The sequence below is a fragment of the Saimiri boliviensis genome, chromosome 12, assembly GCF_048565385.1.
Source record: "Saimiri boliviensis isolate mSaiBol1 chromosome 12, mSaiBol1.pri, whole genome shotgun sequence".
Taxonomy (NCBI): domain Eukaryota; kingdom Metazoa; phylum Chordata; class Mammalia; order Primates; family Cebidae; genus Saimiri; species Saimiri boliviensis.
Genome location: NC_133460.1, coordinates 23444579 through 23505526, shown reverse-complemented (window position 1 = coordinate 23505526; position 60948 = coordinate 23444579). Strand labels below are relative to the sequence as shown.

The 60948-nt window shown below is 41.7% G+C and overlaps 2 protein-coding genes and 1 pseudogene across 2 annotated transcripts; 2 read left to right on the top strand and 1 right to left on the bottom strand.

The window, feature by feature from the left end:
• Nucleotides 1-1857: 1857 nt before the first annotated feature.
• ZNF239 (zinc finger protein 239) lies at nucleotides 1858-27638 on the top strand. Its single transcript, XM_010340629.3, has 3 exons — nucleotides 1858-1934; nucleotides 2811-2863; nucleotides 17931-27638. The coding sequence occupies exon 3, from the start codon at nucleotides 18022-18024 to the stop codon at nucleotides 19396-19398; it is 1377 nt and encodes a 458-aa protein (XP_010338931.2). The 5' UTR covers nucleotides 1858-1934; nucleotides 2811-2863; nucleotides 17931-18021; the 3' UTR covers nucleotides 19399-27638.
• LOC101053008 (cyclin-dependent kinase 16 pseudogene) lies at nucleotides 12651-14704 on the bottom strand (annotated as a pseudogene).
• A 4184-nt stretch (nucleotides 27639-31822) lies between the features above and the next one.
• On the top strand, nucleotides 31823-37072 carry LOC101033690 (tubulin beta chain-like). Its single transcript, XM_074382094.1, has one exon. The coding sequence runs from the start codon at nucleotides 36645-36647 to the stop codon at nucleotides 36897-36899; it is 255 nt and encodes an 84-aa protein (XP_074238195.1). The 5' UTR covers nucleotides 31823-36644; the 3' UTR covers nucleotides 36900-37072.
• The last annotated feature ends 23876 nt before the right edge of the window (nucleotides 37073-60948 follow it).

The window sequence follows — 60948 nt, the reverse complement described above, 5'->3', positions numbered from 1 at the left end:
CAGGAGGCGGAGGTTGCAGTGAGCCAAGATCACACTACTAAACTCCAGCCTGGCTCAAAAAACAAATAAATTATGAAAAGAGAGTAGAAGCTGTGAAATAGTTACTTAGAAGAATGGATGGACTAAGAAATGTAGGATAGCCAGGCAGCATGAAGGGCCCACTTGAACTTAATGGTTATCAACTGAAAATGAGACCAATCATGCCAGCCATGTGGTTTTCTCAAACCATCTCTGCCACACAGGAGCAGGCCGGGAACTGGATTCAAGCAGATTTGGGTTTCTATCAGGAGAATAAAACCAAGAAAGACTAAGGCAAGAGTTAAGGGTAACTGCACATACACAGGACTGGTCATAACTATGGCCCATGGCCTCTTAAGTTGCATGAGGAGGGAAGTGAGCATATGAGGAAGTGAGGGTCAGGGCAAGGGTGGTAGAATCTAAATACAGAAGAGCTCTGTGGTTTTCCATTGAAGAATGAGGAGAGGAGTAAGGTCCAAGGGAGACATTTTGTGTTCCCCAGGCAAAAGGTAAGAGAGCATCTCTTAGGAGGAGACTGAAGGAGACATGGGCCTCTCCAAGCATCACAGGCTGAAATAATGGCCCCCCAAATACGTCCATGTCCTAACCCCCAGAAGCTGTGGATGTTAATTTCTATGGCAAGAAGGATTTTTTGAAATGGGATTATATTAAGGATCTTGACGTTGAGAGATTATCCCAGATTGGCCAGCTGGACCTGATGTAATCACAACAGCTGTTTTTAGAAGGATCCAGGAGGAGTCAGTGCCTGAGCATGTGATGTGATGATGAAGGCAGAGACTACAGTGATGCACTTTGAAGATAAAGGAGCAGGCCACAAGCCAAGGAATGCAAACAGTCACTGGGAGCTGGAAAAGGCAAAGAAATTATTCTCATCTAGAACCTCCAGAAGGAACTAGCCCCGCCAACATTGATTTTAGCACAGTAAAACTGATTTCAGACTTGGCACCTCCAGAAGTGTAAAAGAATAAATGTTTGTTATACTACTAAGTTGTGGTAATTTGTTGTGACAGCAATTGGGAACTAATACACCAAGGAAGGGGGAGGATGTAGAAGAGAGGTCCAAGCAACAGCTCTTTCCCCTCCAAAATAAACCTGAAAGAAAGAAATTAGGGAAGAGACCAAATGGGCAGCTTCGTTTCACTCGGTGAGAAGTGAAAGAAATGTAAAATTCTGGCATAAACAACCCTTGTGTGCGTTTAGGAGAGTTATGACTACTGGGTGCCACTTGTCTAATTCCCTCACCTTCTGTGTTTGTTAAGATCCCTTGTTTAAAATTGCAAAGTGCACCCCAGCCCTACACACTCACTCACGCACCCCGCAACCCCTGACCCAGCTCTGTGCTTTCGTACCACCACATGACACACACACGACACCATTTACTGTATTTATGGATTGCTTGTTTCCACTAGAATAGGGCAGTGACTTTTGTGCAAGCATCTTGAACTGCTCCTGATACACAGTTGGCTCTCAAACAATATCTGTTAAATGTATAAACTTCAGAGGTGAGACTGAAGATGCAGAATGGCAAGTATTCACTTCAGAACGTTTTGAAAGGTAAAGATGAAATTATGGGTATTTACGTCCTTTTCTCCTAAGAGTATTTTAACAAATGAAAAAACACCTTAACAGGTATTCCTAAAATAATTCTTACGCGTTTGTAATACAAATTGAGTAGGAGGACTTGAACACACGCGTCGCTAACTCACTCGCAAAACGCCAAAGATGAGGCCCCCGGCCAGGAATCCCGCTCTGCGCAGCGCAGAGCGCAGGGGCCCGCGCCGGAAGTGGGCGTGGCTCGCCCGCGGCTTGCTGGGACTTGTATTTCGAAGCCCTCGGCGCGCGAGGCGTCCTCATCCGGAATCTGGCCCTTGGCGGTGTGGGGTTCCACGTGGGAGGTGAGACGGGCAGGGCTGCCCTGGGCCCTGGCAGAGGTGTTCAGGGGTCAGGAAATGGGTGTGCCGCGGGAAGGCGCTGGGCCGCCGAGCCGCAGAAGCCCGGAGGGCGGCGATGGTAGGGCATGCGAGCTGCGGAGGCGCGGCCCGCGGCGGCACGTGTGTCACGGCGCCGCATTTCCGAGCTGCTGCGCACCCGAGGCCGGGCTGCGACCACACTGAAACCTGCCGGGTCCTGCCGCTGAGCAGCTGAGGGGCCGCGCCTCCGAGGGCCCCTCCTCTCGCCTGGCCAAGCTCTGGCCTGGGCAGGCTGGGGGCTTCGTGGTCGGCCACGCCGGCCTCTTCCGCGCGTGTGACGAGCGTTATTGCAGCGGGTTTTCGGTAGACGTTAAGCGACGTAGCGGGGGTCCCGTGAGAGACTGAGGTTTCTGTCCGCAGCAGCACTGCCGTGGCTGAAAAGAGCTTGCATCTGAGCCCCCGCACTGCAGGAACCAGCCAGGCTCCTGAGAATGAGATCGGGGAAGGCGTCTTGGGCAACCGAAATCCATCCTGAGAGGCGGTCATATCACCCGAGAGCTCCTGCTCTTAACTAGAACTTTAGGGCAGAGATCAGAAAGTCAGAGGAAATGGGCATGACTTAGAGCTGCCGGCTGCTGCGGGATTTACTTAGCCTCTTGGTTTTAAGGGGAAGACTTGGCTTGTTTAATTGAAAGCACTGTGGAGAGAGATGAAGGTGGTGACAGAAAAGGCGTCACCTCTCACCTCATGGAGGGAGTGCGAGAGGAAGGGTTGACTGAAGAGGCGTCAGAGGCAGGAGCGGAGTAACTTTCCCTGCAGTCTTGCTGGGCTTGATTTTCATGGCTTTTTCTCTTTCCCTAGCTGCCCTTCCAGGAACCTGTCCTCCCTGGGAGTAAGAAATGACCAAGATTTGGGTGAGTTGGCGTTCCATTTCTCCTAAAATGCCATCTCTCTGAAATGTCCCTGTGAGGTGTGTTGTTTTATTTATTGTCAGGCCCCAGTACGGCGTTTTGTGGTTATGAGTGTATGGTCATTAAGATACTAAGGGCATGTAGCTAGCAGATGATGTCACCAGGCTCTGCACAAATCCCCTCACCCTGCCTCCGTGAATTTATTCTGCTCCTCAGAGCACTGGGCTGTGCTCTCATGGGGAGCGTCTCAAAGCCTGCCTTTTCCTGCCAGACATTTCACTCACGTTGAAAGTCATTCCAAACTATTCCATACTCATGCCAGTGCTAAGCGGTCTCAGCAAAACAGAATGATAAACCACCGTGCTTTTTTCTTCAAGGAGCTTACCATCTTGACGAGCATATTATGTTACCTGTACACAAAAAGTATGCATATTAATAGTGATCATTTATTAACTGCGAAAGAGTCAAAAACGAGGAAATGTGTTAAATGGCAGCACAGTGGTTAGAAAATCACTCATAGAAATGCTTTTCAACCAGGCTATGCATCGGAACTCTGTGGCGTTTTTTAAAGAACTAAGATTCATCCTCTCTTCTAGACATAGTGAAAGGAGAGTTTCTGGCCGGGCGCGGTGGCTCAAGCCTGTAATCCCAGCACTTTGGGAGGCCGAGGCGGGTGGATCACAAGGTCAAGAGATCGAGACCATCCTGGTCAACATGGTGAAACCCCGTCTCTACTAAAAATACAAAAAATTAGCTGGGCATGGTGGCGCGTGCCTGTAATCCCAGCTACTCAGGAGGCTGAGGCAGGAGAATTGCCTGAACCCAGGAGGCGGAGGTTGCAATGAGCCGAGATCGTGCCATTGCATTCCAGCCTGGGTAACAAGAATAAAAACTCGGTCTCAAAAAAAAAAAAAGAAAAGAAAAGAAAGGAGAGTTTCACTCTTTTTTTATTTTGTTGATATTTGTACATCCAAAGGTTTATTGTGAAGTTTCTCTCTATATACTTGATATAAGTGTCTCTAAGTTAGGTAAAATGACTTACTCATCTTTTATACTCAGGTTTTGTTCTCTTTCATTAAGATGTCTACATATTTAACTGTTCCAATAAAAATTACTAAGTCATACTTTTTTAAAAGAGAGTTCTCATTTGTCTTGGTAAAACCATCTGTAGGAGGTTACCTCCAAATTAACCCTTAGACTCCCAGGGTGTTTGAGATGGTCAGCCCCCTCTTTGCCCTGTCCTGGCATTTTGTGGTGGAGAGCTCTAACTCTGAGGGAGCTGACGGAAAGTGTCTTGTCCTTTGTTGCAGAGAGCAGCATGCCAGAAGTAAATCCTGTGTTTTCTAACTTCAGGCTGTTCTTTCTCCATTAACTAAACAGTTCATCACACCAGAAGTTGTTTGAATAAAATATCAGACTGGGTTTTAAGGGGAAAAAAAAAAATTGATATTTAACACTACCAGCACAGGCTGTCTTTTTGCTTGGCAAATACAGCCCTCAACACACATGAGCTCTTAGAAGAATCTGTTTTGGAGGATAGTAAGCTGTATCGAGGTACTGAGAGCATGGCTTCTCTGTGACCTAAAAAGTAATTGAGGACTTCGAGAGAGATTAACCTGAGTAGAATCCATATATTTTTTTTCCTTCGCTTGTGCCTGTTCCCTGATGATTAGTTATTCACTGCCGCTGCAATTGGGTATTGCTAGTTTGGTAAATTTTGAGATTCTGGTGCGTGTTTTAATTTAGAGAAAGGACTTCATTCCAGTCACTGCGTGTTTTCTATGTACCAGACAGTGTCCTTAGGTATGCTGACAGGCAGGAGTCTTAGTTCACCTCTCCCTTCCTCCGTGACATTGGATAAGTCACTTCACCCTTAGGAACTTTGGATTTTCATCTGTAAACTGAGGGTCTTGGGTTTTACTATCTTTAGGTTTTCTTTTAGTTGTATTATTATTCATTAAATTGAATATGAATCTATATTTGTCTTTTAGATTCCAAGTCAATTGTGCTCATTGCTGGGGATTTAAAGACAAGTTGAGGCCGGGCATGGTGGCTCACAACTGTAATCCCAGCACTTTGGGAGGCTGAGGCGGGAGGATCACCTGAGGTCAGGAGTTGGAGACCAGCCTGGCCAACATGGTGAAACCCCATCTCTACTAAGAATACAAAAATTAGCTGGGCATGTTGGCAGCTATAATCCCAGCTACTCAGGAAGCTAAGGCAGGAGAATTGCTTAAACCCGGGAGGTGGGGCTTGCAGTGAGCCAAGATCATGCCACTGCACTCCAGCCTGGGCAACAGAGTGAGAATCTGTCTCAAAAAACAAAGATGAGTTGAGCATAGCTCCTATCCCTCAGAATCTTACAGCAAACTTGGGAGACAGATTTGATAGCTATAATAAAGGGATGTGAAAGATGCTATAGGATCTCAGAGGAGGAGAATTCTAACTCATCCTCATGCTTCAGAAAGAGGGTTATTGATTTTCCTGAGACTGAAAGCTCTAAAATGGATGGGAGAACTCTGTAAGTCAGGGCTTACTGTGGAAAGGACTGTGCTAAACTCAAGTGTGATGTGTTAGATGACTCCAGGTAATCTAGTGTGCCTCTTCCTGCTTTTCCATTTCAAAGTAAATTGTTAGATACAGCAGAGGTGGGCTCTGCAAAGAAGTGGAAGGCCCCATGATGACATGTGTACAGTTCTGAGGAGGTTGACATTTGTCTGATAGAAACAGGAAATGATTGATCTTGTGACTTTCCTCTTCAATTGGCCTTCAGAATATTGAGTCTGCTCTCTCCACTGTAAGCAGGAGCGCAGCCTTGGAGTCAATCCTTAGTGCCACTGACACCTGAGAAGACTGTTGATCATTCAGTTTTTCAGTCCCAGCTTTGTCTTGCTTTAACAAGAGCATTATTTCCTTCCTTTTCTCCCTTCCCTTGTCACAGTGATTGCTCTTATTTGGTCTATTCCTGTCATTTTTTTACCGACCACTAAGTTAGTAGTCCATCAGCATATCCTTTCCCTTCTTAGCATGGAATCCCACCTGCCACTTTATCTTTAGGACCTTAAGAAATTAATAACTCCGATTGTCTAACCTAGGGACTAAAAGATGACAGAAATTGTACTATGAAGAACTGGTAAAGAGTTATTCTGACCTAGGTAAGAAAAAAAAATAGTAAGAGTCTTACCAAGACTGGCAGTGGAAATGGAAAAGAAGTAACACACTGGAGGGAAATTTCGGACGTAGAATTGACAGGATCTGAAATGGCTTGAATATTGTTGAGGTAGAGAAGGAAGATTAGACAATCCAGATGACTGGATGGAAGACAGATAAAAAAGAGATGAGATAAAAGATAATCGATGGGCTTGCATCTCTGAAGATAGAAGGGATTTGATCTAGAATGCACAGGAGAGAACAGCCTTAAACAGAAAGAAGTCTTTTTTCTCTGCGGTCTAAAGAGAAGGTCTGGTTGGGAAGAGCCGCGAGCCCACTTGCTTGTAATATGCTGTCATGCCTTGCTAAAGGATGCGGTGATGGAGCTTGAAGGCAGCAACCTTTGCTTCTGCTTGTTTGTCCCACCTTTACTGAGGGGCTTGAGGCTTCTCTTCCAGCCCTCTTCCTCAGAGTGGAGACCAGTGACCGTGAACAGAAAGCTTCGGAGAAAGTACCCATCCTTACCTTTATCTTTACCCTCATTCTTCCCTTCCCCATCTGGTGATGACTTGAGTAAGTCATGTCACTCCTGCAGCTCAGGCCCAAGGAAGGAGGGAGTGGTGCCTCTTTAGACTCAGGCCGAAGCTGGCCTAGCTGATCGAATTTATGAGACAGCCCTTATGACTTTTACGTATTCTATCACTCTGCTTTTGAAAATGTGCCTTAGAGAGTGGTACCAGCCCATGCGCTGTGCATATATGAGTACTAAAATTGAGAACTTGAAAAACAAAACCAAAAAACTGGTTCTTCACCACAGAAAGTTTAAGAAGCATTGTTTCATCAGACAGAGCCCTAGAGGGAACCAGATTTGCTCACATTGACTGAATAAATATTTGGACTCCTCTTAAGTCCCAGGCCCTGCTGGAGGTTTTGAGAATGCAATCATGAACAAATGAGGCAGCCTCTCTGTTCTCGGGGAACTTAGATCTCAGTGGGGAGAAACAGTAAATAAAGCAAGTGAATAAATACGAAAATAAGATGAGGCATAAATCATAAGAAGAAATTAATTAAACCAGGAAAATGATAGATACAAGGTACTCCTGTAGATTAGATGGTCAGGGACGTGCTTTCTGAGGAGGCGACAGTTGGGCTGAGAACTGAATGATAAGGAAGGGAGGGGGCAGCTAGCACAAAAACTACAGTGAATTTGATGTGGTTCAAGGGCCTGCTGGGCACCTGGTGCTGAGTATGGTCATAAGAGAGGCCAGGGTTGGGGAGGTGACAGGAGACCCTCACGGGCCAGGATGCAGAATCTGGATTTTACTCAATAGCCCCCGAAAAGCCTTTGGAGAGTTTCACACTTGGCCTAGTTTTTGTTTCAAAAGATCACCTTGGCTGCCACGTGGAAAACTCATGTTTAGGGTAGCAAGAGTAGAGACAGATCAAGCAGGAGGTTGGTGCAAGTGAGACACGTGCGGCCCAGGCGTGGAGAGGTGACAGTGTTGGGGGGAAGCTGGGTGGATGCTGATACGCCTTAGAGGTAAAGGAGGTGGGTGATGGCTGAGATGTGAAGATGAGAATGAAATGATTTCTGGAATTTTGGTTTGAGCAATTGAGTGGTTCTTGTGGCTATTTACTAAAATGGGGACGACTGGGGAAGGGCAGATGTTGATGGAGATTGCTGGGAACAAGAGTACTGTTGGGGCCTGTTGAGTTTTTTGTTTGTTTGACCTACTGCAACCTCCACCTCCTGGGTTCAAGTGATCCTCCCACCTTAGCCTCCTGAGTAGCTGGGACTACAGACGCATACCACCTCACCTGGCTAATTTTTGTATTTTTAGTAAAGACAAGGTTTCACCATGTTGGCCTGGCTGGTCTTGAACGCCTGACCTTAAGTGATCTGCTCCCCTCAGCCTCCCCAAATGCTGGGACCTGTTAAGTTTTAAGCACCTTTATACATCCCAGTGTAGATGTAAAAGGTAGAAAGTTGGAGTCTGGAGGTGAGGGGAGAGGTTAGGGCTGGAAATAAATATTTAGCAGTGGTTGGTATTTTAAGCCAAGGGATCCCTGAGGAGAGTGTTTTATGGGTGTGTGTGTCTGTACTGTTTTATTTTCCCAGTAATGTTCAACTACTTAGTTTAGAAGAAGAAAGGACATATGATGGATACAACTAGGGAAACCTGGAGGTCAGAAGCATACTATGGTTGAGAGGTAAAAAAGAGGAAGGGTTAAGGGTGATGACCTTGATGAAGCAAATATGAGGGAGGAGGAAAAACAGAAAGCATAGGAAGTGATTTTTAAAGTGTAGAATATTAGGGAGATTACTATTTTAAGAGCAGAGGGGTCCAGGTAGTGGACTCCTGATTATGGTCATCACAGTTTGATGAAGTGTGGTTGAGATCATTAGCACTGTGGAGATGAAGAAATGTGAGGTCAGAGGGTTGGGTAAATTGTTCCTGAGAGTGTTAAGGTTAATGTCAGGATAATGGTGGGAATGGGGTGAAGATGACAACTCAGCAATGACACAAGAAGACAGTGACAAGGAAAGAGTCAGTAGTTGAGAACTTGAGCTTAGACATGTTTTGTAGGCACACAGGAAATGATTTGGATGGAAGTAGCCAAGGAGGTGAAAAGGAAAGATCTTCCAACAAAATTTGACTTAGTGTCTCATTCCTGTAATCCTAACACTTTGGGAGGCAGAGGTAGTAAGATCACTTAAGCCCAGGGGCTGGAGACCAGCCTGGGAAACATGGCAAAACGCCCTCTACAAAGAGTATAAAAAATTACTCGGGCCTAGTGGCACATGCCTGCAGTTCCAGCTACTAAGTGGGAGGCCGAGGTGGGAGGATCACCTGAGCCAGAGAGGTTGATGCTACAGTGAACAAAGATCTCCAGGCTGCAGCCCAGGCGACAGAGTGAGACCCTGTCTCAGAAGAGTTTCTCTCTTCTCATCCTCAGTATCAAAATCTCCCACCAATTCTTTTTTAACTTTAACTTCTTTTAAATTTATTAACACTCCTAGATCCCAAGGATACTGCCCTAAAATTAGTCTATCTAATGCATGAAATAGGGTAAAAATTAGATTGTTGCCATTGTTTTTCAAGCTCAAGTTAGATGTTGCAAGTAAGTCTCCCTTAAACATCATTTATGATGTAATTCTTTGGAGTATTACTATACAGTAAGTCCTATGAAGGATGGAACACTAAGAGATCGAAGGCATGTGTTGGAATGCGGGTGGTGAATGTGTCTTAGGGAGAGCCTCTGAAGTGACATTAAACTGGGAGCTAAGGGATCAATAGTTTAAGCAGGTGGCTAAGGAGGGGAAGAACATTCCAGGCAATGAGAAACACATAAGAGATCCAAAGACCTGTAAGGAGGAATGTGGTAGACCCACAGGGTGCATCTAAGAACAGACTGAGAAGAGGTGGTGGGCAGAGCCTGGCCCAGTTAGGGCATTGAAGGCACTGGGAAAAAGTGGATTTATGACAAGAAGTTAGCCAGGCGTTATAGCACATGCCTGCAATCCCAGCTACTTGGGAGGCTGAGGTGGGAGAATCGCTTGAGCGGGGAGGTATAGGTTGCGGTGAGCTGAGATAGCACCACTGCACTTCAGCCTAAAAGACAGCATGGGACCCCATCTCAAAAAAAAGAAAAGTGAATTTATCTTTAGTGGGCAGCCATCGGATCAGGGAATGATGTGCTCTGATTGACCCAGTATCACTGTGACTGCTTTGTAGAGAATGGTTTATAGGTAGACAAAAATGAAGTAGGAGATGGGCTTCCAGTTTCAAGCTCTGCTGTAAGTTTTCATTTTTATTGACATAAAATGGAACATAGTTGTTCAACATTTTTCATTTATACAGGTAAGACATAAAAGTCTAAAAACACAGTATAATATGAAATAAAATCACTTTGTATGTACTCTATACTTACGTATGTATATTATATGTATTAAAATTTTATGGGATTGCACTGTGTGCATTTTTAATTTGCTGTTTTATGCAGTGTGTGTTAGAGCTTTTTTCTGCCGTGTTAACTCCCTATAAAAGGACCCCTTTTCTTATGTCAGTATTTTCTCCTAATGTTATACACTCATTCTTCATATTTTCTTTTCTTCTTCTTTTAGACGAAGTCTCACTCTGTCACCCAGGCTAGAGTGCAGTGGCACAATCTCGGCTTACTGTAAGCTCCACCTCCTGGGTTCAAGCAATTCTCCTGCCTCAGCCTCCTGAGTAGCTGGGACTACAGGTACCCACCACCATGCCCAGCTGTTTTTTGTGTCTTTATTAGAGACTGGGTTTTGCCATGTTGGCCAGGCTGATCTTGAACTCTGACCTCAAGTGATCCACCCACCTCAGCCTCCCAAAGTGCTGGTATTGCAGGCATGAGCCACTGTGCCTGGCCTCATTCTTCATATTAATTTAAACATTTTTTTAAAAGTTTACATTACGCTTTCATTACTGCTTATGAAAATGTACCTTTCGTAAAATTCCTCCCCCATTGATTTTCATATACCTACAATTTCTATAACCACTAGCTATTTCCAACTACTGTATGTTATGGGTGTTGAAGCAATAGCCTTTAAAATCCATTTAATCATTTCAGCCCATTTTGTGATGTAACTGCCACAAACTGCCCTGTTTTTCTTTTGTCATTTTTCTTTTTCATTTTTGCCATTGCTTTTGAAATTTGTAAACAAAGTAATACATACACCTGGGTAAAACAAGTTGTATGGACAGCTCATAATAAAAACATTCCTGTTACCTGGCTCTGCTGCTCCATCAGCCACAATGTGGCTTCCCAAAGGCACTCAATTTTCATCTTTCTAGCTCCTTATTGGACTTGTCTTTCTACTCCAGACAGTATGTTTATATAGTTATTTTTCTCTCTCATGTAAACAATAAATGCGTTCACATGGTTAAAAAATAAATATTAGTGGCTCACACCTGTAATCCCAGCACTTTGGGAGGCTGAGGTGGGTGGATCACGAGGTCAGGAGATTGAGATCATCCTGGCTAACACAATAAAATCCCATCTCTACTAAAAATATACAGAATTAGCTGGGCGAGGCAGAAGAATCACTTGAACCAGGGAAGTGAAGGTTGCAGTGAGCCGAGATGGCTCCACTGCACTCCAGCCTGGGTGACAGAGTGAGACTCCATCTCAAAAAATAAAAAATAAAACTAATAAATAAATATAAAAGGTGCACAATGAAGTTTCTTTCATGTTTGTAGCTCATGTTTTGGTCATTGGCCTTTACAAAGTGAGCAGTCTCACGTAAATGTCATTTTACAAACTATGCCTAGAAATCTGAGGAGTAAAGTTCTAAGCTGGAATACTGAGTGCATACATTTATGACATTGATTGATAATTGTCAAAATGTCTGTCCATATCAGTTTACACTCACCAGCAATGTGTGTCTTCAGATCTCGGGTTTGTGCTAGTGTAACAGGTAGAAAATGGCACCACAGTATCATCTAAATTTAAATTTATTGTTTTGTGATATACTGTTATTTCTCAATTTATCAATATTTTATAATTTCTATTGACTTTCTCATATGATAGATGAAGATGTAGTTTTTTTATATTACCTCCCCAAATGCCTAGCCTCCTGAGAATTTATGTTAGAATCATGTCAGTGATTAATGCTTACATTGCTTTGACTTTGTAACTAGTTATTCACTCTAGAGTCAAGTAGTACAGTATGATTATAGTTCCTTTTTTATTTTTCCTCTGAAGCTAATACTTGCTTTTTAAAAATATATTTTATTTGTGGGGTTTTGACTCCATACTGTTATTGTAGAGTTTTTTTTTTTTGTTTTGTTTTTTTTTTTTTTTTTTTTATGTTTCAACAGTTGATTCAACTAACTATTGTTTTGGGGGTTGGGGTTTTTTTTGTTTCGTCTTTTGTAGAGAGAGGGTTTTGCCATGTTGCACACACTGGTTTCAAACTCCTGAGCTCAAGCAATCCCTTCTCCTCAGCCTCCCAAAGAGCAGGGATTACAGACATGAAGCACCACGCCTGGCCTAATTATGTACTTTATTGATTTCTAAATGGTTAATTGGCTGAGTAAAAATTATAATTTCAGAATCACGTTTTACCCAAAATTTGAAGATATTGAAGATTTGCAATATTGCTAATTAGTTGTTCATTGTCAATATAATTCTCATTTATTTGCACATAACCTGGCTTTTCTGTTTAGAAACTTTTAGCATTTTCTGGGTTTTGTTTGTTTTTTCCTTGAAGTCCTGAGGTTTTAAAACGGTATGTTTAGTTGGGAATCTATTTACATACCATTTTTTAGCATTTATTGAGCCCTGAATCTTGAATTCTAGGAAACATTTTTTTGTTATTTCTTTGATCATTTTCTCTCTGTGTGTTCTGTCTTCACTGTCCTCATGCAATTCCTTGGAGGTGGGCATTTACTTTTACCTCTCTATTTGTCTGTCTTTTCATATGCATTCTTAGAATTCCTCAATCTTCCATCTTAGCCCTGTGTTCATTTTACTGTTTAACTCATCTAGATTGCAGGGCTTTGAATAAAACAGCCTGACACATATCTATGAAACAAGTTACCTAATCTATCATCATCTTCTATTATTTTATTAATTTAGAATTATTATTTTTCATAGCAATATGTTTCTTTTTTTTTTTTCTTTTTTTTTTTTGAAGGAGTGATGAGCGCTTTGTTAGCACCCAGCAGACGGGCCAGTGGGTGGGTTGACAGGCCAATGGTCGGGTGTTTGGGCAGACAGCAGGGGACAAGTGGGCAGGCGAACATGGCTCAGGCAGGTAGGCAGAGAGTAAGCAGGGAAGATGTAGTTGGGGGCTGCCCTGTGAAGGTTGTGGCATCCCTCCAGCCGCTGCCTGCTGGGGCCTCGGTCTGTGGCTTAGAACTCGGTGTCCACCACGTGGAAAACCGGCATGCCTGAGTCAGGCATTGATGAAGACCGAAGGCTGGCCTCCTTTTGTAGCTGAATCTCCTTTAGTGCAAATATGGAAGTAGTGTCAGGAAGTTTGTGGATCGGCTCCCCGAGACTGAGGAAGAATGGATGTTTCATGGCATCCCCTGCGGAGATCCGATTTCGACCCTCAAACTGCAGCAGCTTGGTAAGGAGGTCAGCCCCGTCATTATCAAGTCGGGGTGCGTGGCTCAAAAGGGCCTGGGCTCGGTACTTGGGGTAGTTGTAGGTCTTGAACTCCTCATTGGACAGGATGCCTGGCCACGTCTCCTCAGTTGGGGTTCCTAAGATGCGGAAGATGAAATGCAGTTGTTCCTCCACCGTGGAGCCCGGGAAGAGGGGCCGGCCTGTGGCCATCTCATAAAAGATGCAGCCCACACCCCACATGTCAATCTGAGTGGAGTAGTCCGTGGACCCAAGCAGGATGTCAGGGGGACGGTACCACAGTGTCACCACCTCACTGGAGTACGTCTTTGTTGGGATTGACTTGGCCCGGGCCAGACCAAAGTCAGCCAGCTTGAGCTCTCCTCTCTCGTTGATGAGGAGGTTCTGGGGCTTGAGATCTCGGTGTAGCACCTCCTGCCGGTGGCAGTAGGCCAGGCCACGGAGCAGCTGGAACAGGAACAGTTTCACGTTGTGCATGTTGATGATGTTCCCACAATCATCCAGGTACTGCTTCAGGTCCTTGTCCAGGTACTCAAAGACAAGGGTGAGCAACTTCTCCGTGTGGATAATGTCATGTAGTGTAACAATGTTGGCGTGTTTGAGGTCCTTGAGCAGAGATACTTCCCGGATGGCGGTGCACGGTGTCCCCTCTTCATGTGCCAGTCTGATCTCCTTGAGCGCCACAAGGTGGTCTGTGAGCTTGCTTTTGCCTTTGTAGACGGTGGCATAGGTACCCTCGCCCAGCTTGTCCAGCTTAATGTAAGTCTCCAGTTTCCCAAAGCCCATCTCAGACAAGATGACACTACGGAGGCGGCGGCTGAGTGGCTTGTCAAAGATGGGGCTATTGAGGGTCAGCTTCTCAAGGTAGCCCTCAGGTAGCCGGATGTCAGCCGGTAGCGATAGGCGCTGGTGGATGTCCTCAGTGGAGATCCTGCGTGGGGGATGGCTGCGCATGCGCACTCTCACCGGAGCCCGCACCGCATCCGAGGATGTGGCCGAAGCCTGCTCACTCTCCCCATCAGACCCCATCTTCAAGTCCTCATGCACAATCTCTGGTGCAGAGCGAAGTTCCCCACGAGCAGCACGTGCGGGGGCCTCTCCGGGGTCACTGCCACCACCACCACCACTCTCATCCAGGCCCATCTGCTCAGTGGCACCATTGGTCTTTTCTGTGCTTCGGCTACCTCGGAGTGTCACTGACAGCTGCCGTTTGATCTTCTTCATCCGATCCATGGCGACTGGCAGGGAGCGCGAGCAACCTCAGAGCTGCGGGGCCCGCGAGGCGGCGCCTGGGGCGGCGGCCCGGGGTGAGGCCGCTCGACCTCCTCCTCCTCCTCCTCCTGTTCGTCGCAGGCGCCAGTCCCAGTAGTCTTCGGCGGCGGTGGCTGAGGCAGAGGCGGTGTCCCGCTCAGCCGGCCTTGAGCTTGGCCGCCGCGGGCTGTGCCCCCGGGCTCGTTGGCACCGGCTGGAATCCGCGTGCTCACGGCGGCTGCTGATGGCGGAGTCGCGGTGGATCCCGGGGCGGCGCAGCCAACGGCCCAACCGCCGCGTGCGCGCTCCGCGCATGCACACGTAGGCTCTGGGGAGCACGTTTAGTATTTTATTATTAGATTGTGTTTAAATGTGATGTCCACTCCAATTTTCTGGGATTTTAATTATGTACCTTTTAAATTTTGTTTGTCCGCTAGGTGTGGTAGCTCACGCCTGTGATCCCATCACTTTGGGAGGCTGAGGCAGGCGGATCACCAGATCAGGAGATCACGACCATCCTGGTTAACATGGTGAAACCCCATCTCTACTAAAAATATAAAAAATTTGCTGGGCGTGGTGGCACATGCCTGTAGTCCCAGCTACTCGGGAGGCTGAGGCGGAAGAATGGCTTGAACCTGGGAGGCAGAGATTGCAGTGAGCCGAGATCACACCACTGCACTCCAGCCTGGGTGACAGCGAGACTCCAACGCCAAAAAAAAAAAAATTCTGTTTGTCTCCTATATTTTTTCAAAATTCTTGTTTTCTCAGTATGATTCTGGAGTGTGTCCTCAACCCGTGCTTGAACCACTTTGGCAGGCATGTGTGTTCTACTTTAGGGGATACTTCCGCTGATTGGGCTAAGAGGGAGGTAATAAGAATCCAGATGGTGGGATATTGTAGGCCTTTTTTTGTTTGTTTGTTTGGGTGGGGGGACAGTTGGCAGAGCTAGCTGAGGTTTTATTTTGGGAAAAACAAATCGAATTGTTTTGTGGCTGGAGGCATGGGCAAGGGGAGTATCCAAGCAGTAAACTCCCCCGGTGGGTGGGCTGAGGGCTAGGGCTGAGCCTCAGGTGGGCCTCCTAGTCCCCATGCTCCCCTGCAAAGCAGTGTAGGTCATTTTTAAGGCCACCTCTTTTGACACTAAGTTACCTGGGGGCATGCCTTGCTTCTTCATTTCCAGCCCTGGGCATCTTCTTTGTCAGAACTACCATTAAAAGTTTAGCTTGAGGGCCAACCGCAGTGGCCCACAACCGTAATCCCAGCAGTTTGGGAGGCTGAGGCAGGTGGATGACCTGAGCTCAGGAGTTCAAGACCATCCTGGCCAACATGGTGAAACCCCATCTCTACTAAAAATACAAGAATTAGCCAGGAGTGGTGGTGGGTGCCTGTAATCCCAGCTACTTGGGAGGCTGGGGCAGGACCCGCTTGAACCTGGGACGCAGAGTTTGAAGTGAGCCGAGATCACACCATTGCACCTCCAGCCTGGGTGACGAGGGAGACTGTCTAAAAAAATAAAATAAAAATTTAGCTTGAGGTTTTATTCTTGGCACATATGTTGTCAATTGCTTCTTTTTTGTACCTTAATCAGTCATTGTGTTGGTTTAGCATTACCTCAACCTTTGCTTTTCTCTTCAGTCCAGTTAATACTATTAGCAGCCTTTTTTTAGCAGATTGTTTATTTTATTCTTGGGGCTTTATATGAGGCCACTGCTGTTAGCCATCCAATATTTCTAAGAAAATGAGGGCGAGCTGGGAGAGTGCTACTAACAGCAGAAACTAGCACTTAGGAATGCCTAGGTTGAATTAAGAAATGTCTTTATCATTATTTATTATTTCCTGAGACATAGACTCTAGAGAAATGGGGTCAGTGTTCCCTTTGTAGTAATTGATTCTAAGTTTGGCGTTTGAATTTCTAAAATTTTATAAGATGCTTTGCCCGTGAAGAAGCCTTCTATTATACATGATTTGAGCTGTACATTTTCCCCCTAGTTTCTGCATCACTCCTAATACATCTGCTCTTTATCATTTAGGAATAGTAAGTCCGAGGATATTTTGTTTGTTTGTTTGTTTAATATACCAGTAAGTCTAAACTCTGTATTCCTAGCACAGTTCTCTCACAGGAGTTCCAGACCTGTATGTATCTCACTGCTTACTGACCAGTGCTGCAAGAATTGTTCTACCAGCACCACAGATTATACAAGGCAGATTTGAGTTTCTGCTCCCTTCCCTACGTCAGCTTCTTCCTCTTGCATTTCCTATCGGATTATACAGCACCACCATACCCAGTCACTCAGGCAGGGATCCCAAGGAACAGGCTTAGCACCTCCTTTCTCTTCTAGGTTCAGTTTGTCATCACATGATCTAGAATGAATCTCTCCCATTCTCTCCACAACCATCATCCTTACCGTTTTCTTCTGATTTGTTACAGCGGCCATCTTGCTACCTAAAGTCTTGCTTTCCAGTGGTGTTTATAGTCACAGAGTCAATCATTTCACTCTGAATTTAAATCCTTTAATAGTTCTCAATCCCTGTAGGGTTTAACCTTAAGGTCCTTATAATTAGACACTAAGCCCTTTGCTCTAGCTTCTTACTTCCCCTCCGGGGCACATTCTTCACCACTGTTACCTTTTTATCTTCTTCATAAGAAGCCACTTGTATTTCTTCCACATTTCACTTCTCTTTTTTTTCCCTGTCATTTTCTCCCAGAAGTCTTCCTAAACCCCAGGGTCTGAGGTCGGTGTTCCTCTTCTGTGCCTTCGTGGCTGGTTGTGCATACATTCCTTGTACTCTATTGTACTATACAGTCGTCTACACCACTCACTTAGTAGTATCATTGTTTGATATATTTGTCTTTCTTCCCAGGAAACTTTAGCTTGTTAAGCAAAAGGATTTCTGTTTTCTTCCTTGTATCCCCAACACCTCTGAAAGCAGAATACCAATTAAATGCATATTTACTTAAAGGAAAGTAAGCCAGGAATGATGGCTCATTACCTGTAATCCCAGCACTTTGGGAGGCTGAGGCAAGTGGATCACTAGAGGCCAGGAGTTCAAGACTGGCCTAGTCAACACGGCAAAACCGTGTCTCTACTAAAAATACAAAAATTATCTGGGCGTGGTGGCATGTACCTGTAATCCCTAAGGTGGGAAAATTGCTTGAACTCAGGAGGTGGAGGTTGCAGTGCGACCAGATCACGCCACTGCACTCCAGCCTGGGCAACAGAGCGAGACTCTCTCAAAAAAAAATAAAAAAAAAAATAAAAGGAAGTGAGGTGAGATGAAATGTTATCGTCAGCAAGGATATAGGACTTACAGCCTTTTGTAGGATTAGTATGGGAAGAATTTCCTTGGCTATGCTTAAAAGCCAAGAGAAAATTCCTGTCTTGTACCCAGATACAAATGTACCTGACATTAACCCAAAGCATATGAATGACTATAAGGACAAGCTGAATTTTTTCCTAGTTACTAAGCCTTCGGCACTCCCATTCTTGAAATCTTGAAGTCTACCCTTTGTTCTTACCACTGAATTCTCTTTGTTCCCTAGGCAACTTGAGTGAAAATTCTGTGGAGAATCTTCAGCAGAAAGCACTCAGGATCTGTTACATGAGCTTTCCTGCTGGCTAATTTTGGAAGGGATGGCCAGTATAATTACTGGGAGTCGGGACTGTATTGTGAATCATCAAGGGGAGGTGGCTGGGGAGCCTGAACTAGATCTTTCCCCTTGTCAACAGTGGGGAGAAGCATCTTCTTATATTTTGAGAAACAGGGACGATATGATGACTCTTCAAAGTGATGATTTCAAAAACATTGAAAGTGAAACATATTTGTCTCTGAAAGTCCCAAGCCAAATAGACACACAAAACTCTTCAGTGAAGTTCTGTAAGAATGAGCCTCAGGATCATCAGGAAAGCAAACATCTCTTTGTAATGGAAGAAGGCACTGAGAGAAAAGTGAAAAGGGGAGAAAGTTGTTCAGAGAACCTTCAAGTTAAACTGCTGTCTCATGGACCAGAACTGGCCTCACCATTGTTAAGTGGTGAGGCAACTTGCCAGAATGGCCAGTTAAAAGAATTTTTAGATCCCCTTGACTGTAACTGCAAAGACATTTATTTATGGAAATCACAGATGGTCAGTTATAGTCAGCAGAGAGCTCATACAGAGGGGAAACCCTGTGACCGTAATAACTGTGGGGAAATACTTAACACCAGCCCAGATGGTCATCCGTATGAGAAAACCCACACTACAGACAAACAATGTGAATGTAGTCAGTGTGGTAAGAACTTCAGTCAAAGGTCAGAGCTACTACTTCACCAGAGAGACCACACAGAAGAAAAGCCCTACAAATGTGAGCAGTGTGGGAAGGGCTTCACAAGGAGCTCGAGTCTGCTTATCCATCAGACAGTCCACACGGATGAGAAGCCTTATAAGTGTGACAAGTGTGGGAAGGGCTTCACCAGGAGCTCAAGTCTGCTCATTCATCATGCTGTCCATACAGGCGAGAAACCTTATAAATGTGACAAGTGTGGGAAGGGCTTTAGTCAGAGCTCCAAACTGCATATCCACCAGCGAGTCCACACTGGAGAAAAGCCCTATGAGTGTGGGGAGTGCGGTATGAGCTTCAGTCAACGCTCAAACCTGCACATCCACCAGCGAGTACACACAGGAGAGAGGCCCTACAAGTGTGGCGAGTGTGGGAAGGGCTTCAGTCAGAGCTCGAACCTTCACATTCACCGGTGCATCCACACAGGAGAGAAGCCTTACCAATGCTATGAGTGTGGCAAGGGTTTCAGCCAGAGCTCGGATCTTCGCATCCATCTCAGAGTCCACACCGGAGAGAAGCCCTATCACTGTGGCAAGTGCGGGAAGGGATTTAGTCAGAGTTCCAAACTCCTCATCCACCAGAGAGTACATACAGGAGAGAAGCCCTATGAGTGCAGCAAGTGTGGGAAGGGCTTCAGCCAGAGCTCCAACCTTCACATCCACCAGCGGGTTCACAAGAAAGATCCTCGTTAAGTGACATTAGTCTATTCAGGTCTTCACAGTGCTCATACTGTAAAAACTGTTAAGTATTTTTAGTATCACTCTTACCTTTATATTCTACAAAGGAGAGAGATGTAAGGGTTATTCGGATATGTTCTCTCACTGAAAGTATTTAAGTATCAAGCACTTTGTTATGCTATACAACGGATGGATTGTTCTTGTTCTCAGATGGGTAAAGTAAAAGCATATGTACTTTACAATTCAACTACATATTCTACTCAGCAGTTTAAGGGCAAGAACTTTATATTTATTCTCAAACAGGGCATGTTACCGTTTGTTCACATTCTCCGAGAAATTGAAACTCTGGTTTCTCTTCAAATTATGTGCCTTGTGTTTTTCATATTTCTTTCCAGTACTGATTAGCCCCCTCTAAACTATGATGTACAATGTGTCCATTTTAGGCCAAGAGGACAGCTGGAAATATAGTTGACATGGAAATTCTTGTGTTTGTTGCAAAAAGGTACAATAGTTTGTAGCCACACAGCAAAAAGCTGGAAGAGAGTTACTTGTGTAGTACATTCCCATATACCATTCTGATAGGAAGTTGAACAGTCCCTACCAAGCAACTATTCAGGAACACAAGTAGTTCTTTTTGGTGATTACAGCTAGTTTATTGGGATACTTCCAGAGTGAATGCAAGGGAAGATCCAGAGCAACATGCCTAGCACTTTGGGAGGTGGAAGAGGGTGCATCCCTTGAGCCTAGGAGTTCGTGACCAGCCTGGGCAACATGGTAAAACCTTATCTCTACAAAAAAGTAAAACAATTAGCTGGTGTGATGGCACACACCTGCAGTCCCTGAGAGCAGGTGGTAACAACAAATAACATATAGCTTCCAGAGGCAGAGCTGGAAAAAAAGTGAATGCATAATGAGCAGGGGGCAGTGGATCAGCAGAAGCTACAGAAATCATGTTGCAGCTTGATAAGCTAAAAATGGCTAGCAGAGAAAGTATTCAATAATGTGCTTTTGTTAAACATGTCCCATCACATTGGACAACGTTAAAATGTGAGGAAAGAAATTTTAATTTCTAGAACTACCGCAATAAGGAGAATAGGAAAAAGACGATCAGCAAATAAAAATTTGAAAGATGGAAAGATAGCTATTAGAGCAGAAGCAGGCACAGTTACGCTGCTTGCATATGGGGATAAAGAAAAGAAGGAACCAGTTTGGCTCCAGGCTCAGAAATGCTTAGTACCTTGGAGGATGGGAGTGAGACGTGAAGAGAAAGCAATGAAACTAATGGCTAGTTGTATATGGAGCATTCCCCCTCATTCCATAAACACATACTGCTCCCCAGCTCCTATACATGGCTGGCCAGAGGTTTAACATCCAGCAAGAGATGGGAAGTTTCTTCTAAGCAGAAGTTGAATGACCCCAAGGGAAATACCTCTGTATTATGGGGATTTGGGAATTGTACAGCAAAGCTGTCTTTCTAGCTTAAGTACACATAAAACAGCTTCAAAATTCATGAAATAAAAACTGACAAAAGTGGCAAAATTTCAATTATAATTAGATATTTAAATAGTCAAGTAATTGATAGCACAAGTCACTTAGGAGATAAAAGCCTTGAATGCATTATCAACTGACGTGACCAATTGGCATTTGTAGAACACTCATTAGCATGAGATATTAATATATTTTTTATTTCTTAGGGACAGTGTGTAACTGCCACCCAGGCTGGAGTGCAGTGGGTGCAATCAGTTAACTTCAACCTTGAACGCTGGGCTCAGTCAATCCTCCTGCCTCAGCCTCTGGAGTAGCTAGGACTATAGGCATGTGCCACCATACCCAGCTATTTTTTATTTTTGTAGAGATGGGGTCTAGCTATGTTGCCAAGTGTTTTTCAACTCCCAGCCTCAAGCAATCCTCCCTCCTGGACCTCCCAAAGCACTGGGATTACAGATGTGAGCCACTGTGCCCAACCTGTATACATTCTTTTCAAGTGCACCTACTATGGACTAAAACAGTCTTAAAACTTTTTTTTTTTTTTTTTTTTTTTTTTTTTTGAGACAGTATCTTGCTCTGTCGCTAGGCTGGAGTACAGTGGCACAATCTTGGCTCACTGCAACTTCCACTTCCCAGGTTCAAGCAATTCTCCTGCCTCAGCCTTCTGATTAGCTGGGACTACAGGCGCATGCCACCACACCTGGCTAATTTTTGTAATTTTAGTAGAGATGGAGTTTCACCATGTTGGCCAGGATATTCTCGATCTCCTGACCTCGTGATCCACCCACCTCAGCCTCCCAAAGTGCTGGGATTACAGGGGTGAGCCACCATGCCCCACTAAAATTTTTTAAAGAATGAAAACCATACAAGGTATATTCTCTCGCCAGGACAGAATTAAGTAAAAAACCAACAGCAAAGCTGTCTGAACAATCTTTTAATATTTGGAAATTAAACAGCATACTCCTAAATGAGTAGTAAAGAGAAAGTAAAAAGAAAAAATTGAAAATATTTTGAACTGAATGAATATGTCAGAATTTGGGAAATACACCTAAAACAGTGCTTAGAGGTGAAATCAAACCATTAAATACTTACATTAGATAAAAAGGAAGATATCAATTCAGTGGTCTAAACTTGCACCTTAAGAAATGAGAAAAGAACAGAAATAATCCAAAGCAAATAGAATAGGAGATGCTAAAGAGCTAAAAGTCACAAAATCACAAATGGATAAACAGTAGAGAAAATTTTATGAAACCAAAACCTCACTCTTTGAAAGAATTCCTAGTATCGGGAATGAAAGCAGAAATATCACTATAGGTCCTATACACTAAAAAGGTAATATGGGAATTTTATTAGTAACTTAATGTCAAGAAATTCGGCAACTTGAGTGGAAAACTTTCTTGTAAGGCATATAGAACCAAAGCCCACTCAAGAGAGAGAGAACTTGAATAGTCCTATTAAATTGAATTTGTAGCTGATTAACTTTCCCACAAAGAAAAGTCATGAGACCAACATTACCCAGATACCAAAGCCAGAAAGAACATCATAGGAAAAATCATAGACCAACATCTCAATATAGATGTAAAAATCCTTTTTAAAATAGCAAGTTGCACACAGCAATCTATAAAAGAATAGCAGTAACACATATGGCCAAGTAGGGTTTATCCTAGAAATGCGAGCTTTAACATTCAAAAAGCAATGTGTTTCATATTAATATCATAAAGAAAAACCACATGCTCTTTTAATGTAGGAAAAAAAAAAAATAATAACACCCATTAATGATAAAACTGCTCAATTGATTAGGAATTAAATAGTTTCCAGAATCTAAGAAACAGTATCTATGAGAGAACCTACATATGACACTGTACTTAATGGTCAAGTAAAAAGCTTCCTTGTAATATTGGGAACAAGATGAAGATGTCTAGTCACCACTTGCAGTCAACCTTGTAGTGGATGTCCTAGCCAGTACAATAAGCCAATAAAAAAGAGTTTGGGTGTGGTAGCTCATGCCTGTAATCCTAGCATTTTGGGAAGCCAAGGTGGGAAGATTGCTTAGGCATAGGAGTTACAGACTAGCCTGGACAACATAGTGAGACCTCATCTCTACAAAAACTTAATGATGGCATGTGCCTGTAGTGCCACCTACCCATTAAGCTGAGCAGGAGGATCACTGAAGGCCCAGGAAGTCAAGGCTGCAGGGAGCTGTAATTGCACAACTGCACTCCAGTCTGGATGACAGAGTGAGACCCTGTCTCAAAGAAAAGGGATGAAAATGTGAAAGAAGACATGAGACTGCTGTGACATGATTGTCTATATGGAAAAGCATAAAGTGTCTGAAAATTTTTTAAACTAATTAGTAAGTAAGGTCACAGGATACAAGCTCAGTATTTTAAAAGTTGAAATTAATGAAAACAGCATCAAAATTATGAAATATAGGAGCAAAGTTATTAGACCTGTACTAAAGCTACAAAACATGTACTAATGCTAGAAGAAAGTAAAAAAGTCCTGAAATAGATACACTGTATTCATGAGTTAGAAACCTCAAAGACCTACAAAATCAAAGCAATTTTTTAAGATTTTTTTTTTAGATGGAGTCTACCTCTGTCACCCAGGCTGGAGTGCAGTGGTGTGATCTCAGCTCATTGCAACCTCCGCCTCCCGGGTTCAAGTGATTCTTCTGCCTCAGCCTCCTGAGTAGCTGAGATTACAGGTGCTCACCATGTTGGCCAGGCTGATCTCGACCTCCTGGCCTCAGGTGATCCACCCACCTCAGCCTCCCAAAGTGCTAAGATTACAGACTTTTTTGAAGACCAAAGCTATAGTGATCAAGATAGTATGGTACTGGATTTAGGATACACATGCGGATAAACAGAATTGAACTCACCCATATATTTTCAAGTGGCTTCAACAAAGATGCAAAGATAATTCAAAGGGAAAGGATAGAGTTTTACAGTTCTGTAATAATAGAATATTTTTATGGAGAAGAAATGAATAATGTAAGCATGAAAACCATAAAGTGCCTAGAAGAAAATCTTCATTAGAGAGGATACGAAAAACATAAATCTTAGAAGAAAAAAATCAAGTTGGGTTTCATCAATTTTAAAACCTTACGTGTTTGAAATGTCATATTAAGAAAATGAAAGTTAGGGAGGGGGAACATTTATAGAACAAATACTTGATGAAAAGGGACTTACATACAGAATATATTAAAGACTCTTAAAGCCCAATAATTCAGAAAAACATTAAAAACTGGACAGGCCGGGCGCGGTGGCTCAAGCCTGTAATCCCAGCACTTTGGGAGGCCGAGGCGGGTGGATCACGAGGTCGAGAGATCGAGACCATCCTGGTCAACATGGTGAAACCCCGTCTCTACTAAAAAAGTGCAAAAAATTAGCTGGGCATGGTGGCACGTGCCTGTAATCCCAGCTGCTCAGGAGGCTGAGGCAGGAGAATTGCCTGAGCCCAGGAGGCGGAGGTTGCGGTGAGCCGAGATCGCGCCATTGCACTCCAGCCTGGGTAACAAGGGCGAAACTCCGTCTCAAAAAAAAAAAAAAGAAAAAAAAAAAAACTGGACAAAAGGCTGGGCACGGTGTCTCACGCCTGTAATCCTAGCACTTTGGGAGGCCGAGGCAGGTGGATCACCTGAGGTCAGGAGTTCGACATAGTGAAACCCCGTCTCTACTAAAAATACAAAAAAATTAGCTGGGTGTGGTGGTATGCACCTGTAGTCCTAGCTAATCAGGAGGCTGAGGCAGGAGAATCGCTGAACCCGGGAGGCTGAGGTTGCAGTGAGCCGAGATTGCGCCAGTGCACTCCAGCCTGGGCAACAAGAGCAAAACTCTGTCTTTAAAAAAAAAAAAAACTGGACGAAAGATTTGAATGGGCATTTTATGAAGGAACATATGCAAATGGTCAGTAACACATGAAAGGATGCTCAATATCGTTAATCATCAAAAAAGTACAAATTCATTTTATGATGCCAGTATTTTCCTAATACCAAAGCTGCCAGATAGTACTAAGAAAACTACAGATCAATATCCTTAATATTGAAGGATACAGGATACAGGTCAATACCCTTCATAGCTTACACACACAAAGTCCTCAAAAAAATTAGCAAATTTAATCCAGAAATATATACTTTTTTTTTTAAAGAGTCTCACCCTATCACCAAGGCCGAAATACAGTGGTGCTCACTGCAACCTCCGCCTCCTGGGTTCAAGTGATTCTCCTGCCTCAGACTCCCGAGTAGTTGGGATTGGATTACAGGCACACACCACCACACGCAGCTAATTTTTGTATTTTTAGTAGAAATGGGCTTTCACTATGTTGGCCAGGCTGCTCTCGAACTCCTGACCTCAAGTGATTTGCCTATCTTGGCCTCCCAAACTGCTAGGATTACAGGCATGAGCTACTATACCCAGCCCAATGTCCTTGATATTGAAGGATACAGGATACAGAGCAATACCCTTCATATCCTACATACACAAAGTCCTCAAAAATATTAACTAATTGAGGCCAGGTGCAGTGGCTCATGCCTGTAATCCCAGCACTTTGGGAGGCCAAGGTAGGTGGATCACCTGAGGTTGAGAGTTCGAGACCAGCCTGACCAGTATGGAGAAACCCTGTCTCTACTAAAAATTAGCTGGATGTGGTGGCACATGCCTGTAATCCCAGCTACTCAGGAGGCTAAGGCAAGAGAATTGCTTGAACTTGGGAGACAGAGGTTGCGGTGAACCGAGAATGCACCACTGCACTCCACCATGGGCAACAAGAATGAAACTCCATCTCAAAAAAAAAATAAGTAAATAAAATAGCAAATCGAATCTAGAAATATATTAACAGGATCAGATCCATAAATATATCGATAGAGTCATGCACTAAGACCAAATGAAATCTAGGAATACAAGAATAGTTCAGTATATCAATCCACCACATTAATAGACCAATGAAGCAAAATCATATATGAACTGATGTATGAAAAAATGTAACAAAATTCAACACCGATTCATAGTAAACTCACCAAGCTAGGAATAGAGAGAAACCTCCTCAACTTTACACAGAGCACCTAAAAATAAGTACAATCACTATCATACTGAATGATAAACAAAAAAACAAAACAAAACAACAATGCTTTCTTTATAAGATTGGGAGCAAGGCAAGGATTCCACTCTCACAACTCTTATTCAGCATAGCACAGGAAGTCATAGTCAGTGCAATAAGGCAATAAAAAGGAAAAAGAGATACAGATCTTTTTGTGTGTGTGTGTGACAGAGTGTCTCTCTTGTTGCCCAGACTGGACTGAAACGGCGCAATCTCAGCTCATCGAAAACTCCGGCCCCCGAGTTCACGCGATTCTCCTGCCCCAGCCTCCCAAGTAGCCACCACACTGGCTAATTTTGTGTTTTTAGTAGAGACAGGGTTTCTCCTCCTTGGTCAAGCTGGTCTCGAACTCCTGAGCTCAGATGATCCACCTGCCTCGGCCTCCCAAAGTGCTGAGATTACAGGCGTGAGCCACCACAACCAGCTAGACATTCAGATTTTTAAAAACTGTCACTTTTCAAATGACAATTACACAGAAAGTTCAAAGGGATACACGCATACACACACTACAAGAATAAATGGGTTCAAGATCACAGAATACAAGATCAGCATACCAATATTGACTGCATTTGTATATACTAGCAATGATTATGTGAAAACTGAAGTTATAGCCTGAATGCCATTCACAATCACTCAACAACAACAAAAATTATTTAGGTACAAATCTAGTAAAACATGTACAGGACTCGTATGCTGAAAATTACAAAACACTAATAAAAGAAATCAAAGAAGATCTAAAGTCAAGACATACATATTCATTGATATTTGAGATGTCAATTCTCTTCAAACTGATCTGTAGTTTTAACTTAATTCCTATCAAATTCTCAGCAAGATTTTTTTGTAAATGTAGACAGGCTTACTCTGAAATTTATGTGGAAGGCCAAAGGAACCGCAACCGGTAAAAATCTTTCTGAAGAAGACTAAACCGAAAGAAGTCATTCTACCTGACGTTAAGACTTCCTTATAGTTAAAAACAATCAAACAGTTTGGAATTGGCAGAAAGAATCAGTTCCATAGAACAGAAGAGAGAATCCAGAAATGGACCCACACAAGTAAACTAGTATTTTATAAAAGTGCAAAAGCAATTCAATGGAGAAAGGGCAATATTTTGAACAAATAGTGCTGGAGCAAAATAGATATCCATAAGTTAGAAAAAAAAAAACTTCAACCTAAACCTCACACCTAATACAAAAACTAATTCAAAATGGATCCTGGTTTTAAATGTAAAACTGTAACACTTATCGAAGAAAACAGTGGAGAAAATCTTTAGTACCTAAGCCAGGCAAAGAATTCTTGACATCTTAAAACCATCAGATGCATAAAACGATAAATGGAAAAAATGAAATTTTATCAAAATTTAAAATGTTTGCACTGTAAAAGACCCCTTCAGAAGATGAAAAGGCCAAGGCGGGCAGATCACCTGAGGTCAGGAGTTCGAGACCAGCCTGGCCAACATGGTGAAACTCTGTCTCCACTAAAAAAAAAAAAAAATGTGGTAGTGGGCGCCTGTAATCCCAGCTACTCAAGTGGCTGAAGCAGGAGAATCACTTGAACCTGGGAGACAGGTTGTTGCAGTGAGCCAAGATTGCACCAATGCACCCCAGCCTGGGTTACAGAGCAAGGCTCTGTCTCAAAAAAAAAAAAAAAAAAAAAAAAAAAAAAGATGAAAAGCTATATTCTGGAAGAAAATATTTGTAAGCCATATCTGACAAGGGACTGTATCATGTAAGAACTTTGAAAGTTCAACCTTAAGAAAACAAACAATCCAGTTGAGAAAGAATGAACAAAAGACACAAAGACACATTTCACCAAAGTGAAGATACAAATGGCAGATAAGGACATAGAAAGATGTCAAATCTTTATCCATTAGAGAAATAGAAATTCATACCAGAATGAGTCATCACTACACACATATTAAAACAGATAAAATGCCTGCATTTGTTATATTTAAAAGTGGATTTCGGCTGAGTGCGGTGGCTCACGCCTGTAATCCCAGGACTTTGGGACACCAAGGCAGGCAGATAACCTGAGGTCCAGAGTTCAAGACCAGCCTGGCCAATATAGTGAAACCCAGTCTCTACTAAAAATACAAAAATTAGCCAGGCATGGTGGCATGTGCCTGTAGTCCCAGCTACTTGGGAGGCTGAGGCAGGAGAATGGCTTGAACCCAGAAAGCAGAGACCACAGTCAGCTGCACTCCAGCCTGGGTGACAGTAAGACTCTGTCAGAAAGAAAGAGAGAAAGAGACAAAGGCAGAAAGAAAGAAAAAGGAAAGAAAGAAACAGATACAGAGAGAAGGAAGGGAGGGAGGGAGGGAGGGAGAGAAATGCATGATTTCCTTCCATCTCTGCATGCAGTATGCCTAGATGTAGTATTAGTTTAACCCTATTATCAGAACTTTGCTGAATGCAGCAAAAAGACCAGTGCATGTCAATATTCAAATTTTCCTACCATTTCTCAGTCGTGTTTGCCCAAGTTTTCAAGATTTCAGTCTCTGTATCCTTCCTTCCAAAGTTCTAACTCCAGTAATAAGCCAATTATTTGAAGGACCTCACTTCTTATGGCAAAATTATCACTTAGGGACTGCACTAATGAAAATTCATGAGGGAGCTGGTGGTGAATCCAAAAGGCGTTTGCAGCAAGGATTGAAACTCATGTTCAGTTGTTTCCCTTGAGGCTAATAAACTTTCTAGATTGAAGAAGATACACAATAATTTTGCGGAATAAATAAAAACAAAACTAGGCTGGGCTTGATAGCTCATCCCTGTAATCACACCACTTTGGGAGGGTGAAGCAGTGATGACTTGAAGCCAGGAGTTCAAGACCAGCTTGGGCAACAGAGCAAGACCTTGTCTCAAAAAAAATTAATTAATTAAAATTAAAAACAAACTTCTAGGAAGCCCATTTCATTCACACTTTTATGTCTTCATTGAATCTTCTCGTGAAAGGAAAATGGGAAATATGAAAGAACCAGAAATATACTAGTTGACGAACAAGTTCTGTAGTGATAATTCTCAAAGGAAAAAAATTGCTAGATTTGGAAGGGTGGGTGGGATTGCTGGATGTAACACCTGGCGACCCTAATTAAATCTCATCTCATTAAGTGATTTACAAGTCCTTCTTCCCATTAGTGTCTCCTCTGTAATATGGAACCTGGATGTCCTGCATAGGTAATATTTTTGCAAACACCCACGCATTGATGACTCTTTGTACTCAAAAGCAAACTTCAGTTACTTGCAATTTTTACAAGCTCGGCTTATACAAATATTTATGAAAAATAAGGGACAGCAATTATTAAACTACAGATTCACCTCAAACTTAAAGAGTACTTGGCATGTGGCAAAACATGTCCTTTGTGCTGTGGAAACTATGGTGAACATTCCTGCTTTAACAGTAAAATAGAGATTGATCAAACAACAATGCAGCTATGTTTTGTTTTGTTTTGTTTTGTTTTGTTTTGTTTCGTTTTGTTTGAGACAAGGTCTGGATCTGTCACCCAGGCTGCAAGTGCAGTGGTGTGATCATAGCTCACTGCAGGCTGAAACTCCTGAACTCAAGTGATCCTCTCACCTCAGCCTCCTAAAGCACTTGGATTACAGTGCCACTGTGCCTGGCCTCAGCCATGGAATTATAAGTGGATATTGCACCCATGAAGATCATTATGGGGCACGTTGAAAATATGTAAGACTGAAGTATCAAGGCAGGTGGCACAAGACATTTTAGCATCTTTTTGACACAGCATTTGGATTCCAGGATGTTTGAAAACATTTAGAAATGTAAACACTTTTTTTTTTAATTGTACTTTAGATTCTGGGATACATGTGCAGATCATACAGGATTGTTGCATAGGTACATACATGGCAGTGTGGTTTGCTGCCTCCATCCCCCCATCACCTATATCTGGCATTTCTCCGCATGTTATCCCTCCCCAATCTCCCTACCCCCTGCTGTCCCTCCCCTATTCCCCCGCAACAGACCCCAGTTTGCGATGTTCCCCTCCCTGTGTCCATGTGTTCCCCTTGTTCAACACCCGCCTATGAATAAGAACATGCGGTGTTTGATTTTCTGTTCTTGCGTCAGTTTGCTGAGAATGATGGTTTCCAGATTCATCCGTGTCCCTACAAAGGACACGAACTCATTGTTTTTTATGGCTGCATAGTATTCCATGGTGTATATGTGCCACATTTTCCCTGTTCGGTCTATCATCAATGAGCATTTGGGTTGGTTCCAAGTCTTTGCTATTGTAAACAATGCTACAATGAACATACGTGTGCATGTGTCTTTATAATAGAATGATTTATAGTCCTTTGGATATATACCCAGTAATGGGATTGCTGGGTCAAATGGAATTTCTATTTCTAGGTCCTTGAAGAATTGCCACACTGTCTTTCATATGGTTGAACTAATTTACACCCCCACCAACAGTGTAAAAGTGTTCCTATTTCTCCACATCCTCTCCAGCATCTGTTGTCTCCAGATTTTTTAATGATCGTCATTCTAACTGGCGTGAGGTAGTATCTCAATGTAGTTTTGATTTGCATTTCTCTAATGACCAGTGATGATGAGCATTTTTTCATGTTTGTTGGCCTCATATATGTCTTCTTTTGTAAAGTGTCTGTTCATATCCTTCGCCCACTTTTGAATGGGTTGGTTGGTTTGTCTCTTGTAAATCTGTTTTAGTTCTTTGTAGATTCTGGATATTAGCCCTTTGTCAGATGGGTAGATTGCAAAAATATTTTCCCATTCTCTTGGTTGCCAGTTCACTCTAATGATTGTTTCTTTTGCTGTGCAGAAACTGTGGAATTTGATTAGATCCCATTTGTCTATTTTGGCTTTTGTTGCCAGTGCTTTTGGTGTTTCCGTCATGAAGTCCTTGCCTACACCTATGTCCTGAATGGTTTTGCCTACGTTTTCTTCTAGGGTTTTTATGGTGTTAGGTCTTATGTTTAAGTCTTTAATCCTTCTGGAGTTAGTTTTAGTGTAAGGTGTCAGGAAGGGGTCCAATTTCTGCTTTCTGCACATGGCTAGCCAGTTTTCCCAACACCATTTATTAAACAGGGAATCATTTCCCCATTGCTTGTTTTTGTCAGGTTTGTCAAAGATCAGATGGTTGTAATGTGTGGCGTTGCCTCTGAAGCCTCTGTTCTGTTCCATTGGTCTATATCTCTGTTTTGGTACCAGTACCATGCTGTTTTGATTACCGTAACCTTGTAGTATAGTTTGAAGTCCAGTAGTGTGATGCCTCCAGCTTTGTTCTTTTTGCTTAGAATTGACTTGGCTATGTGGGCTCTCTTTTGGTTCCATATGACACTTTTTTTCTTAAAGCTAAAAAAAGAAAAACATTACGTGTGGGAAATTTTAAACACGTCATTAAAATTATTAAATTAAGGGTGCATTTACATAAGATTATGATGGGTTCCAGTGACAAAATCAACACATACAATATTTCTCTTATAAACCATACTCATATAACCTAATGACACTTTGCATTCGTGTTTGCTATGTTTATGACTATTCAACCTAATTGCGCATTTTGAAGTTAGCGTCCTAGTATACAGTGTGTCTGTAACTGAATATTTTCAAACAAATTTTGTTATATCAGAAATAATAATTTTAGTATAATATTTCTAGAGAAAGTTTCTAGTCTCAATTCCCAAACTGGTATATTTCCAGTGAGCTAAAATATCTGATATATAACCAAAAATGAATCATTTTGAAAGCTGCAACTTATTCAAAATAGTCATAAGATGTTTCAAATATCAAATATGTGCTGCCCACTAAGATGGTCCTTCATTTCTGGGCAAAATATTTCTCATACTTACAAAGTTTCTCCTCTTCACTTTTTTTTTTTTTTTTTTTTTTTTTTTGAGACAGGATCTCCCAGCTGGAGTGCAGTGGTGTGATCCCAGATCACTGCAACCTCTGCCTTCTGGGTTCCAGTGATTCTCCAGCCTCAGCCTCCCGAGTAGCTGGACTACAGGCACCAGCACCATGCCCTCCTAATTTTTTATATTTTAGTAGAAACGAGGTTTCACCATGTTGCCCAGGGTGGTCTTAAACTCCTGAGCTCAGGCAATCTACCTACCTCGGCCTTCCAAAGTGCTTGGATTACAGGCATGTGCCACCGTGCCCAGCCCTCCTTCACTGTTTTGTTTGTTTGTTTGTTTGTTTGTTTGTTTTTGAGATGGCATCTTGTTCTGTTGCCCAGGCTGGAGTGCAGTGACACAATCTCAGCTCACTGCAACCTCCACCTCCCAGTTTCAAGCAGTTCTCCTGCCTCAGCCTCCTGAGTAGCTGGGATTACAGGCATGCATCACCATGCCTGGCTAATTTTTTGTATTTTTAGTAGAGACAGGGTTTCACCATGTTGGTCAAGCTAGTCTCGAGCTCCTGACCTCACAATCCACCCACCTCAGCCTCCCAAAGTGCTGGGATTACAGACGTGAGCCACCACACCCAGCCCCCCCCCCCTTCACTGTTTCATGTAAGCTGAGTAGGTCAAGTAAACAAAGGTTTCTGGGCCAGGTTCAGTGGCTCACGCCTGTAATCCCAGCACTTTGGGAGGCCAAGGTGGGCAGATCATGAGGTCAGGAGTTCGAGACCAGCCTGGCCAACATTGCGAAACACCGTCTCTACTAAAAATACAAAAATTAGCTGGGCATAGCTGGGCATAGTGATGGGCACCTGTAATTCCAGCTACTCGGGAGGTTGGGGCAGAAGAATCACTTAAACCCAGGAGGTGGAGGTTGCATTGAGCCAAGATCGTGCCATTGCACTCCAATCTGGTGACCAGAGCAAGACTCCGTCTCAACAAAAAGAAGAAAGAAAGAAAGAAAGAAAGAAAGAAAGAGAAAGAAAGAAAGAGAAAAGGTTTCTAGACTTTCAGAAGATGCTAAGAGGGACTTCTCTCTGTACCTTCTCAGATTAGTGAACTCTGATAAAAGGCTTTTCCACATTTGTAGATTCATAGGATTTCTGCCTTCTATGTGTTTTCTGATGTGCTATGAGTGATAAATTCTGGTAGAAGGTCCTCTCACATTCATAACATTTGTAGGGTTTCTCTCCTGTGTGGGTTCTCCAATATACTGTGAAGGATGACTTGTGGTAAAAAGTTTTGCTGCATTAGTTACATTTATGAAGTTTCTCTCCTGAGTGAGTTCTTTGATGTTTCGTAAAAGCTGATTTCTGGTTAAATGTTTTGCTGCATTGAATACATTTTATATGGCTTCTCTTTTTAATGTCTTTTTTGATGTACAATAAGGGACAACTTCTGGGAAAAACTTTTCCCACATTCATTACATTTACATGGTTTCTTCCTATGTGCGTTCTCTCATGTACTGTAAGAGATGACTTCTGGAAAAAGGTTTTCCCACATTCATTACATTCATAGGGTTTTTCCCCTGAGTGAGTTCTCTGATGCACAATAAGTTTTGACTTCACTGAGAAAGACTTCCTACATTCATTAAATTCATAGGGCCTTTCTCCAGTATGAGTTCTCTGATGGTAAGTGAAGTTTGTCTTTTGTGAGAATGTTTTCCCACATTCATTACATTCACAGGGTCTTACACTTGTGCGTATCCTTTGATGTATTATGAGGAATGAATTGTAAACAGAGTTTTTTCCACATTCTTTACAATCATAGGTTTTCTCCCCTGTGTGAATTCTCTGCTGTACTCAGAGATTTGACTCCTTACAGAATTTTTTTCTGCATTCACTATAGTCATAGGGTTTCTCACCTGTGTGTGTTCTCTGATGTACTGTAAGGCCTGGCTTTTATCTGAAGGCTTTCCTACATTCAATACACTCATAGAGTTTTTGCCCTGTGTGTATCCACCAATGAACTGTAAGGCCTGAGCTATTTGTGAAGGTTTTCCCACATTCAGTACATTCATAAGGTTTCTCCCCTCTGTGTATCCTTTTATGTGCTATGAGAGATGACCTGTGGCCGAGAGATTTCCCACACTCATTACATTCATAGAGTTTTTCTCCTATGTGTGTTTGCTGATGTTTAGGGAGAACTGACATATGCCAAAAAGAACTCCCATAATGACTATTTTGAAAGGTTTTCTTTTCTGTGTATGTATGCTGAGAGAGACTTGGTTTCTTAAACATTTCCCTGCATTCATTATGTTCAAAGCTTGTTTTGCCTTTTTGAGTTCTTTCAGTGTCAATGAAGGGTGACTGCCTGCCAAAATTATTCCCACACTCATAGTATTTTTTCCCCATGTTTTCTCTACAGTGTCTATGGGACTTCATATGCAAATGCTCTAGAATAGCCCAGGCATCTGATCTGAAAGTAATCCTGAGGACATACATCTCACTCCCTCAGGATTAGACAAAAGAAACGAAACAGGAAAAAAGAGGAGAGGAATCTGCAAATAAAAACACACTAATCTGGCACTTTAGGAATGTGACTGTCAAAACTGGATAAAGTGGAATAAACACAAAATGCAACAAATCATATTTTTGGATGAATTATAGAGGCATGAAGGGGAATCATAGAAAGGATTGAATAGTAGGGATAATTGCCAGAAAGAAAATATTAGGCAATAGTGTTTGAGGGGCAAGAGCAAAGGAAAAATTAAGTTTGGAGGAGGCAGATGTGTACCTAAGTTTTTATCTTCTGCTGTAAAATACTAATACATATGTTTCCAATGCATCACTGCATCTTTTCTTTTCTTTATTTTGTTTTATTATTTTTTTCAGACAGAGTCTAGCTCTGTTCCCCAGTCTGGACTGCAGTGCCGCAATCTTGACTCATTGCAACCTCTCCTTCCCAGGTTCAAGTAATTATCCTGCATCATCTTCTCAAGTAGCTGGGATTACAGGCACCTGCCACCACACCTGGCTAATTTTTGTATTTTTTTTCCTTTTGAGATGGAGTCTTACTCTGTCATGCCCTGGCTGAAGGGCAGTTGCATAATCTTGGCTCACTGCAATCTCCACCTGCTGGGTTCAAGTGATTCTCCAGCCTCAGCCTCCTGAGTAGCTGGGATTACAGGCACCCACCACCACACCCAGCTGATTTTTGACCTCAGGTGATCTGCCCACCTCGGCCTCCAAAGTGCTGTGATTACAGGCATAAGCAACCACACCTGGCCCCTAATTTTTATATTTTTAGTAGAGATGGGGTTTCATCATATTGGCCAGACTGGTCTCAAACTCCTGACATCAAGTGATCTGCCTGCCTCAGCCTCCCAAAGTGCTGGGATTACAGGCAAGAGCCACCTTGCCTGGCTCTTCTCTTCCATTCATCAACACCAAGTTACGATTTCAGAGAGAAATAATTTTTCATGTGCAAAAGAAAACTGCTATTGTCCAGTTATTCTCACTCTAGCTGATTCACACAAAAAGCCAATGTCCAGAAAAAGCATACATGTAGACTATGGAAACAAGATCAGGTATGTAGTTTTATTCTGCTATTGTATCTTTATTTTCTTCTACCACAGTTGTCATTAATGAACCTGTCACAGCCATCAAATCATAAATTTTCCCTATTTGTCAATTTATTTCATAAACAGTCTTATACCTCACACAACTCTACTTTTTTCATAGTCATCTTTTTCTTTTCATATATATAATGTATATCATATATATATAACTGTATATATTACATACATAAATATACATATATAATTTTTTTAACCATTTATTTATTTCAGCCTTTCTGGTTTCTTTTTCCATTGTGAACTTTAAAGACCATAATTTTCAATCTAATCTTAGAATCTTTACTGATCTTGATACAGTTAATCCTCATTATTCATGGATTTTGTGACTACAAATTTATCTACTCATTAAAACTTATTTGTAAGCCCCAAATCAATACTCTTGGTGCTGTCATTGTCAAGGACATGCACTGAGCACTTAAAAATTTCAGTCACTTAACACACATATTCCCAGGTGAAACGGAACAAGGCAATACTCGAGCTTCTTGTTTCAGTTCTCATACTATAAACAAGTGCCCTTCCCTGGTACAGGCAGTGCCACATTTTTCAGTTTTCTGGGGTTTGCTGGTGACTTCACTGTTTAAAATAGTCCCCTGCTGTAGGACTGAAGAACTGTCTCTCATGTTCCTAAGTGCAAGAAGGATGTGATGTGCCTGTGGAAAAAATGTGTGTGTTAAATAAGCTTTATTCAGGCATGAGTTGTAGTGCCGTTGGCCATAAATTCAATATTAAGAAATCAACTGTGTATATTAAATGAGATATTTTTAAGAGAAACTCATATAAAACAAGATTATGTATGGATTGGCTAACAGAAATGTGGGCAGAAGCTGGCAGGAACTAACCCTGTATTTCTTCTGGAAGCAATGATTCAATATTCATTAATTCAGTGCCCGTGGTAATTTTCCGGAACATAAATACCATGAATCATGATAACCAACTATATCTTTTTATTATGAAGTTTCCTCTGACAACTGTTCCTACCCAGATTCAACACAATATTAAAAATACTATTAAAAAAAACAATACTATTGTCAAACATACATATACACACATATATATACATTACCTATATATACATAAATGTAGGTAATGTATGCACACATGCATATGTAATGTGTTATATGTGTATATATGTCATAGATTACCTGCATGTATGTGTGTATATACATATATGTATATATGTAATAGATTACCTACATTTATGTGTATATCCCACCCCGGGGGCTAAAAATGTCGGCCACCTTCATTGGTAACAACACAGCGATCCAAGAGCTCTTCAAACGCATCTCTAAACAGTTTACAGCTATGTTCAGGCGCAAGGCCTTCCTGCACTGGTACACGGGCGAGGGCATGGATGAGATGGAGTTCACCGAGGCCGAGAGCAACCTTAATGACCTGGTGTCAGAATACCAGCAATGCCAAGACGCCACAGCTGAGGAGGAGGAGTTTGAGGAGTGTGCGGAGGAGGAGGAGGAGGTAGCCTAGAAGCTTCCTTTTCTAGATAAAGGGGGAAGCAGTGTGGATTTTTTTAGTGTGTTATGATAGCCGTTGTCACTACACACTTGAGTCTTTACATCTCCTGCATTTTAAAGCATTTTCATAGCAAGTAGTTTGACCTAATAGCAAAAAATATATATATATATACACATATGTAGGTAATCTATTACATATATATACGCATATAACATATTACATATGCCTGTATGTATACATTACCTACATATATGTATATGTATACACATATACATGTATATACATATGTAATATCTGTAGGTAATATAGATATTACGTATGTAATATATGTATATACATGTGTATGTATATATATACACATATATGTATATATGTATATACACATACATTCCATTAGTTCTGTATGTATGTATATATGTAATATATAATATATATGTATATGTAATATATAATACATATATACATACACATATATGTAGGTAACATATATATGTATTAATATATAAACATATATACATATATGTAGGTGATATATCATATACACGCACATATACATATATGTAAGTGATATATACATACACATATACATATATGTAGGTGATATATACACACACATACGTATATGTAGGCAATATATACATACATATATACAGATTACATATTGCATATGTATATATGTATGTAATATGGCATATTACACATGTATATGTGTATGTGTATAATATATTGCCTACATATATGTAATATATATTACATATATACATACATACACACACATATATTCCATTAGTTCTGTCCCTCTAGAGAACCCCAATACAGATTTTCATACCAGGAATCATTTTAGAGGAACAGAATATTAGAAATGGAGCTCTTTTGTTGGTTTTGGGGTTTCAGGAGTTGGCTGCTTAATATGATTAGACCCCAAAATGCCAAGGACTCTACTTCTAATAGTATAAAGAACACTTGTAGTCCTTGGCATGAACTGCTTAGAGAGTTATGCAAAATAAATGCATTTGACACTCCTGAGTCATTGCTCATGAGAGGCAAAGAGTTTAGTAACACTATATATAATACCTTTGACCATATGTGGAAACCAAGGAACATAATGAAGCTGGTTGGTTGCTCCTACATTCAAGGAACCAAGTGATGAAATAAAGTGATGAACTAGGCCGGGCATGGTGGCTAAAGCCTGTAATCCCAGCACTTTGGGATTGAAGCATGCAGATCATGAGGTCAGGAGATCAAGACTATCCTGGCCAACATGGTGAAATCCTGTCACTGGTAAAATACAAAAAAAAAAAAAAAAAAATGGCCAGATGTGTTTGTGTGCACCTGTTGTTCCAGCTACTCAGGAGGCTGAGGCAGGGGAATTGCTTGAACCCAGGAGGCAGAGGTTGCAGTGAGCTGAGATTGCACCTCTGCACTCCAGCCTGGCAACAGAGCAAGACTGTCTCAAAAAATAAAAGATGAACTCAGGGATTCTATCTCCCAGCTTCAGAAGCAGATATTAGATATTGAGCCTCAAATCTGCTAAGATTGCCCTGAGTGAGTCTTATCTCCTGTAGAGAAAGAACGGAAATTGTGGAAAAACAGACACAGACACAAGCTCTTATCATGTGAGTGGCTGGCCTGCAACAAAAGGTGCACGCACAGCCTCACCAGGCATCTACTGCAAAAGTGAGGGCATTGGTTGAAAAAAAAATAGGACCTGCATCTTGGAATGGTGACATGTGGGAGGACCTGATGAAGCTGGGGACACTGAGTTTGTAAACTCTGATAAAACCTTTTTACCAGAAGAAACAGCTTCCCCATGCCCAGTAGTGGCAAAATCCCCTCCCTGACCCATGCTGGCATCAGCCTTTCCACTTTTGTCTGAGGAGATAAACCCTGTGCTGCCTGAGGCAACAGTGACGGCCTCCCCTGAGGCAGGTGCCAGGCAAGATAATGTTGATTCTCCTCAGGAGCCACCCCCAACACCCATTTACTTCTAGACCTACCACTAAAGTCCCAATGGGCCCCTAGAGGTGAGGTTGAGAATGTGCGCTACACTGAAAAAATAACTGCTTGAGTTTTCTAATTCATATAAACAAATATGGAGAACAGGCATGGGAATGGATATTATGGGTGTGGGATAATGGTGGGATAATAAGAAACACAGGGTTGAATCAGGCTGAATTTACTGATTTGGGCCACTAAGTAGGGACTCTGCATTGAATGTTGCCACTCAAGGAATTAAAAAAAGGTTCTAATAGTTTATTTGCTTGGTTAGCTGAAATATGGATTAAAAGATGATCCACTGTGAGTGAGCTGGAAATGCCTGATCTCCCTTGGTTTAATGCAGAGGAAGGGATACAAAGGTTGGGGGAGATTGGGATGGTGGAGTGGATTAGTCACTTACATCTACTCATCCCAGCTGATATACATGCAGATGATATACCCTTGACCAATGCCTTGCAAAACAGATTTGTGAGGGTAGCATCTGCATCTTTGAAGAGTCCTGTAATTGCTCTTCTCTGTATGTCAGATCTAACAGTAAGCACCGCACTCAACTACAAAATTAAATATCAATGGAAATAATCGGATCCGGAGGTGGCAGGGGCCAAGTGGCAACACTCAACCACCAAAGGCAAAGTAGACATACCTACTGTAATGGACCGCAGAGGCAAAGTGGCAATCAGAAGAGTCTGACTCAGCAGAGCTCCAGCATTGGCTAGCCATGGCGTTCCTAGAAGTGGAATTGATAGGAATAGAAAGCCGACTGCATTCCTACTTAATTTATATAAGCAGTAAACGTCTAGGTTGAAGGGGTAAAAGACTAATTTGAATTACAAAAACAGAATTGGCTAGCATGGTGGCTCACACCTGTAATCCCAGCACTTTGGGAGGCCAAGGGAGGTGGATTACCTGAGGTGAACTAATGTAAGTATCAATAAATTGATGACCACAAGCCAGGCACAGTGGTTCACACCAGTAAGCCCAACACTTTGGGAAGCCAAGGCAGGTGGATTGCTTTAGCCTGTGTTCAAGGCAAGCCTGGACAACGTGGTAAAATTCTCTGTCTGCCAAAAAAAAAAAAAAAAAAAAAAAAAAAAATAGCCAGGCATGGTAGTGTGTATCTGCAGTCCCAGATACTTGAGAGGCTGAGGTGGCAGAGTCACCTAAGCCCAGGAGTCTGAGGCTGCATTGAGCTATGATTATGCCACTGCAATCCAGCCTGGGCCATAAAGCAAACTCCATCTGAAAAAAAAAAAACAAAAATCAGAATAATGATGATGATAATGATGATGATGACTCCAATGAGCAGGTACACACCTGATATGTTTAAATTGTTGAGTTTATAATGATATTAAAGCATGTGGTCAATAGAATAAATACATCATCCAGATATTGGAATTAGCATAAAAAGACAACAGTATTCCCCTTTTATCTGTAGGGCATACTGTGGAAGACCTCCATTGGACGCCTTAAACCATGGATAGTACAGAACCCTGCATTAGCACTTATCACGCTGTGGCTGCAACTTTTGCAGTTTGAGGTACAAAAGCAAAACTCACAAGAATTTATTTTTCCTTTTCCACAATTGTACAAATAAAAGATTAATTCTTACCCTAGATGTTCGCAACCTCAGCATATTTTTTTCCTCATCAAGTAGAAGACTTTCTGCTTTTCAGTTACTGAAAGCATTCTCGCGTGTCTCTTTTGCGTATCTGAATTGCCAGCATCACTACTCTTGCATATTGGGACCATTACTAAGTAAAATAAGGGTAACTTGAACACAAACACTGAGATACTGAGACAGTCCATCTGACAACTTAGATGGCTGCACATGACTAACGAGTGGAAGCAGGAAGTGTGGATCTGCCAAGCAAAGTTATACGTCACATCCTGAACAGATAACAGCAGAATGGCGGGAGGTTGCATCACATTCCTCAGAAAAAAGCATGACTTAAAACTTACAAACTGTTTACTTCTGGAGTTTTATACTTAATATTTTTTTGACCGTGGGTGTCTGAAAGTGAGAAAACTTAAGCCACAAATAAGGGGATACTACTATATTATAAATATACTCAAGGACTGCAATAATAATCATACTGAGTAAACAGATGTGAAGTCTCAGCAGAGATTAAAAACTATTAAAAAATAAAAATTCTAGTACTTAATAATACAGTATCTTTCATTTTCGTTAGACTGAGAAGAGGCAGGAGAATAATTCCCAAAATTAATTTTTTTAAAGTCAATCAATTTTTAATTACTTCAAGTGCTTTCTAGGTTTTTAGGAAACCAGATTACTACTTAGAAAACTGGTAAATAGGGCCAGGCACGGTGGCTCAAGCCTGTAATCCCAGCACTTTGGGAGGCCGAGGCGGGTGGATCACGAGGTCAAGAGATCGAGACCATCCTGGTCAACATGGTGAAACCCCGTCTCTACTAAAAATACAAAAAATTAGCTGGGCATGGTGGCACGTGCCTGTAATCCCAGCTACTCAGGAGGCTGAGGCGGGAGAATTGCCTGAACCCAGGAGGTGGAGGTTGCGGTGAGCCGAGATCGCGCCATTGCACTCCAGCCTGGGTAGCAAGAGCGAAACTCCGTCTCAAAAAAAAACAAAAAAAACAAAAAAACAAAAAACCTGGTAAATAAAAGAGTAACTGATAAACAGAAAATGTTAAATAAAGGGAAAGAATCAACATATTTCTTCTACTTTTCCTCAACAAGTAGTACCTCAGGGTAACCACAAAGAGATAACAAAGAAAAACTATCTACAAAACTTTTCTATTTAATATATGAAAGAAGAATAGGGCCGGGCGCGGTGGCTCACGCCTGTAATCCCAGCACATTGGGAGGCCGAGGCGGGTGGATCACGAGGTCAACAGATCGAGACCATCCTGGTCAACATGGTGAAACCCCGTCTCTACTAAAAAAGCTGGGCATGGTGGCGCGTGCCTGTAATTCCAGCTACTCAGGAGGCTGAGGCAGGAGAATTGCCTGAACCCAGGAGGCGGAGGTTGCGGTGAGCCGAGATCGCGCCATTGCACTCCAGCCTGGGTAACAAGAGCGAAACTCTGTCTCAAAAAAAAAGAAAGAAAGAAAGAAAGAAGAATAGAATTAAAATGGCTCCATTTATTGATCTCTAATTCAGTTTTGGAAGTTATCATCCCCACTGCTCTTGGTTTGGTTCAGCCAGGAAAACAGCCAATTAAGTATTATAGAAACAAACAGTTTAATATAGGAATTAGTGCTTATATTCACGTGTTTGTAAGAAAAAAAAAATGAAGGTTTGGCAGGTTGCCTTCAGAAAGACAGAAACACAATCACAAACGGCATGAGCTGAAAACACTGATATAGGAGGGAAAGCGGCACTTATCGAAGAGTCCAGGAAACTTCTGTATTCACCAGGATTATGAAGTACATGCTTGTGCGGGGTCTGTGATAGGGCTGCATCTGGATGCTAGAATTGCTGAGAAGAACCTTTTCAAAAGCTCTGACAATCTCCATGCCTGGCTGCCAAAAATGGCTGACAGTGACTTGGGCTTTACTTTTATCTTTGGAATTGTGTGTGAATTTTCTTCATTTGCAAATTTTATGAGGATTTGTTTAGGGAAGGGAGTTCTAGAATATAGAGTTTAGTTTTAGAAAAGTGTACTGGTTGTTGCCAAGTTGACAAAAGATTCAAAACAGCTGTTAATATCGCAAAAAGAAAGACAACTAGAAATAATATTTGAGTAGAAAAAACATAAAGTTGTCTATGAAATATTCTTGAAAAAAATCTAAACAGTTCCTTAAACTTTCAATTTTTTTTTTTTTTTTTTTGGAAAAACAGTTATAAATGTAACAGAAGGCCAGGCGCGGTGGCTCAAGCCTGTAATCCCAGCACTTTGGGAGGCCGAGGCGGGTGGATCACGAGGTCAAGGACCATCCTGGTCAACATGGTGAAACCCTGTGTCTACTAAAAATACAAAAAAATCAGCTGGGCATGATGGCGCGTGCCTGTAATCCCAGCTACTCAGGAGGCTCAGGCAGGAGAATTGCCTGAACCCAGGAGGCGGAGGTTGCGTTGAGCCAGGATCGCGCCATTGCACTCCAGCCTGGGTAACAAGAGCAAAACTCCATCTCAAAATAAATAAATAAATAAAAAATAAATGTAACAGAAGTCATCCTAAAACTCTTCACTTAAATTTATAAAACATTTCTGAGAGAACTCAACTGAGAAACGAATAAATGATGGTATATGACATGTTCGTGAAAAGATCAATACTGTTTGGATTCCAATGTTCTTCAAATTGATCTGTATATTCCCTGCAACACCAATAAAAATTTCAAAATTTATTTTTATAAAATGACCAGCTGATAATAACATTTACCTAGGAATGTGAAGGACCTAGCATGAAGGGCTGTTGAATTTTGTCATAGGCCTTTTCTGCATCTATTGAAATAATCATGTGGTTTCTGTCATTGGTTCTATTTGGATTACGTTTATTGATTTGTGTATGTTGAACCAGCCTTGCACAGGGATGAAGCCAACTCGATCATGGTGGATAAGCTTTTTGATGTGATGCTGGATGCAGTTTGCCAGTATTTTACTGAAGATTTTCACATCAACGTTCATCAGGTGTATTGGCCTGAACTTTCCTTTTTTTGTGTGTCTCTGCCAGGTTTTGGTATCAGGATGATGCTGGCCTCATGAGTTAGGAAGGACTTCTTCTTTCTCTATTGGTTGGAATAGTTTCAGAAGGAATAGTGTCAGCTCCTTCTTTGTACCCTGGTAGAATTCAGTTGTGAATCTATCTGGTCCTGGACTTTTTTTGGTTGGTACGCTATGAATTACTGCCTCTATTTCAGAACTTGTTATTGGTCTATTCAGGGATTTGACTTTTTCCTGGTTTACTCTTGGGAGGATGTTATGTGTCAAGGAATTTATCCATTTCTTCTAGATTTTCTAGTTTATGTAGAGGTATTTATAGTATTTTCTGGTGGTAGTTTGTATTTCTGTGGTATTGGTGGTGATATCCCCTTTATCATTTTTTATTGTGTCTATTTAATTTTTCTCTCTTTTCTTCCTCATTAGTCTGGCTAGCGATCTATCTATTTTGTTGATCTTTTCAAAAAACAAGCTCCTGGACATTGATTTTTTTTTTTTGAACGGTTTTTCATGCCTCTATCTCCTTCAGTTCTGCTCTGATCTTAGTTATTTCTTGTCTTCTGCTAGCTCTTGAATTTGTTTGCCCTTGCTTCTCTAGTTCTCTTAATTGTGACATTAAGGTGTTGATTTTCTATCTTTCCTGCTTTCTCTGTTGAGCATTTAGTGCTATAAATTTCCCTCTACACACTGCTTTAAATGTGTCCAAGAGATTCTGGTCTTTGTTCTCATTGGTGTCAAATAACATCTTTATTTCTGCCTTCATTTGGTTATTTACCCAGTAGTCATTCAGTAGCAAGTTGTTCAGTTTCCATGTAGTTGTGTGGATTTGAGTGCGTTTCTAATCCTGAGTTCTAATTTGATTGCACTGTGGTCTGAGAGATTGTTATCATTTCCTTCTTTTGCATTTGCTGAGGAGTGCTTTTTTTTTCCAATTATGTGGTCAATTTTAGGCTAAGTGTGATGTGGTGTTGAGAACGTACGTTCTGTTGATCTGGGGTGGAGAGTTCCGTAGATGTATATTACATCCACCTGGTCCAGAGCTGAGTTCAAGTCCTGAATATCCTTGTTAATTTTCCTGTCTCATTGATCTAATATTGACAGTGGGGTGTTAAAGTCTCCCACAATTATTGTGTGGAAGTCTCAATCTCTTTATAGGTCTCTAAGGACTGGCTTTATGAATCTGAGTGCTCCTGTATTGGGTGCATATATATTTAGGATAGTTAGGTCTTCTTGTTGCATTGATCCATTTACCGTTATGTAATGCCCTCTTTGTTTCTTTTGATCTTTGCTGGTTTAAAGTCTGTTTTATCAGTGACTAGGATGGTAACCCCTGCTTTTTTTTGGTTTCCATTTGCTTGGTAGATCTTCCTCCATGCCTTTATTTTGAGCCTATGTGTGTCTGCACACAAGATAGGTCTCCTGAATACAGTACACTGATGGGTCTTTATTCAATTAGTCAGTCTGTGTTTTTTAATTGAGGCATTTAGCCCATTTATATTTAAGGTTAATATTGTTATGTGTGGATTTGATCCTGTCATTATGATGCTAGCTGGTTATTTTGCCCATTAATTGATGCAGTTTCTTCATAGTGTCAATGGTCTTTACAATCTGGTATGGTTTTGCAGCGGCTGGTACCAGCTGTTCCTTTCCATGTATACTGCTTCCTTCAGGAGCTCTTGTAAGGCAGATCTGGTGGTGACAAAATCTCCCAGCATTTGCTTCTCAGTAAAGAATTTTATTTCTCCTTTGCTTATGAGGCTTAGTTGGCTGTATATAAAATTCTGGGTTGAAAATTCTTTTCTTTAACAATGTTGAATATTGGCCCCCACTCTGCTTATAGGGTTTCTCCCAAGAAATCTGCTGTTAGTCTGATGGGCATCCCTTTGTGAGTAACCCGACCTTTCTCTCTGGCTGCCCTTAACATTTTTTTTTTTTTTTTTTTTTTTTGAGACGGAGTTTCGCTCTTGTTACCCAGGCTGGAGTGCAATGGCGCGATCTCGGCTCACCGCAACCTCCGCCTCCTGGATTCAGGCAATTCTCCTGTCTCAGCCTCCTGAGTAGCTGGGATTATAGGCACATGCCACCATGCCCAGCTAATTTTTTGTATTTTTCGTGGAGACGGGGTTTCACCATGTTGACCAGGATGGTCTCGATCTCTTGACCTCGTGATCCACCCGCCTCGGCCTCCTGAAGTGCTGGGATTACAGGCTTGAGCCACTGCGCCCGGCCAACATTTTTTCCTTCATTTCAGCTTTGCACTCCAGCCTGGGCAACAAGACTATAACCCCTGTCTCAAAACAAATCAAATCCAAATAAATCAAAACAAGGGGAGGGATAAGGACAGCTCAGAAGTCCCAAGGCCTTTTACCAGTTTTGGGACACTTTCCTCAGATGCATCCTCCAAACTGAGAAAAGTTAATTTCCCAAACCTTAAACTGATTGGCTTAGGATTGGGCTCAGGCGAAGGGAACCCAGAGGCTCAACAAGCTGGCCAAAGGGTCAAGGCTTTTTTACCAGTTGGGCTTTTGACCTCCCTCTCCATTCTCCTCTCTTCCTGCCACCTTCCTTCTAATCTTGTTTGCTCCTCCATATGAAACACAGCCCTTTTCTGCCTCTTGTGAGATGCTTGCAGATCTGATGCTTGGTGCTTTCCCCATTGCAATACTCCTTTAAAATAAACTTCTTATCCACATCTGCATTTATTTGGCAGTATCTAGAAACAGCCTCAGGACAATAAGAATTACACCCTCACAGAGGACATCACAACCTGCCTCCCATCTCAATTCTCACCATGTCTGCCTGTTCATTCTCAGCTTTCAAGGCTCTGTAGCTCCCCTCAGTATAAAGGTCCTTCTATGGCGGCTGTGAGCATGCTGGGACACCTGCAGGGGAGGCTCCCCAGGAAGAAATGACTGTGCTATTCATGAACTCCTTTGACAGGTCAAGTTTGGCCTTAGGCTGCAGTCTACAGGCTCAGGTCTCTGATTTCCAGTCAAGGTTATTCATTTGATTTTAAGTTAAAAACAAAACAAAAGAAAACCTCAGTGTTTGGCAGGGCACAGTGGCTCGCACCTGTAATCCCAGCACTTGGGGAGGCTGAGGCCTGCGGATCACCTGAGGTAAGAAGTTCGAGACCAGTCTGACCAACATGGAGAAACCTCATCTCTACTAAATATACAAAATTAGCTGGGCATGGTGGCACATGCCTGGAATCCCAGCTACTCAGGAAGGTGAGGCAGGAGAATCACTTGAACCCAGGAGGTGGCGGAGTTCCAGCAAAATTGATCAAACTCACTGCTTATGTTTACAGGAGTAAAGGAAAATGTAAGGTACTTAAATTTTATACTTCAAGAAAAGCCAAAACATCCATCAGACAATAAACATGTCATTTAGCTATTATTTCCATAATGACAAATAATTTATTAAGTAATCATATATTAACACTTCCAGGAATGTTGAGTTTTATCTCAGAGAATTTAAAATTAAACTCAGACATGCAGATAACAGGATACAGAATAGATTTTTCCACTATCACAAATACTCCACCATACAGAAAAGAGGAACTAATTTTCTTTTCGTAAATCAGTAATTTGTCTACCACAATTTCTTGTGGAAATGAATTTATTTCTCTGTAGCTACAAAGAAAAATCTCACCCAGTAATATTCCTGAAACTAAGCCCTGAGATTCTGCTTGAAATCATCCACAAAAAATATTGACCTCAGGTACTTATTACACATTTTTAGGAGAAGAACAAATAAAACTAATAATTTTTTTTTTTTTTTTTTTTTTTTTTTTTTTTTTGGTATATTTAGTAGAGACCGGTTTCACTGTATTAGCCAGGATGGTCTCTTATCTCCTGACCCTGTGATCCACCCACCTCGGCCTCCTAAAGTGCCAGGATTACAGGCATGAGCCACCATGCCCGGCCCTAAAAATAAGAATTTTTAACAGATTAAATATATGAGTAGATTTTTTTCTGATAGTCACATTTTTATGTTTTTTTGATAATATTTTCCCATCTTCCAAGCTTTATCAATAAAATTCATTGTATACTTAATAAAAACACAAGTTGAAATAAGAAAATAAATCTTTTCAAGATGACACACCCAAGAGTGACACTCCTGGCTGGAATAATACGCCTGACTCTAGTGTAAGTCAGGACATCCTACTATGGGGATCCTCCCACTCCTATTCTGCTCACGGAAGTACTCAATAACCACCTTCTTGAGAGACTGCACTGTGCCCCCAGGTGTGCCTGAGGGCGTTTTACTTTGCAGGGCCTTGCACAATCTTGCTAGGGAATAAATTTTCATTATCTTTGGGGAGTTTTTCTCCCTTTGCAATTCTGAAAAAAACCAGATGGTCGGAATTATTTCTGTCTTTCCCCTAAATATAAGCATTCAATTTGGCTGCCAGCAGTGTGTCTCCAAGAAATGGAAATGGGTTGGAGAAAGAAAATCTTAAGGCCACAAAGATTTAGCTTTTTAGATAAAGGTAAAGCAGATTTATAATCACCTACCGGCAATAATGTAAAGATTCAAGTTAATTGTCTACAAATAAAATACCACTGGCTCAGATATGTAAGTTCTGGATTTAACAGGACAGTACCTCCACTGCATGGGATAGGTACTATACATATATGGACATCATCATAAAGAGTATTGAATGCCTGCATTTGAACTACTGACTTAGTATGAGCCTCATCTGGCTCAGTGACAAATGCACCTGCACCAAACTCACATCAAGTCACTAAATCTCTCATCTACATTTTATCTATTCTGTAGATACGAAGCCCCAAAATGTACATACTATACATACAGTTGGTAACGACATGAAGTCCCATTGCTTTTTCTTTTCTTCTGTGGGCAGAAGGGGCCTTCACTTTGGAATGGTTTCTAAAACACAGTTTACATTAAAAGGGACAGAAGAGGGTAAGAGTGTGTTGTTGCCCTGACAAGGTCCCATTCTTTACTAGGAAGTACAATCTTAGTTGTCCTTGAGTTCACTTGAATTGAGGTGTTTCTTCTTTTGAAAATACAAAGTTTTCTAGTTCTTTGGCAGGAGAGGTGGTATGTTCCTGTCTTTTTTGATGAGGGGTTCAGATGTTACATTACCCCTCATTTCTTCATTCAGAAAAGGATGGCCTTAGCGTGCTGAAGACGAATTAAATCATCAACACTGAAAGACCCAATTTTGTCAGTAGTATAGAAGACTTTGTCTTGTTCCATCCTTGAAAAACCCTAAGAATGTCAAATAGAAAAGAGGTACAGCTTTAAAAAGGGTTCCAACCTTTTAACAATCACCACTGATGAGAAGCCACACATGCAGACTCCTTTAGATAATTTAGCTACAGCTACTTTGGCTGAGGTTTACACTGACAACTTCTGGCAGCTCACTAAGGTAATCTCCTTTCAGGGCTAGAATTAGATTGCTGGAGCAAAGGAGAGCTTGTTTTATTAAGTTATTTAAAAATTGGGCTCTCAAAAATGTCACAGTATTGTGATCTGCTTCTAAGAATAGTATCTGTTACCTGTGCACTTGTTCCTTAAACATAATGAACACACACTTTTGCAAAAAGTTAGTTTATTAATCTATTCAAATTCTACCCAATCTACAGTAGTTACTATATACTCAAAGCAAATTTTAATGAGGCAGTCATGGGCTGGATTGTATTGGAATGTCAACAAAGTCTAATGACTAAAGCATCAAAAGGCACTACTTGACTTGCACTAATTATGGTAGAAAAATGTATTATTTTAAAATACTTTCAAGGTGCCATAGAACATGCCTATTTTAAAGGTTCATCCTTTTCAGCTGTGAGTAATTTTCCTGTGTACTTACCAAAAGTCACAAACCATATATACTACTTTGTCCCATAAAAGTTACCATTTCCAGTAAAATCCCACATACTTCCTGAAGCCAGTACTTGAGACACGCACACCTCATACAGTCTAAGTGCAGGTCTCTCGGCTTAGGCACTAATGGTTTGTCTAACACACCCATGGGACTGACCGCACTGTGGTATACCAAGTAGAAAATGACAGAAATTTGCAAACTGAGCAGTAAAAAGTAGTCAAGAGTGGTGAGTGCATTATATATATTGACATCACTAGAAATACAATGGCAAGAAATCATTTATGTATGATTATTTGCAAGGGCAAAGGTTCAAACATTCTGAATTATGGTCATAAAAGAGATCATATCTATAATTTCCAAATAACGTGCATCCTTGTAAAAACCATAAAAGATACAGGAAATAGAATGCCAAAAGGTTAATAAGCTCTTCAGTATGTTAGTTATTTTTGAAGCTTTCCATTTTTCTAATCACTACTTAATACGACCTGGTCTTAGATGTTGGCATTGGTGTTTGACTCAAAACATACTTAGTAACTTCATAGCCTTACCCCTAGCTTCCATGCTCTTTCTCTCTGAAGGAGGTAAACTGGCAAATACAGGCCATGCTCATGTGCCAAGGCACGAAGATCGAAGTAGTATCTGCCATGAATGCTGCCAGGAACACTGATATTAAAATCAATTAGCTCCACGAAGTGCCTTTCCAACTCGTTCCTGGGGAAGGAGAAACACGACAAAACCAACACAGGACCATGTTAGGTCACCGGGCTATCTTCAAAAACATTATTCTCATGTAAGAAATGTGGTAAAGCCATCATGTGCTCTAGTTTATTAGAATGCATGAAAAGAACTCACAAGGGACAGAACCCTATTGATCGAAGAAATAGAAGCAAGCATGCAACTTTCCCAGCTCTCCTTGAAAACTCAGAAATAACTTGTACTGGAAAAGAAACTTGAATGTAAAAAACATGTTAATAAACTTGATTTTCCCACGTGCTTTCAAAGGCATACTCAAATATAATATGGAGAAAAACAACACCATCTTAAGAAACATAGTAAAGCCTTCAGCTTTTTCATTTCTTTAAAAACTTGAAAGGATTCAATGGAGTAAAACCCTTATAAATACAAACGTGGTAAGGTCTTCAGCTGTTACAGTTCCACATGAAGAAAAGAACTCATTTCTGAAATAAAACCTATGAATGTATAACATGTAGAAATGCCTTCATTTACGTGATATTTGCCCAAGACTCATGGTAACACACACTGCAGATACACCTTATAAATATAAGAAAGCACATAGGATTGGAACCCTAGTCAAATACCAAATACAGAGAAATTTTCAGTTTTAAGAATGTATTCAACATTTATGTGAAAACTTCCCCTAGAGGGAAATCCTATCAATGTTTGTAAATTGAAAAGCCTGATGCAAATTGATTCTTGTATGATCTTCAAAAATGTACATAAGTAAATGTTATACTACAGTACTTCTATATTTTGTTTCTCAGTGATTCTTCATTTGAAAGGGTCTTTGTAATTACTTCCGCTTCTTTTGCAAGAAAACATTTTGGTTACAGTTTTGTAGATACTCTTTAAAGATTACTATATGAATTTAATAGGCGGTTGTTTGTTGTTGTTGCTGTTGTCAGTAAAATTTTTCTCTGTTTAAAAATATCACACTGAAAGCCGGGCGCGGTGGCTCAAGCCTGTAATCCCAGCACTTTGGGAGGCTGAGGCGGGTGGATCACGAGGTCGAGAGATCGAGACCATCCTGGTCAACATGGTGAAACCCCGTCTCTACTAAAAATACAAAAAATTAGCTGGGCATGGTGGCACGTGCCTGTAATTCCAGCTACTCAGGAGGCTGAGGCAGAAGAATTGCTTGAACTCAGGAGGCGGAGGTTGCGGTGAGCCAAGATTGCGCCATTGCACTCCAGCCTGGGTAACAAGAGCGAAACTCCGTCTCAAAAAAAAAAAAAAAAAAAAAAAAATCACACTGAGCCACTAAAATTGCTCCAAATTCTATTTTGAAACAAATACAGCCTATGCACGTGGATTCCTATGCTAATGTCCAAACAGGGCACAGCTGCTTGTAGTCCATTCTGCATCCAGCACAAGTTTGGGAAGAGGAGAAAGGTGACAGCCTCCTCTGCACTCCTACAGCTGAACTTGGGGCTCATTCTTGAGGGTTCCATTGCACAACTCAGACTCCATGCTCACTCCCAAGGTACCACAATAGTGATCAGATGACAGAAATGATGGATGCCATTTATTACCTGTCACTATTATGGGACAGAAATACTCTTTACACTTCGAAAGGTAGAAAGATCAGAGAGAGACATCTTGGCTAAACTAAACTCACTTTAGGAGATGCCTTCTGGTAGGGTGCCGGCCTTACACACTGTTTCTCCTGAGTTGAGTTAGAAATGAAACCCCAAGGTGCTCAGCATCGGTCACCCCTGGCCACAACAGACTGTGGGGATAAGTTGAATGCACTGAGAGGGGAACAGGCTGGAAGCAGCCCTCTGCTGCATGATTATTCACCTGTCCTGGCCAAAGGTTTTGTTTTTCTTTTTTTGAGACAGGGCCATCCAGGCTAAAGTGCAGTGGCATGATCCTAGCTCACAGCAGACTCAACCTCCCAGGCTCAAGTAATCCATGCACCTAAGCCTTTCAAGGCTTGGAACTGCAGGCTCATGCCACTTAGCTGGGCTATTTTAAAAAATTCTTTTTGTAGAGACAGGGTCTCACTTTTTGCCTGGGCTGGTGTTTAACTCCTGTGATCAAGTGGATACTCCCACCTTGATCACCCAAAGTGCTGGTATTACAGACATGAGCCACTGTATCTAGCACTTTGTCAAATGTTTAAATAAATGCAAAACTAGAGTAATCTTACCATTCTCATAATAATCACTGTAAAGACTTAATTGTATAAAAACAATACTTCAACAACACATTTGGGTTCTTGGTTTTAAAGTTCCAATGTTTCATCCACTGGCTAAGTCAACAAACGCTTGAAATTCTCTGGTATGGAGAGTAGTTAGGATATAAGCAGATATGTGGGTTTCTCCTTTGTTTAACCAAAAACCCAGCTGAAACTACTTCCAACATTAATTTCCTATTCATATAACCACAAGGCTACAGGAATGTAAATCAGATAATGTTCAAATAATCAGCTGATCAGGACTTAATTTCTACAGGAATGCATGCACTTCATAATCCCTTTTGTGTTTTTCCATAAACATATTTTAAATGTGTAAAATACACTTTTTATAAAATTATCATGTTTATTAATAGTAGTTATTGAAGAAAACCATTCTCCCTACAGGATGTGGATCTTCTTAGTTTTCGTTGTTTTTTAAATGGCTGAATAGCATACCCTTTACGAGCACAGCAAATTTCCTGAATAGGAGCTGCTCAGTGTGACTTACATGTGAGAGTGTGTGTGTGTGTAAGTCGTTTATCAATAATGTTTTTAAATTTTATTTCAACCGCTTTTTAGGTACAGGTGGTTTTTGGTTACATGGATAATTTCTTTAGGGGTAACTTCAGAGCTTCTGGTGCACCTACCACCTGAGCACTGTACACTTTACCCAATTTGTAATCTTTTATCCCTCACCCCCCTCCCAACCTTCCTCCTGGAGTCCCCAGAGGACATTGTACTATTCTTATGCCTTGGCATCCTCATAGCTTCGCTCCCACCTAAAAGTGAGAACATATGATATTTGGTTTTCTATTCCTGAGTTACTTCACTTAGAGTAGTGGCCTCCAGCTCCATCCAAGTTGCTGTCAAGGCCATTATTTCATTCTGTTTTATGACACAGCAGTATTCCATGGTGTCTATATTCCACATTTTCTTTATCTACCCATTAGTTCATGGGCATTGAGGTTGGTCCCATATTTTTGCACTTGCAAACTGTGCTGCTATCAGCATGCATGTGTATGTGTCTTTTTCATATGACGCCTTTTCCTTTGGGTAGATACGCAGTGTGAGACTGCTGGACTGAACGGCAGTACTCTTTTCCATGTGCTTGTACTAGTTTACATCCCCATCAGCAGTGTAAGCGATCCCTTTTCACCAAGTCCATACCAACATGTATATTTTTTTATTTTATAATGATGGCCATTCATGCAGGAGTAAGGTGGTATTACATTGTCGTTTTAATTTGCATTTCCCTGATAATTAGTGATGTTTATGAAGGAAAATATATTCTAACAAGACAAATAGATGTTGAAAAGTTTGAAGAAAAATCTGATAGACACTCATTTTTAAATGGTTCAATTTACAGTCAAAAAGAGACCATTATAAATAATCAACAGCAGAGGGACAAGAAAAATGTCCATTAAACACTTTGTTGTAATGTTTTTCAATATCCAAAGATCACCGACATTGCTCCTGTTCAGACCATAGCTTCTGATGCTTCTGCGTTCACAAATAGCACCGTAAAACTGGTTGTCCTGGAGCCGGCCTCTGTCACCACTGCTTCTGAAGCTCACATCTGTGGAAACCTGAACATTTCCCTATGTATTCTCTGACCTTGAACTAAAGCTAGAGCCCCACCAGATTAGCTACAGGTTCTGAGATCAATTTAATAATGAGATCAATTTAATAATAATAATTAGCTACAGGTTCTGAGATCAATCAATAATGGCAGTTAAATTGATCTACCATTATAGTGGAGCTAAGTGTTCATAATTACAAATTTTGCTCCCTTGAAGAAACCAGTTTACAAGCTGGGCTTGATGGCACACACCTGTAATCCCAGCACTTTGGGAGGCTAAGGCAGGTGGATCACCTGAGGTCAGGAGTTCAAGACCAGCCTGACACATGGAGAAACAACATGGAGAAACCCCGTCTCTACTAAAAATACAAAATTACCTGGTTGTGGTGGCACATGCCTATAATCCCAGCTACCTGGGAGGCTGAGGCAGGAGAATCGCTTGAACCCAGGAAGCGGAGGTTGCACTCGAGCCTAGGCAACAACAGCAAAACTCCATCTCTCTCTCTCTCTCTCTCTCTCTCTCTCCCCTCTCTCTCTCTCTCTCACACACACACACACACACAAAGACACCAGTTTACACACTGATGGCAGTAGTCATTAACAGCACTTTAGCTTCTGCAACTTTCAAAGTACATCTATTTGTTTCGAATTAATTTTCTGTTACATCCTTTGCTAAAATGGCTACCAGCAAAATCACCATGACAACTCAGTTTCTACTATTAGCAAAGTGGTAATTTAGCAGCCATTTGAATAGCAGCCAACAGTCACTAGTCTCTTCTTAGTCAAAAGAAGCCTCATTTCAGTTGTAAATATACACTGTGGTAATTCTGAATGATGTCTTTAAAATTCTTTTGGGGTACACCGTAGTTGAATATATTCATAGGGTTTATAAAATATTTTCAGACAGGCCTAGAATGTGTAATAATCACATCAGGGTAAATGAAAAATCCATTGTACCTTAAGCATGTGTTCTTTTTTTTTAATTCTACAAATTCAATTACACTCTTTTAGTTACTGTAAAATGTACAATTAAATAATTCTTGACTGTCGTCACCGTGTTGTGGTATCAAATACTTACTAGATCTTATTTATTCTTTCTAACCAAATGTGTGCACCTATTAACCATTACCCCTTACGCCTCATCCCCCATGCTACTTTTACCAGCCACTGCTAACAATTCTCCTGCTCTAGATCTCATGAGTTGCATTGTTTTAATTTATAGCTCCCACAAATAAGTGAGAATACGTGAAGTTTGTCTTTCTTTGTCTGGCTTATTTCACTTAACATTTCCATTCATGTTGTTGCAAATAACAGGATCTCATTCTCTTTTATCGTTGAATAGTGCTCCACTGTGTATATGTACCATTTTTTTTAACCACCCATCTGTTGATGAACACTTGGAATGCTTCCAAATCTTGGCTGTTGTGAATAGTGCTGCAACATACAAGAGAGTGCAGCTCTCTGGCTAATACGCTGATTTCCTTTCTTTTGGGTATATACCCGGCAGGGGGATTGCTGGATCATATGGTGGCTCTATTTTTAGTTCTGAGGACCTCCAAACTGTTCTCTATAGTGGTTGTACTATAGTAGTGTTAGTGTTCCCACTAACAGTGTTCAAGGGTTACCTTTTCTCTATATCCTCACCAGCATTTGTTATTGCCTGTCTCTAAATAAAAGCCATTTTAAGTGGGGTGAGAAATGATCTCTCATTGTAATTTGATTCACATTTCTCTGAAGATCAATGATATTGATGTTGAGTATCTTTTCATATATGTATTAGCCATTGGTATGCCTTTCTTAAGGAGTTTTGAAACAGGTCTCACTTTGTCACTCAAGTTAGAGTGCAGTGGCACAATCACAGCTTATTGCAGCCTCAACCTCCCAGGCTCAGGTAAGTTTCACAGCTAAGTCTCCCAAACAGCTGAACCTACAGGCACATGTCACCAAGCCTGCCTAATGCATCCTCTTTTTCAGAAATGTCTATTAAGATATTTTGCCCACTTTAAAAATCAGATTAGATTTTTTTCTATGAAATTATTTGAGCTCCTTAAATATCCTGGTAGTTAATCCCTTGTCAGATAGTTTTCAAATATCTTCCCCCATTCTGTGGGTTGTCTCTTCACTTTGTTGATTGTTTCCTTTGCTGTGCAGAAACTTTTTACCTTGAGGTGAACTAATTTGCTTGTTTTTGCTTTGGTTGCCTGTGCTGATGAAATATTATGCAAGAAATATTTGCGCAGTCCAGTATCCTGGAGAGTTTTCCCAATGTTTTATTTCAGTTTCATATTTGAGGTATTAGATTTAAATCTTTTTATTATTTTTTTTTTTAAATAGAGGCAGAATGTCACTTCATCACCCATGCTACTGTCAAATTCCTGGGCTAAAGTGATCCTCCCATCTTGGCCTCCCAAAGTGCTGGGATTAAAAGTGTGAGCCACCGAGCCCCACCGAGATTTACATCTTTCATCCATTTTGATTTGACTTTTGTATTAGGTGAGAAATAGAGGTCTAGTTTCATTCTTCTGCATATGGATATCCAGTTTTCCCCGCACAATTTATTGATGAGACTGTTATTTCCCCATTGTATGTGCTCGGTACCTTCACAGAAAATGAGTTCACTGAAGATGTATGAATTGGTTTTTGGGTTTTTTATTCTATGCCATTGGTCTACATGTCTGTTTTTAATCACAGTGCCATGCTGTTCTGGGTACTATAGCTGTAGAGGATAATTTGAAATCAGATAATGTGATTCCTCCAGGTTTGTTTGGTTTTTGCTCAGCATAGCTCTGGATATTCTGAGTCTTTTGTAGTTGCATATAAATTTTAGCATTCATTTTTTTATTTCTATTTCTGTGAAGAATGTCATCGGTTTTTGAAGCCTTGTGGAGGTACCACACTGGTGGTCTGAGATTGGACCTGGAGGAATTATCATTAGCTGACAGAGACTCACTTCTTCCCTTGCTTTCCCACAAATGAAGTCTGTCTCTCTGTGCTAGGCTGCCTGGAGCTGGGAGAGGAATGATACAAGCACCCCTGTGGCCATGACCACTGGGACAGCATTAGGTCTGAAGCTGGCACAGCACTGTGACTGCCCAAGGCCCACTATAACAAGTACCTGCTGCCACCTATGTCACTCAAGGGCCCAAGGCTCTACAATCAGCAGGTAGTGAAGCCAGCCAGGCCTCTGTCCTTCCCTTAAGTGCAGTAAGCTCCCCTGGTCCCTGGATGGGTTCAGAGGTGCTATCTGGGAGCCTGCGCTGGAGTCATAAACCTTAGACATCTACCTGGTATTCTGTTCTACCATGGCTGAGCTAGCACTGAATCCACCAGGCAAATCCCTTCCCACTTTTTCCTCCCCTTTCCCCAGACACGGTAGTCTGTCCCCACATACAACATCATCACAGTCCCATGGAGATTAGTGCCAGGTCACTATGGATGTTCACTTCATAATACCCAAAGGCTCTAAGTCAGCTTGTGGTGAGTGCTCCCTGCCCTGGAACTCATTCTTCAGGGCTTTGGGCACCTCTCTGGACCAGGGTAGGTCCAGAGATGCCATCCAAGAGCCAAGGCCTGAATCGTGGATTCCTACAGCTCACCTGGTGCTCCTCTGACTGTAGCTGAGCTGGTATCTAAGCTCAAGAAAACTCTTTACTCTTTCCTCAGCATTTGTCAAGCAGAGGGAGTCTCCTTGTAGCCACCACAGCTGGAATGTGCTCAGTCACACCTGAAGCCAGTATATCTCTCAGTCTCACTCCAGGCCCATGGCATGTACTAAATGGTCACCACTGATGATTCTTCTGGGCTCAAGGGCTCTTTCATCAGAAAGTGATGAATCCTGCCATTACTGAGTCCTTTCTTTAGGGTAGCAGGTTCCCATCTGGCCAAGAGCTTGTCTAGAGATATTATCCCGAAGCTGGGACCTGAAATGGGGGGGTAGGCTTATGATTCTGACCAGTGCCCTCTCCTACTGTGGCTGAGCTAGTATCCAACTTGCAAGACAAAGTCCTGTTTCCTCTTTCCTCTCCTCAAGCGGAAGAAACAGGTCTCTGCCAGAGCTGCTAGCTGCACTGTCTAGGGTTGGAGGAGGGGTGGGCAAGCACTCCCTAGCTGCCGCAGCTGCTGTCTCTCTGGGTCACAAGCCCCCAGACACACTGGCTCCAAGCGCAGCACGGCACTCGGACTTGCCTAAGAGTTGCAGTCCCTGTGACCTAGACAGGCTTTCAGGTTTATTAAGAATGCCAGAGTTTCACAACTCAAGTTACAACCACTGGGATGAACAATTCTCCTCTGCCTGGGGCTAGTCTCAATGTTTTTTCCATGGGTGGGCATTAGGTGAGTTCAGCTTTGTTTTGCTTTCTGCTATGAGGAGGCGGCACTGAGTTCAGTGCAAAGTCCCACAGCTGCTGTGCTCTCCCTGTCCCAAGCATGTAGCCTCTCTCCTTGCCACAGGTTCACAGGGGTGGAATCAGCAATTCAAGACTGTCTTTTCTAGGTTGTTCAGTGCCTCTTTCAGTGATATGAAGTCAAAACCATGTGCTGTGATCACTTACCTGATTTTTAGTTCCTATGAAGGTACTTTTTTATTTAAATAGTTGCTCAATTTGTAATTCCCGTGGGGAGCACAAACGACAGAGACTTCTATTCAGCCATCAGGCTCCAACCCTGTGTCTGCATACATTCTGAATGACAGTCTTATCTGGAGTAATAAGCAAATGTAAAAACAAAAACCCGGAAAAACCTAAACTTCTTGCCACTGCCTGAGGATCCTGATCTTCATATGCTGCTCAACGTCAAGAGGTGTTCCTTCAGATTTTCCTAAGTGTCACCCACAAAGCCGTTCTCGCTGTCTAGTGGACACTGAGAGCCTGTGCTGGAATTGCCTCCCTGGCTCACCCTATCAACCAGCTCCAAAGACTGTCCCTTTACAGCAGTCATCAGGCCAGGAAGAAAGACCTACGAAGCTCCTGTTTCAGTGGCATGTTGGTGCCATCTGTGAGCAACCCCATGACTCAGCAAGAGTTCTTGCACTCTCCTAGGTAACTCGGGACCCTCCCAAGTGCTGCTGTGGTTGCATGAGTGCCCCAGAACCTCCTGAGTGTGGTGAGCATTGGGTGATGCCCCAGCAATGTTTCTCAGACTGCCTGAGGGGAACATTGGAACTTCTTACTCATCAGCCCAGTAATGCAACTCTCTTAATGGGGAGGGGACAGGGGCACAGGGATCTGTGGCTATTCTGTATCTCAAGGTTTCAATAAAACAGATCTTCAGATAAAAGCAGGGGGAACACCAGCAAAAGCAAACACACAATGTGTAAGTCAGGGTGAAGCTATACTTCACAATTCAGAGGCCCTAGACCTGTCGATGACCAAACAGTTATTTCAAAGGCCAGACATGTGCTCCTTACAAAGAGACTGGAACTTGCAGATAGCTTGTAAAAAGCCATAAGGATATTTACTGTACTATTATGTCCTGGAACTTCGCTGGTAAGATATTTGCCAAAAACATTCACCAGAAAAATACTTTTCCATTTATGAGATTATTTACAACAGCAATTTACCAAGACTTACCAATGAACAGTGAAAAATATGAACGGTTGTTCTAAAGCTAGGGAGAAAGAGTATGTGGTATTTATGTCCATTCTTATTATCTGCACAATGTAACCTTTAAAAATATTTCTTGCCGAGCGCGGTGGCTCAAGCCTGTAATCCCAGCACTTTGGGAGGCCGAGGCGGGCGGATCACAAGGTCAAGAGATCAAGACCATCCTGGTCAACATGGTGAAACCCCATCTCTACTAAAAATACAAAAAATTAGCTGGGCATGGTGGTGCATGCCTGTAATCCCAGCTACTCAGGAGGCTGAAGCAGGAGAATTGCCTGAACCCAGGGAGCGGAGGTTGCGGTGAGCCGAGATCGTGCCATTGCACTCCAGCCTGGGTAACAAGAGCGAAACTCCGTCTCACAAAAAAAAAAATATATATATATATATATATATATATTTCTTAAAGTGTTTAAGTTTATGGGAGCAAATAAAGTATTCAAAAATGGTTAGAAAGTTCACAAAAACCATATAAACTCACATGTCTTCAACTGTGATGTTCTCAAAGAGCTTGCAGTAGTGCTCATGGCACACAGCCACATCGTGCCCAACCCTGACAGCAAGAAGAGTGGCTCCAAAGACAATCCTTTTCCAGTTGGTTGGACAAATGTTGATATCAGCATAACTTACAAGTCTTTCGATGTATACCTGCAAAACAGAGGACTGGCCTTTGGCTTAGCTGGGTTGAAATGTTGTGATAAGAACTCTTGTGAAAAACCAGAATACTTCTGGTTTTGACCAGAAAGTAAGTGCCTTTTATTCTTATGTTCTACAAAGGCTTTGCTTGACCAGGCCAAGCAAGGGACCATATCACAATCATAGATCAAATATTTCTGCTACCTACTCTGCCCAACAGGGGTAGATTAGGCACATCCAAGGAACAATGAATTGAAGGCAGCAGCTCTCAATCACAACATGCATCAGAATTGCCTGGGGATACAGCCTGGGCCTCAGCTTAGACGTAGGCATCTATTCCTGCCCATCAACCAGATGGTTTTGTTATTATTCCCCATTCCAAGCCCTCCACGTGCCCTGGATGTATGCACACTGTGTGCATGTGTGCACTGAAGTGTGGGGGGAGAAATCAGAAATCCTGCTGCCTTTAATAGCAATTGTTCTGTGATGAGAAAAGCAATGGCAACATTTTAAGCCATGATGATGACTCAACTCCAATGTGTATATTTGCTTTCGTAAGTTTCTCTTAAAGTTCTGAGATAATTTCAGAAACCTACCTTTATTTAAAAACAGGACCATGCCATGCTGTATACAAGATCAATTTCGTTTCCTTTTTTTTTTTTTTTTTTTTTTTTTTTTTTTTTTTTTTTTTGGAGATGGAGTCTCTGTCTGTCACCCAGGCTGGAATACAGTGGCTTGATCTCTGGTCACGGCAAACTCTGCCTCCTGAGTTGAAGCAATTCTCCTGCCTCAGCCTCCTGAGTAGCTGGGACCACAGGGGCATGTCAGAAAGCCTGG

Coding starts and splice junctions, on each gene's coding strand:
- ZNF239 (XM_010340629.3), top strand. CDS start 18,022: ATGGCCAGTATAATTACTGGGAGTCGGGACTGTATTGTGAATCATCAA.
- LOC101033690 (XM_074382094.1), top strand. CDS start 36,645: ATGTCGGCCACCTTCATTGGTAACAACACAGCGATCCAAGAGCTCTTC.